The sequence below is a fragment of the Colossoma macropomum genome, unplaced genomic scaffold (assembly GCF_904425465.1).
Source record: "Colossoma macropomum unplaced genomic scaffold, Colossoma_macropomum, whole genome shotgun sequence".
NCBI classification, from domain to species: Eukaryota; Metazoa; Chordata; class Actinopteri; order Characiformes; family Serrasalmidae; genus Colossoma; species Colossoma macropomum.
The window spans coordinates 34,721,169-34,793,257 of NW_023494786.1; the positions used below are offsets into that span (position 1 = coordinate 34,721,169).

Consider the following 72,089-nt stretch of genomic DNA (forward strand, 5'->3'; position numbering starts at 1 on the left):
ATCTGTTTCTTCGTCACTTTATAGCCCTTCATCAGTGGTCACAAGTATTCTCAGTCCAGCAGTGACACTGAGGTGTTTAAAAACTCCAGCAATATACAAATAAATATATGAAAATGTTTAATATTTTATGTATTTAGAGACAGAGTATCTACTAATCACTAAGAACAGATATACTAACCACATTTTTTATTCATGTGTTTCACTTTCCTTTTACAGAACTTTTAATGTAAAAAGCGAATTTCCAATTTCTGCTTTACTGAACTTGTTCATCTGCATCAGTAGTGTTCTGGGTACTGAAGAGCAAAGCAGACACAACATAAAAAAGGGTAAAAACCTCCCTGTGGCTGCACTAATGATTTCTAAAGATGATTCTAAGAAGGTTGAATGTAAATTCCATAAACAATATTCATCTCATTGTACAACTTCAAATATGATACAAGCCTGCTACCAAAAAATTACACTGTCTGAGGAGTCAATGTGCTAAATTGTAGCTGGCTATGCTTGAAAAGTGTAATGAGAAAACATTAAAAAAAAAAAAGACATTAAAAATCTGATTTTATATTTTAATTATGAAAGGCAAACCCAAGAGTTCTTATTATTATTTCATTATTAGTTCTTCTTCTTATTATTATTAATTATTTCATCTACAAAAACAACAACTTGTATACTAGATCCTATTCCTACAGGTTTACTTAAAGATGTTTTGCCAGAAATAACTAAGCCCTTTCTAATTATAATAAACTCTTCTCTCAGCCTCGGCTATGTTCCAAAATCTCTTAAATTAGGTGTAATTAAACCCTTAATAAAGAAACCTAGTCTTGACCCCTCTGAGCTATCAAACCATAGACCTATTTCAAATCTTCCCTTTTTATCAAAAGATTTTAGAGAAAGCCGTGGCAAAACAATTATGTTCCCATCTGCATAGGAGTGATATACATGAAAAATTTCAGTCTGGCTTCAGGCCTCACCATAGTACTGAAACAGCGTTAGTGAAAATTGTAAATGATCTTTTATTCTCCGCTGACAAAGGAAACATATCCTTACTGGTTTTACTCGATCTTAGTGCAGCTTTTGACACAATAGACCATTCCATTCTATTAGACAGGCTTGAGAAACTAGTAGGAGTGACAGGTGAAGCTCTTTCGTGGTTCAAATCTTACCTTAGTGATCGCTTTGAGTTTGTTAATGTAAATGGTGAACCATCAGCTCTCACAAGAGTAAAGTATGGTGTTCCACAGGGCTCTGTCTTAGGACCCATGTTATTTACCTTATATATGCTACCACTAGGTACCATCATTAGAAAACATGGCATCAGTTTCCACTGCTATGCCGATGATACACAATTATATATTTCAGCTAAACCAGAGGACAAAACTGAACTTAATAAGATAGAGGACTGTGTCAAAGACATTAAAAGACTGGATGTCAAGCAACTTCCTTTTACTAAATTCGGACAAAACCGAAGTTCTCTTCTGGGTCCAAAAGCTGCTAGGAATAATCTGCCTACGTTTACTCTTAATCTCCATAGTTTCTCAATTGCACCAGGCACATCTGTAAAAAGCCTTGGTGTCACGATTGATCCCAGTCTGGCCTTCGATGAGCACATTACCAATATTACCAGAATAGCTTTCCTCCACCTGCGTAACATCGCTAAATTAAGAAATGCACTGTCGCTACAGGACGCAGAAACGTTAGTTCACGCCTTCATCACGTCCAGGTTAGATTACTGTGACGCTCTGCTTTCTGGTTGTTCCAGCCAAAACCTTAACAAGCTTCAGTTAGTCCAGAACGCTGCAGCCAGAGTTCTCACCAAAACCAGGAAATTCGACCACATTAGCCCAATTTTGTGTACCTTACATTGGTTGCCAGTTAAATTCCGCATTGAGTACAAAATTCTTCTACTGACATATAAAGCTCTGAATGGCCTTCATCCTCAGTACCTCAGTGACCTTATTTCCTATTATCAACCGACACGCCCACTTAGATCACAAGGTGCTGCTCATTATTAGTACCCAGAATAATAAAGTTACGTCAGGGGGAGGAGCCTTTTCATACAAAGCCCCCCAGCTTTGGAATAGCCCACCAGTCAGTGTTCGGGACTCAGACACAGCCTCCATCTTTCAGTGTCTAGGCTAAAAACTTACCTGTTTAGTCGAGCCTTTGGTTAATTTGTTTTTCTAACCATGTCCCTCTCATTGAATAACAAAATGTTACAGAATGTAACATGTACCACAGATTACATTCAGCATAGTAACGTCGCCTGTTTAAGCCAACAATAACCTGATTAGAACCCACCACAAACTCTACAGCCTTTAGCGTTAATGTGGTAAAACGTAAACCTTCACAGTTGTACAGGTTGGCATTTTTAGACGCTCCCTTAAACAGTAACATGTCGAGTATTTGGCTGTTGGAAGCCTTTATGTTCTGCAAATTTTACTGAATGATATATACATATGGTGTATATATGGTTTGTTTTCTTTGTTCTTATGGGTGACAGAATGTAGGTCTGATCATTTCTGCATTTTTACTTCATTAGAAATACGTGGAGGAGTTTTCTGTAGAGCTCTGTGCTTTTAGTAAAGTGAACTCTGTTTATCCTATAAGATAAGAACAGCTGAACTCTCTGTTCTCTTTGTGAAGCGGTGAAACCAGCCTTGACTTCAGTAAGACTTTATAAATCAGTGTAAGACAGTTTGAAATATTTGAACAGTTCAAACATTAAAGTCGTGCCCTCAGTGAACTCATTCTTTAAATGAAAGAAGCTGTTGGTTGGATTTAAGGGAGGGGGGTTGCTTTGAGGCCTTGGAACCTGAGAATGATGAAGCCTTTTATATATCAAGTTCTATACGTTTACTACACAGCTTGGTCACACTGGCAGCCATATGAACCACATAAAGAAGAATTACTGGTTCCAAAATGGAAAAGTGCTAGAACTGGGCGGGGTGAAGGACGCCTCCTTTGACCCAAAGGTATAAGAATAGATGTACTCCTCTGTTGGATCAGCTGCTTCTCGAGAATTAACTCAGATTAGTGCTATTTTCTTGTAAAAGCCTTAATCTTTAATAAATGTACAAACATTTCTGACAAGAATGAAAAATCAAAGGTTAACTTGTCCAGTTCTTTAGAGATGGAACCAGGAGCTTTGATTTTAGTTGTTTATTTTTTCATTTATTAGAGCTGGAGATGCTTCACCGGCAGCTACTGATAAGGTTTTTTTTATTACATTTGTATCATCAGCCATTCGCCTCAGTTTAAACTCAATACTTACATTTATATATATATTTAACTTATATATATGAGTGAACTCTTCAGCCGCCGTTCGCTCCTCTGTTGATGCAGCCATGTTCTCGAGTCCTTGCCGGCAGTGAACCTCGGGATATGTTGGCTGGCGGAGGATCCACCGTTGGATCCTTCGTTGCCATGGAAAAGAAGGACACATTTCTAGGCCGCATATGAGGAGCTTCGAAATGGGACAGTCTAGTCACACCGCTGTGATGCAATCGGCCTTTAAACGCAGCCTCTGAAGGATGCAGCACTGAATTGGGACACACTACACTTCGTGGCTTCCGCTTTCCCATTGGGCGTGTCTCTGCGCAGGGGTGTCGACATTGTCCGCAGGTGTGGTTGCCAGATTTGGGCAATGTTTTCTAGTCAGACAGAAAAACTGCCCAAAGCACAGATGAAAGCAACACGTCTGTGAATTTTGCCCTTGCGAAAAGCTCCCACCCCTTTTTGGGTGATAGCAGCTCATCTCATTTGACTGGCGGTCAATACAAATTCTGAGGTCTTTGACCTTTGACATAAAATAAGAATACTGTATTGATTTGTGGCTATTGGAGCTGTCATGTTTATGATTTGATTCCCTGTATTTTTATTATTCTTGCAGCATTTAGAAACACTTTGAATTTGGATTATGACAACTAAAAAATTTAGGGAAACATGCAGGTGAAGCTGTTTTACTTGGTATTAACAAACCAGGGGAAAAGCCCTCTGCAGCCAGTGCTAGCGAGCTGTTACTCATTCTGAACGTTCAGAATCATAATGAGTTTTGATACAGGCTGACATTAAATTGGGATTTCCTTGGCTTTTCACAGAGATCTATGTGATGCCCTTTCAATTCAGTATCAATACTTACTACTGACTTTTAACACTATAACTATGTAATTTATTCATTATTAATTCATCATTAACTTACCTGTAATGAAGCGTTCCACAGACATATACGTATTGACTGGTCAGATCCCTCAGTTTACAATTTTTATCCACTCTGTGGACGACCTGAAGCCACAGATCTCTTCTTTTGTTGCCCTTCAATCTTTGGGGCATTAAATAAAATCATAAACTATTTTTTATTGTTGTAGCTTACGAGCAAAATGAGACACAGCAGCTGCTTTTAGGCATGGTTTGTTTTCACCCAAAAGGAGGCGTGGTCGTATGGAGGATAGGGAAGTGACGTATGCTCGCTATCATCCATAAAGGCCAGCACAAACTATATTAATTATATATACACACAGTCAAGGATGAAGGTAGCCTGTTAATCAAACTGTGCAGCTTTTAGTTTAGCAGTTACATTTATATAAGCTTTCCTTTACTTTGTTATTAAGCGTCGTTAGCTGTTCAGTTCCTACTCAAACATACCTGACTCACCTAATCAGCTCATTACCAGGTTTAATTGGTAAAAAAAGATGGTCCTTCAGGGGTTCTTTAGTAAAAACTATGGTTCTATATATCACCTAAAAGTGTTCTTCTATTTTTACAAGCTCAGAATTCGTATCAGAAGCACAATTTTATTTTGCCATGTGTGTCACACATACAAGGAACCTATTTTGGTGAGTGCACACATGTAACACAGTAAACAGACCAGACAGGCACACAGACTAGTAACAAATATTCTCTAATGGTTACAAATACAATAAATTAAAAATACAATAAATAGACTTAAAACAGTAATAAAGGGCCAATGCGAAAGGAGGTAAAGAGAAAGGAGAAAATTTTACATAGAACCACTGTCTTTACAAAAGAACCCTTGAAGAACCATCTCCTTTAAGAGAGTAGAGCTGAGAAAGCAGCATACTGTGCTAAGCTGTAGTTCACCAGTCCTGGTGCACAACATATGCATGCATTGAGTCACAGTGGGGACAGTTTACCTATGTATTTATCAGCCCAAGCATAACAATGTAATAAAATTAATCAACATTGGAAAATATTGAGATATCTCTAAATGTTGATGGACTTCCCCTCTTTACATCAGCTTCAGTTGCAATCTGGCCAGTGCTTTGTCCAGCTCATTTAGATCCAGTTGCAGTTTTTCCAACAGTGTTAACCTGAGGAGCTGGAAAGCCTCCAGATCTTTCTTTTCTAGAAGACGCTGTTACTGATGTCAGTCACCTTGTCAGCGGTTTACAATTCCAGGGAACAACTCTTCAAATTAAAATTCGAGGTATTGTCTGTGATGCACCAGCAAAGGCAGTGGTCAGGAACACCAAACAGCATGGAGGATATTACAGCTGTGAGAGATGCAATCAAAGAGGTCTCTACATAAATGGAAGCATTTGCTACGTAGATGTAGAAAATCCCACCCTCCGCACAGACACATCATTCAGGGAGGAAAGGCAGGCTGATCACCACCATGGACACCATCCTCTCAGTGAGCTTCCCACTGATATGGTTTTGGGATTTCCCATGGATCACATGCACCAGGCATGTCTAGGAGTAATGCGGAAGTTCCTGTTGATATGGGTCAGAGGAGAAAGAGGGAGCAGCAGGACTGCAGAAGTGTGTTCTAGTCAAGTTGAGGAAGAGAGTGGTAGACTTCTTTCTCTAAGGAGCAGTATTCCCTCTCGTTTCAGAACAAAACCTCACAGTTTAAAACAATGGAACGTTGGAAGGCTACAGAGGTTCAGCAGTTCATGCTGCACACTGGACAGTTAGTTCTACATGGGATTTTACGGAAGATCTACATGAACATTTCTTATGCCTTAACACTGCCATGTGAATCCTGCTCTCTCCACTACTGACATGCTGAATATGCACAACAACTGCTGACACACTTTGTAGCAAAAGGTCAGGAACTCTATGGTCCAGAATTCCTAGTGTACAATGTGCATTTGATTCTGCACATTACATCAGATGCCTCACGCTCTGGATCCCTCAATGAATGCAGTGCTTTTCCACTGGAAAACGATACGCAGTCATTGAAGAAGATGGTATGATCTGGTAAAAATCCACTGGTGCAGATTGTAAAGAGGCTTGAGGAAAGGCAGGCAGATGTCAACCAGATCACAAAAAGGATGGATGCAGTAACTGACGAGGCCAGATAATGCTGCAATTATGCAAGACAGACGATGTTGTGAGGCAGCTGAGGTGACTGCAGAAGGATATATACGCTGCATCTTATTGAATCCTGTACCCATATTTACAGATCCTTGCAGTTCAACACTGTTTGAGGTCTATGCATTCAAAAAAAAAAACAGCACCAGCATTGCTTTAAAAATGGTCGGAAAGCAGGACATTGTAATATAAAAATAAAATTGAACAAGGGAGGAAAAATAATGTTCCTTACCTCCTTCACAAGATAGAATAAAGGTACAAATGAATTTTAAATAATAAAAGCCTGTATATCACTGCTGTTGGAACAAAATCTCGTATCTCCATTTTTATTGTTATTCAGTTTTTGACATAATTTGAAAATGCCTGTGGCTCTTTACATTGTGTGTAAATTTCATAATGAATGGACCAAAAGAAATGGCCCTAAATTATCTGGTTCCATTGACTTATTGTTCTACTGAAAGTAGAGTAGGTTTTTTCCTTCTCCTGTAAAGTTACTATTTTGGAGATACAAGGTTTTGTTCTGACAGCAGTGATAAGATAAGATAAGATAAGATAAGATAAGATAAGATAATCCTTTATTAATCCCACAACGGGGAAATTTGCGGTGTTACAGCAGCACAGAAGACAGAGCAGCAGGAAATATACAAACAATATATAAAATAGAATAAACAATAAAAATATAAAGATATATGTATATATACAAAGATTACAAGAAAAATATACAAAGTATTACATTTAAATTTAGAAATGTAGAAATGTATGTATTGTAGTGAGTATTGCACAGTGAATAAAATAGCAAATAAATAAACAGTAATAAATGGAGAAATATTGCACTTGACATAATTGCACATAATGGTGGTAAACATATTGACAGTGATCCGCAGTGAATATACTACGCATGGTGGGTTGAGATATTGCACACAGTAAAGTGCTGTGGCAGTGATGTTGAGAGTTCTTGCACATGGAAAGTAATTGTAAACTACTGTCTACTGAGTGCCGTGACTGTTATAGAGTCTGACAGCGGCTGGGAGGAAGGACCTGCGGTATCTCTCCTTCACGCACCGCGGGTGCCGCAGCCGGGCACTGAAGGAGCTGCTCAGCGCTGTCAGAGAGCAGTGCATGGGGTGGGACAGGTTCTTCAGCATGTTTGTTAGTTTAGTCCTCATTCTCCTGTCCCCCACCACCTCCACTGGGTCAAGAGGACATCCCAGGACAGAGCTGGACTTCCTGATGATCTTATTCAGTCTCTTCCTGTCAGCAATGGAGATGCTGCTACCCCAGCACACCACTCCATAAAAAATGGCTGATGCCACCACAGCGTCGAAGAAGGTCCTGAGAAGTGCCCCCTGCACGCCAAAGGACCTGAGTCTCCTCAGGAGATGTAGCCTGCTCTGGCCTTTCCTGTAGAGGGCAGCTGTGTTGTCAGTCCAGTCCAGCTTGTTGTTGAGGTGAACACCAAGGTACTTATAGGACTTCACAATCTCAATGTCCATTCCCTGGATGTTCACAGGCACTGGAGGAGAATGTTTGGACTTGCGGAAGTCCACCACCAGCTCCTTGGTTTTTCCTGCGTTGATCTGCAGGCAGTTCCTCTGGCACCATTCCACAAAGTCCTGCGTCAGTTCTCTGTACTCCCTGTCATCTCCGTCTGTGATGAGGCCGACGATAGCAGAGTCGTCAGAGAACTTTTGCAGGTGACAACTGGCAGAGCTGTACTTGAAGTCCGCAGTGTAGAGGGTGAAGAGAAAGGGAGCGAGGACAGTTCCCTGTGGAGCCCCCGTGCTGCAGACCACCGTGTCCGACTGACAGCCCTGGGTCCTCACATATTGCGGTCGGTTAGTGAGGTAGTCCAGGATCCAGGTGGTGAGGTGATGGTCCAGGCCCATGCTCTCCAGCTTGTCCTTCAGCAGTGTGGGTTTGATGGTATTGAAAGCACTGGAGAAATCAAAAAACATGATTCTCACAGTGCTCCCAGCATTCTCCAGGTGAGAGAGAGAGCTGTGTAGGAGGTGGATGATGGCATCCTCCACTCCAATGCCAGGTTGGTAGGCAAACTGCAGTGGGTCCATTGAAGAGCTCACCAGGGGGCGCAGGTGGACAAGAAGCAGTCTCTCCAGGGTCTTCATCAGGTGAGATGTCAGCGCCACCGGCCTATAGCTGTTGAGGTCTTTGGGGTGTGGGGTCTTTGGCACTGGCACCACGCAGGATGTTTTCCACAGCTGTGGGACTTTCCCTAACCTCAAGCTGAGATTAAAGATGTACCCGTCCACGTCACACAGCTCGTTCGCACAGGTCTTGAGAAGCCTTGAGCTGATGGCATCTGGACCTGCAGCCTTCCTGATCTTCATCCTCCTGAGCTCACTTCTCACCTGGGATGATGTGAATGTGAGGCTGGAGTAAGGGAGAACAGTGCTGGGATGTATGTCAGCAGGAGAGCCGTCTGATGGTGGCTGTGTGTTGAGATGAAGGGGGGTGGGTGCAGGTGAGGGGGGAGGGCCAAATGCTGGTAGTGCCAGACAGGGAGAATTCAGCAGTGATGTGCCTGTGGTGGGGGGAGCAGGCGAGTGATCAAACCTATTAAAGAATAGATTGAGTTCATTCACCCACTTGTGGTCCCCCACAGCCCGGGAGTCGGGCTTCTTGAGTCCAGAAATAGTTTTGAGGCAATTCCAGACTCCACTGACATTATTCTGCTGCAGCTGGGCCTCCATCTTTCTCCTGTAGCTGGCTTTCCCCTCCCGGATCTTCCTTCTCAGCTCCCTCTGCACAGATCTCATCTCCTCCTTGTCACCTGATTTAAAAGCTCTCTTCTTCTCTTTCAGGAGGGCCTTTATATCAGGATTAATCCAGGGTTTGTTGTTGGAGAAACACCGAATGGTCTTGGTGGGTACGGTATTCTCCACACAGAAGTTGACATAGTCCGTTATGAAGTGTGTGAGGCCATCAATATCTTCCGACATAAGGATCACACATCTCCTCCCACAGTGTTGCGCTGAAACAGTCTTTCAAAGCCTCTTCAGACTCTGCAGTCCATTTCTTCACTGTGCGGGTGATGGTTGGTTCTCTGTGTACAAGTGGTTTGTACACAGGCAGAAGATGAACCAGGTTGTGATCTGATCTTCCGTAGGGGAGGGAGGGGTAGGGAGTTATATGCCTCCTTTGTATTGGCATAAAACAAGTCCAGTATTTTATTGTCTCTGGTGTGGCAGGTGACATACTGGGTGAAGGTAGACAGTGTTGAGGATGGAGAAGAATGGTTAAAGTCCCCAGAGATCAGGAGGAGGGCCTGTGGGTGCTGGGTCAGAATCCTGCTCACAGCTGAGTGCAGGACGTCACAGGCAGCATCAGTGTTAGCAGACGGAGGAACGTATGCAGCTATCGCGATAGCATGCGAGAATTCACGTGGCAAATAGTATGGCCTCATGCTAACGGCTAACAGTTCAATGTCCTTACAGCAGATTTGCTCTTTAATAGAGATGTGTCCAGAATTACACCATCTATCATTCACAAATACTGCCAGTCCTCCTCCTTTCCTCTTACCGCTCTCCGCTGTCCTGTCCGCCCGTACGAGGTGAAAGCCATCCAGAGAGACGAGTGTATCCGGAGTTAGCGTAGTTAGCCAGGTCTCCGTAAACAGCATGACGCTACACTCACGGAATTCCCTCTCGTGCCGGGTCAGCGCCGCTAACTCATCCATCTTATTTGGAAGAGATCTCACGTTCCCCATGATGACAGAGGGAAGGACTGGTTTGTAGCGTCTTCTCCTCGCACGGCGCTGATCTGGGGTCACTCCCCCGGGAGCGCCGCTGTGCCACTCAGCGCTATCAGCTGATCCCTGGTGTAAACAAAGAGATCCCGCCGGGAGCACGCTGGATCCGCTCTCGCGTGTGAAATGTACTTTACAAAGTACTATAAAAGAAAGGAAAATAAGAGAAAAAAGCTCACGGTGAGCAAGAGCTGCTGTAACAGGCTGCCACTCGCCAGTTGCCAAAGTATTCTTGGCAACTGACAGATATAAGCAAAAGTAATGTATTTCTGTGCTTAGAATGAACTCAGTTGTAGAATTTCTTGAAGAGCGAAGTGTAGCTGGGTGGACGAGGTGAACACGGTGAAGGAAAATATTCACTCTCAACATCACTAAGCAGAACATAAAAAGAGACTTGATTACAACAAAACTGTAACAAAACAAAAATTGTGACATAACACACCTTATTTGAACTGTCTGTACGATGTTCCTGCTGTGGAAGGCTGTGTTAGAAGGTCTTGACTGTGGCAGTGTGTTACATGTTGAGACCTTTTAGTGGAACTTTTAGTGAACTTGTCATTACATTTGTTTTTGAAAAAAAAATCCATTTTCTAGTTATTCTTTTATCTTAAAGGACGGTCACGTTTAATGAGGCTTTAACTCTGTTAACCCTTCAGATCAACGTCTGTCTTTTTCTAGTCATTCTTTTATCTTAAAGGACGTCACGTTTAGTGAGAATTTAACTCTGTTTACCCTTCAGATCAACATCTGCCTTTTTCTAGTTATTCATTCAGTATGATGCAGTTATTAATACCGGAAGTAATAATCTGCAAGACACAGACACTCAACACGACACAAATATTAATGGTTATATTGCAACTGGCGTTTAGAAACCACATTGGATAAATGGTTGTCAAATAAAAACGACACAATACAGAAGCCGCTAGCAACATGTCATAGATGCGATGATAATTACAGGTGGGCGACAGATTTTATGTGTAATAATGCCGTAAGCGATGCTTGGGTGCAGTCATCTATTAGAGAACGACTGCAATGCTTAAATGATGTGTATGAATCAGCTCTAACTTTCTTAGAAAACCCAGGACAAAATAACACACAACACAGAGACACAGAACAGACAGGCACCAGCGTACAGGCACATAGATTCCCAACACTTGATCCAACAGCTCCTAACTTTGGTTCTGACGTTGACATAGCGGTGTTGATGAGAAATAGCAGAGTTGTAGATGGATATACCGTGGTGCCGAGAAGTAGGTTTAACAGTGTTGTGCTACACAGGACATTGAATTTACACGATGCCCCATCCACAGACATGGCCTCATACACAGTCTATGTACACAGTATGCTATCAGACATTGTATCGTTCTCCAGGGTGTTGGGTGGTGATGGCAGTGTTATCAACATAACCCTAAGAGGTAGTAGTTTAACATCTGATGTAAATGCTGTGTTGTCTTCAAGAGATGGTTACAGCATTGACATATTTTCAGGCGCTATTGAAAGGGTTATGCAGAGTAACAAGCACATTACAACAGTCAACAGTTTGGTGGTGACTGTCTCAATTGCCATGGGTAAAAATGGCGGCGTTCGGCGTAAGGTGCGTGACCTTGCACACAACCAGGTAATCGATAGGAACAGACTGAATCTTTTCTGCTCAACAAACATCTCAAACAACCTGTGTTTTGCAATCTGCCTTGCTCATTTTCTGAACCTATACGTTCCATAACACATTGGAAACTATAGCTGAACAGATACAGACAAACACTGGCTACACACGTGATCATAGTCAGGTTTAGTAACATTGGTTGTTTTGAATATAAGTTTGGTGTTAAAATAGTTGTGTTCCACAAGAGCAGTTCGGGTAGTTTAGAGAAGTACCAAACGAAAGACAAACCACATGCCAAGACCATGTTTCTGTATCTGCATGACGGCCATTCTTACTTGGTAAAAAATTGGAAAGCATTCATGGGTGTGCCATATTTTTGTGAGTTTTGTTATAAGGGATACACAAGTGCCAGGGATCATAGCTGTATACATCTGTGATGTGTATCCAGATGCATTGTGTCACAAGAAACCCAGACGTTTCAAATATTGTGATGACTGTTCACGCTACTGCAAGTCTGATTACTGTTATGATCAGCATAAGAAACAGAAACAACAGTCTACTTCAGGAGTGATGGCATCCCCATGCGATCTAACCAAGTATTGTAAAAAACGCGGACGTCATTATCATGTTAGTTTAACAAAACCAAAACCCCACAGGTGTGTGTCGGGACACAATTAATATCAGATACTACGCATGAACGTTACAGCTGATCAAATTAAAAGAACCCAGCAATTATTACATCTTTTATGACTTTGAGACTCGATTTGAAAACAAGCACAAAACTAATTTTGTCTGCGCAATTACGTTTGATGGTAGAGAGTTCACAGCAGAAAGGTCTGACTGTGTAGAACAACTCATTAAAGAGTTTAGAAACCCCAAATATCTGGGTTACACATGTTTAGCACACAATGCAGCAGGTTTTGACAATTTCTTACTACTGGAATATTTTTCTAAAGTGGGCACTGCTGTCAAAAAACGTACAAGCAATGTTACATAGACTCATACTTGTTCATTCCAATGTGTTTGGCTAATACAGCGTCAGCCTTAAATCTAACGTTCAGAGAAGGGGCATTTTCCGCAGAAATTTAATTTGAAGCAAAATGAGAACTATGTGGGTCCATACCCTGACAAGAGTTTTTACGGCTATGAACGACAAAGACAGAAAACAGTTTGACGAGTGGTACAGCACGGTCTGTGGTGGTGTGTTCGACTTCAAAAAGGAGTTGTATGTTTATGGCAGGAACGATGTCGTTTTACTACGTGAAGCATGTACTAAATATCGCGAGTTCATTCAGTGTACAAAGCTAGACGCGTTTAATTATACAACATTAGCATCATGTTGCATGGTTGTGTACAAGACACATTTTCTACCCAAAGACACACTAGCGCTGACACACAACAACGTGTACATTAACCAACACAAGACGTTCTCTAATGCTTCTATTGAATGTCTTGAGTATGTTAAGCGTACAAGAGATGTTGATGGGCACCACGCCCTAACTCATGGAGAAATGAAGTTTGGTGTGTATTATGTGGACGGGTAATACAAAAAAGATGGCGTGTGAAAAGCCTTAGAATTTAACGGTTGCATGCATCATGGCCATGAATGTCGTTACAGTCCAAACCAGTACCATCCGATGTCAAAGGTGTTGTATGGTGAACTGCGGAAACAGTTCGACACCAAGGTAGAGATACTTGTTCGAACATATGGTCTAGATGTGGAAGTAATGTGGGAATGTGAGTGGGCAAATGCTAAGAAGTGCGATTTGGGCGTTGCGGCATTCATGTCTATGCGATGCGCTCTTTGGTGGCAGAACCAACGCATATAAGCTGTATTACAAAGCAAAAGGAGGGTGAGAAAATCAGATATTTGGACTTCACCAGTTTGTACCCATTCTGTCAGGCTAGGAAGAAATACCCCATAGGTCACCCTCAAATATTTGTAAAAAATTTTCAACCTCTTGAGGAGTACTATGGTCTAGTCAAGGCAACCGTACACCCACCAAGAAAACTCCTACACCCTGTTTTACCATACCGCTGTAATGGCAAGTTAATGTTCTCGCTGTATCGTACTTGTTCAGAGCAGGAAAACCAGTTCCAAACATGCACACAGAGTGATGAAGATAGATCCCTTACAGGGGCTTGGGTCAGTATTGAATTGATGAAGGCTTGTGAGAAAGGGAATATGGTGGCAAAAATCCATGAGGTTTGGCATTTTCCAGACAGTTCAAAAACGTTGTTCTGCGAGTATGTAAAGACCTTTGTACAGTACGAGCAGGAGGCCAGCGGTTATCCCATACACGCTGTCACAGAGGAAGAGAGGGCCGAGTACATCAGGGATTACTTTGAAAAGGAAAAGATTCAACTGAATCCTGACAAGATATGTCTTAACCCAGCACGCAGGTCTGTTAACAAATTGCTGTTAAACAGCTCGTGGGGTCGTTTTTCAATGAGGGAAAACTTGCCTGTGTCCGAGTTGTTGACTGACCCTGAACAGTTTTCACAACACATCTTTGGTGATGGATATGATGTTAAACACTTTTCATTTGTATCCGATGCCACAGCGCTGATTCAGTGGTGCTATTCCGCCGGAGACAGTTGCCCAACACGTGACATTAATGTGTTTCTTGGTGCTTTTACAACAGCGCACGCTCGTTTAGAACTGTACGGTCTGATGGATAGATTAGCTGACAGACTCTTGCACAGCGACACTGACAGTGTTATTTTTGTTTCTCGTGAAGGTGATTGGGAACCCCCTGTGGGACCCTACTTAGGTGATATCAATTTGAATGGTCAGAATTTAGGTATCACACTAAATACTGACAATTCAAAAGTTATTAGACTCGACACACTGACTAGGCTTGTCGATCATTATGTGGTAAATCATGACAACACATACTGGCTCGTGCAGACGGCATAGTGAGAAATAAAAAGAACCTCACACAGAAAAACAAGTCAGTGGCAAAACGCTTTAAAGTCCTATACAACAAGTGGGTCCTGTTGTCTGATTTTTCAACACTTCCTTATACTAAAGGTACTAAAGACGTCCATGACTATCACAGGGTACAAGAGGTTGAGGGGTTTGATTGTAGATTACAACACCCTTTTTCTTGTGTAATAAGTGGACCATCAAATTCTGGAAAAACATTTTTTGTAAAACAGTTAATTGAACGTGCTGATGAGTTGGTTTCAAAGAAAATAGAAAACATAGTATACATTTTTGACTGTTGGCAACCCCTTTATGATGAAATGTTAAAAATAAGAAATATTGATTTTGTCAAGGGATACCAACAACCCTAAATGATGACACACTTCTACCACTTAACAGAAATAATTTGCTAATTATTGATGATGTTATGAAAGATGCTACCAATAACACTGAGGTAGAAAAGGTATTTACGCAGTGTATGTACACCATCGAAATTTAAGCACCATTTACCTAATACAAAATTTTGTTTTTCAAGGAAAGTCTAGTAGGACAATTAGTTTGAACACAAACTACCTCATATTGTTTAAAAATTCTCGAGACAACAATCAGGTCGGTGTATTAGGTAGACAGATGTAGCCTGGTAATACAAAGTTTTTCATGGAGTGTTTTCAAAATGCTGTAAGTAAACCATTCGGTCATCTTATGATTGATTATAAAGCAAAGACTCCTGAAGACTTTCGTCTCAGAACAGATCTGCTTTCAAACTGTCCTGTTGTTGACATTCATAAAACGCTGATAGATCAGTATGTCTGACAGACTATATAGAAACCTGCCACTTCTCAAACTTTTATTTAAAGCTAAGCCGGCACAGAGACGCGTTATTTTACAAACGGCGTCTAATGAAAATATTTATACTCTGTGTGAAGTGGCTCTTAACGTACTTAATGGTACCATACCTCTCACACCAACACAATATCGTATGTTATAGAAGAAGTCTGAAATTACATTTTTTGCTGACAAAAAGATTGGTGTTTCACAAAAAAAGAAAGTAATTAATCAGAAAGGGGGCTTTCTTCTACCGTTATTAAGTATTGCATTACCATTTATAACAAGTTTGGTAACAAAATAAATAAACTAAAGTGATGGTGTACGCTGAAAAAATGTTTTTGGTACCACAACACCAGTTGGATAAATTCAGACAAATTGTAGGCGATCAGACAAATTGTAGAAAATGACTTGGACACTCTGACATTTGAAATATTTTGGGCAGGATTGATCTTGACATCCATAAGAAGGCCAAGCTTTATGCTGCTGTTTTTCAAAGATATTTAACCATTGCTAAACAGGGTCATATGGAGACCAACACATTAACATTGTCCTTACCACCCACAGATAATGATAAGAAAAAAAATGTTGTTAATCAGACTGATGACAAAGACAATTTACATATTGTAAATAAATGACTCAAAGTTGAAATTGTTTGTTTGTCTGTTTTTTATCAATAGTTACATTACACAGAGGAGGCACAAATTACACAATAAACATCCGTCCTGTTTGAACATGCTGGACACATTTAAACAATTTGCTCTTACAAATACACGGATACAAATTTTGCACAAATGTTCAAACCATATTGTCATTTTTTATTAAATCAAAACTGTATTTAGACATTACATCTTCATAACTCGACCCTTTAGACATGTGGTGTATAAAAAACACATAATGTTGACCACAAGTGGTTGATGTAAAATCTTGTATTTGCCTGGTTGAGTACCGTTGTGTTATGCACGATGTTTTAAGAAAGTTGCTAATCATTTTTGGAAACATGTCATAGTCTGGACCATTTTCAAAACTGGAAAAAACACTTATGTAGACTGCTAGCCAGTGTTCACTGGGTAGATCAGATGGGTGTGTAGTAATAATCACCATTGTTGGCAATTTCATTATGAAATTTGTTGGTAATTGGTCGCATGCTAACACACCAAGAAAATGTGTGTTGACTGCTACTTTGTCCATGACAGCGGTCAGCTCTAAGGTATTCATTAGTAAAAATCCACTAAAACTTGTCTTCAGTTAGACACTTCAATAATACTGTCAAAAACAGCGTACACAATCAAATTTATGGTGTGTGGAAGGGGGTGTCTGAAACGAGCCTCCAGTCCTATATTACCCGATTTGACCAAAGACACATGTTGTCTGCATTCTTCATCAGGCGTAAGATTAAACCCATACAGAGTGTAGCCCTGTAGGAAATCTGTCCTATCAATAGGCAATGCCTGGTTTTTCAGATGCCTTCCAGATGCAAGAGCTAACTGATAAAATTCATGTACAGCAGAGCCAGAATGGAAATCGGGTTGATGTGGTTTAGCCGGATATTGTTGTCCATCTGCACAGACAGCAATAAACTCTAAATCATAATATTTAAATGCAAAAGGATTTTTATTGTACACACCCCTGAAAGCATTGTTGTCAACCATTGCTATTATCATAGACTTTGGTAGAGTCACCAAGAACAAATTTTCTTGGTCAGAAACACGTGTTCCAGCAGGTATCGAAAAAATGTTCTAACCAGGTCGACCACGCCTCTTACCAGGGGGTCATTTCACTGATTTTCGAGCCATCACCAACATACCTGACCCATCCTGATTGTTTCGCATTGCTTGTATCAGACCATTGCTGACTATATCGCTTACAATGTTTTTAGATGTGGTTTGGCTATACTAAACCCCCTCTTGAACAATGGTATCGCCATTCTGAAAACATTTCTAAAAATCCCACCAAATCCAGCTCCATACAGTGCAGGGCTGCCTGCATAACCAGGCATGATACCACCTGCTTGATTTTGGTAGTGACATAGCGTTCAGGGTCCATTGTATGCATGTTGAAAGATTCCACTTAAAACCTGATTGGATGTTTTACAGGCCTAAAAGGCCAAAGCTGTCTACTACTGTTTGGTAATTGATGATGTCGGTGTAAACATAAAATGTGTAGAAACCCCCATAGATGTCAATGGGGTGTGGTGCATACTGCTTCTGAAAGGCACCCCACTCACCTGTTTTAACTGCAGACTCTAGCATCACCCCTGGTTTTAGTCCTAAAATAATGGCTAGTTTTCCATCAAATATTAATCCTATACCAGGTCTCGTCTTAATATAAACCTTGGGTCTTATTTGGTCATAACCAAGAAGTACAGAATGTGGCGCTAGATGAAAATTTATCTCATCAATCAACATGGGTATGTTGTTATAATATCCTGTAAGTAGTGTTATTTGCGTTGTTTTTTCCAATTTTTTATCAACTGCTGTAAATGTATCATCAGCCTCATCAAACATTTTCCATGTTCGCGGGTACTGAAACTCTACCAACCCCACTTCCCAGTCACCTTTCAAATCGATCGGTTTTGCCAGTGTTGTTCTATAATTAGAAATTTGATTATCAGGGTATATGGACATAGATGAACATACAAAACATGTTGTCACCCATGTTTGGTCATTTGTGGTAATGAAACACATTCACAAAGTGATACATCTTTTAAGGTTTTTGTCCACTACATCACTTTCAGGAACCCAGCTGTTCAATTTGGACAGCCAACCCAACCATTTCACTAAAACCAGTGTTTTTTTCCCTCATCTAACATTTTTTCAACTTTGAAAGTTTTATCTCCAGACACATTTATTTTTTGCAGCTCTTGTTCATAGAAACGACCTTGTATAATATCACCATCATAATCTTTCAATCTATAAACAGGCGGGTGTCGATGGATGCGATCTGATATGGTGAAAAATTCATGTGTATAGTTCTCCTCATAACCCTTTGTAAATGGTCCTCTGACTTTAGAAATTCGCACAAGATTGCCAATCTTATACTTAAATATAGTTTCCTTGTCTAGTTTGTTTTTCACACCATACAACATTTTAAACACAATAGATTCATTTTCTTTGGTTACATTGACAGGCTTCATTTTTATACTCCTATGATAACTGTTGTTGTACCCACACATTATGTCTTGTAAAACATCAATGTACCTTTTGGAATTTATAGCTGTTAGATATCGCCACATATGACTTTTTAGAGTTCTATTAAAACGCTCTACGACACTAGCCTTTAGTTCACTACCTGTAGCAAAATGCGTAATTTTGTTTTTTGATACCAGGTTTTGAAAATGTTTGTTAAAAAACTCTTTACCCCTGTCAGTCTGCAATTTTTGAGGCACTCTACCCTCGGCTAGTATGGATGCAAACGCGTTAGCGACTTCCAAACCCGACTTATTTTTTAACAACCGGACCCAGGCATATTTGCTAAATATGTCAATACATGTCAGCATATATTTATAACCATCGTTTTCCTTTGAATATCTGTTCATATCAACAAGATCGGCTTGGAATTGCGAGTCAATACTGTATACTATAACCCTGTTTCTTTTGTAATTATGCCGTATGGGTTTGTGAAGCATGTATGCATCCTCGCCAGCTTACCAATCTGAAACCTGTTGATCAGACAGACGCACACCTGTATCCTCTAAAACAGTCTGTTTCAAGCGATTTTTAACCACCTAATGAACCAAAATTAGAAAGCGTATAATAAACTGATTTCATAAGATCTGACATGTTGATAGATGCTGTCGTTGAAAATAATTACCCAATTTTCATTTGATTTACTGTTTTATTCACAACTCACAACGAATCAATGAAATCTAGAAATGTCAAACACACATCTACACTTTACAAACATTAATTGGTTTCTTTGCTGAAAGTTTTATCACACAAACGTCTAATATGTATGTACATAGGCAAAGTACGTGACTGATTTTTGCTGTATCATTACTCTTAGGCATAAGAGATAAAATCTTACTGATAGTCACATAGGTTCATAACTGTGTCAAGTGGCACCATTTATCTGATGCTGATTTGGCAATATCCATTTGATTCTTGAAATTTTGTAAAAACGTTTAGCATCAACATCATGCACGCTATTAAAGAGGCTAAAATCATCCACACAATCGTCAATACATTTATAAAACAAATTTGTCAATTCATAGTTCACACGGTGTTTCAACACATGGTCCGCCAGACGCTGGAATCCACAAACATTCCCCAATTGCCTTAAACAGTACTGCAAGTCTTTGAACCTGTTTTCCAACAGTCAACAGCGTCAGCGACAAACTGTTCGGATGTTTGATCAACCAGGTTTTCTCTTATTTCCTGTAGCTTTTCCACAATGTATGGCTCACACTGTAATTCACAGACAATTGTTTCAGCACATCCTTGAATTTTTAGAATTTTCAGATGTATTCCAAAACACTAGAAGCGCAACTATGGCATCTTGTAACTCGGGTGTGAACAATGTCCATGTTACATCTTTATAGTATTTTTCAAAGAAGATATCTGGCGCAAACAGGCATGAATGTCGAAGTTGACTGGGGTGTTCCACTTCACAAGCGAGACATGTTTCCTTCAGTTTGTTGTTTATGATGTGTTGTAGGATTACAACCACAGCAGACTTTATCAGTTTTAATGCTGTAGTGCATACTTGACCATCATCGGTTGGATCAGATATAGTTTTGCATTCAGGAGCTTCTACGAGTGTTTCACCTTGCAGGCAACGTCTGATGTCTAGACACCAACCCTTCCAACGGTTCCAAAAGGTTTGTCATATTCATACTTCCAAGATTGTCACCGTATTGATCCAGCCAACTGTTGTCTGACACTGTGTTGATCACAGCCGATTCATCATAGCTGTAGTTCACAACGCCACAACCCGTGTCGAGCAGTGCATAATCAAAGTCCGGCACTTGATAATTTTTATACCACAGAGGCCCATGGCTGTTGGAATGGTCTGCTGGAAGAAAATCCTCAAAACATGTCGGCTTAAGTGGTAGACCTTTCTTGACATTGTATGCCCTTTGAATGGCTGGGGTTCCCTTTTAATAAACACAGCGGGAAGGCGGTGATACTGTTTGACCCTCCCCACATACATCATAAGCCAGAGAATCAAATAGATTAATCTTAACACCCTTGAAGTGTTTGCGAGGCCTGCAACCAAATGCAAAAACCAAATTGGTTTCACTACCACTAGAACTAACAGTTGGTGTAACTATAGAATCTCTAAGAAAAGTCTGATGTACACTAGCAACAGACATTTTGCAACAAAAAAAAACATACAAAACCACCGGTGGGGTGACTGCTTAAATACTATATGTAAGCCACACACACACACACACACACACTCAGGTGTCATAAATTGTGGGGGTGTGTGGGTGTCGTAAAAACTCTGTTGACTTGTCAATCAAAACTGACCTGTCAATCAAAACTGACCTGTCAATCACAGGGGGTTATAAATTAAGCGTCATAAATCATGGGTCATAAATCACTCATTTGACAGAATGTGTATGATATATACTACTAGAACCATTAGGATTATAGCCTTGCACTCTAAAAAAGGTTGGGTGGAGATCCCAGAGGGGAACCGTCAGGGCCCTCTACGCTCTCAGAGAGGGCTTAAAATATTCTAAAATATTTTAAAATTGAGCAGTTCTGGTTTTATCTGATCATATTTTATTAATCAACATCTAAACAAATACAAATCTAAGCTACTGGACTGTGAAGGGTTAAATTGGAGAAGCCCCTCTGTCTCCCCCTATCAGAATTTTGCCATATCTGCTGTTGCTGGAAAGACTGTTGGTGATTTGGTGGTTCAGCTATAAATTTGCAGAGGGCCAAGCAACAGTAATTCACTGAGAGACCAATTTCAAATGACAGTAAAATTGACCATATTGATCATATCGTTCCTCTAAATGGGTGGGCTTTGTTATCGCAAACTTTATGACAGGTTCCGCCCGCTGTGGAGACACACAGGCTCTGGGGATACGAAGCTAGCAAAACAAGCTAGCTAGCTTGTTGGTCTCTCTCACTCTGTCTCTCTCGCCTTACCTCCGTTCTCCCTCTGTCTCTCTCTGTCTGTATCTCTCTCTCTCTCTCTCTCTCTCTCTCTCTCTCTGTAGAGGTTATTCTATCTCACACAGACTCACTGAGGATTCATCATAAATCCAGAATCCAGCGTAGAGCGGTTCAGTGAATGTGGTGGTGAATGTGTGTAGGTGGGTCAGTGTGTGTGTGTTAGGGGAGATGGTGTAGAAGGACAGAGTGCCGGACCCCCAGTCCAGATACACTCCTACTCTGTTAGAGGGGGAGGGGGGGGCAGGTAGATCAGTTCTCTGTTTATTGTGATAGACAGAGTATCTGTTATTAGAGCAGTTCAGACTCCAGGAATGATTATTCCATCCAAACCCACAGTGACCACTGCCTCCTTTCCTCCTGATTCCTCTGTATGATACTGATATTTCAGCTCTTCCGCTCCACTGAACCTCCCAGTAACAGCGTCCAGTCAGACTCTCCACACTCAGAACCTGAGCACAGCCATCAAACCTGTCTGGATGACGTGGATACGATTGATCTTTTCCCACATTCTTCACCTTTCTGTTCCTCTCAGACAGAGAGAGACGACTGTTCACTGTGTTTGGATCCAGAGTGAGATTAACAGCATCTGCACACACACACACACACACACACACACACACACAGATACACACACACACAGATACACACACACACACAGATACACACACACACACACAGATACACACACACAAACATTAAAATTCTGTTTTTGTTTCCTTTGTGTGTGTGTCTGTGTGTATATAATGTTTGTGTGTTTACAGTGTGTGTGTATGTGTGTAAGACATGAGAGTACATGTGTGTATAGTACATATATATATATGTGTGTGTGTGTGTGTGTATATAGTGTATGTGTGTGTTACATTTCTTCAGTCCTGGTTTGATCCTGATCTTCCCTCCATGATCCACCCTGAAGAGCAAACACACACATTTATACATTCATTAAACTTCACATCAAATTAAATCCAACCTAAAATTAAGACTAAAGCAGATTGTTATGGTATAAAACCCACATAAAGACTAAAACAGATCATTACGGTACAAAACTGCCTTCAGACCTTACGGTCCAGATAAAACTTAAATTAACTCTAAAGCACACTGCTAGGCTACTTAGCTCTAAATCACACTGCTAAACCACACTGCAAAGCTAGTTAGCAATATATGTCACCGATAGGCTAGTTAGCTCTAAAATCACATTGCTAGGCTACTTAGCATTTAATTGTGCAGTTAGGCTAATTGGTGCTAAATCGCACTGCCAGGCTAGTTAGCTCTAAATCAAACTGCTCATCTACTTAACTCTAAAATCACACTGCTAGGCTACTTAGCTCTTAATCACACTGCTAGGTTAGTTAGCTCTGAATCAAGCAGTTAGGCTATTTGGCGCTAAATCACACTGATATGCTAGTGAGCTATAAATCACACTGCTAGGCTAATTAGCTGTAAATCAGGCTGGCAGGTTAGTGCTAAATCACACTAGCTAGTTAACAGTACATCACAGTGCTAGACAAGTTAGCTCACACTTCTAGGCTAGTTCGATATGAATGAAACTGGCAGACTAGTTAGCTCTAAATCAAACTGCAAGGCTAGTTAGATCTAAATGAGACTGCTAGACCTTTTAGCCCCAAATCACACTGCTAGTCTATTTGGCTCTAAATCACACTGCTGGACTAGGACGTGCTCTGTCTGTAAAAAGTTAAACTCAGTGTGTAAGATGTGTTCAGTCTGTAAGAAGTTAAACTCAGTGTGTAAGATGTGTTCAGTCAGTCTGTAAGAAGTTAAACTCAGTGTGTAAGATGTGTTCAGTCTGTAAGAAGGTAAACTCAGTGTGTAAGATGTGTTCAGTCAGTCTGTAAGAAGTTAAACTCAGTGTGTAAGATGTGTTCAGTCTGTAAGAAGTTAAACTCAGTGTGTAAGATGTGTTCAGTCAGTCTGTAAGAAGTTAAACTCAGTGTGTAAGATGTGTTCAGTCTGTAAGAAGGTAAACTCAGTGTGTAAGATGTGTTCAGTCAGTCTGTAAGAAGTTAAACTTAGTGTGTTAGACGTGTTCAGTCTGTGAGAAGTTAAACTCAGCAGGTAAGATGTGTTCAGTCTGTAAGAAGTTAATCTCAGTGTGTAAGACGTGTTCAGTCTGTGAGAAGTTAAACTCAGTGTGTAAGACGTGTTCAGTCTGTAAGAAGGTAAACTCAGTGTGTAAGATGTGTTCAGTCAGTCTGTAAGAAGTTAAACTCAGTGTGTAAGATGTGTTCAGCCAGTCTGTAAGAAGTTAAACTCAGTGTGTAAGATGTGTTCAGTCTGTAAGAAGGTAAACTCAGTGTGTAAAATGTGTTCAGTCAGTCTGTAAGAAGTTAAACTCAGTGTGTAAGATGTGTTCAGTCTGTAAGAAGGTAAACTCAGTGTGTAAGATGTGTTCAGTCAGTCTGTAAGAAGTTAAACTCAGTGTGTAAGACGTGTTCAGTCTGTGAGAAGTTAAACTCAGTGTGTAAGACGTGTTCAGTCTGTGAGAAGTTAATCTCAGTGTGTAAGATGTGTTCAGTCAGTCTGTAAGAAGGTAAACTCAGTGTGTAAGATGTGTTCAGTCAGTCTGTAAGAAGTTAAACTCAGTGTGTAAGACGTGTTCAGTCTGTGAGAAGTTAAACTCAGTGTGTAAGACGTGTTCAGTCTGTGAGAAGTTAATCTCAGTGTGTAAGACGTGTTCAGTCTGTGAGAAGTTAAACTCAGTGTGTAAGACGTGTTCAGTCTGTGAGAAGTTAATCTCTGTAAGACGTGTTCAGTCTGTGAGAAGTTAATCTCAGTGTGTAAGACGTGTTCAGTCTGTGAGAAGTTAAACTCAGTGTGTAAGACGTGTTCAGTCTGTGAGAAGTTAATCTCTGTAAGACGTGTTCAGTCTGTGAGAAGTTAATCTCTGTAAGACGTGTTCAGACTAAGAAGCTATACTCAGTGTGTAAGACATGTTCAGTCTGCAAGAAGTTAATCTCGATGTGTAAGTCATGTTCAGTCAGTCTGTAAGAAGTTAAACTCAGTGTGTAAGATGTGTTCAGTCAGTCTGTAAGAAGTTAAACTCAGTGTGTAAGTCGTGTTCAGTCAGTCTGTAAGAAGTTAAACTCAGTGTGTAAGATGTGTTCAGTCGCATTTCAAAAATACACATCTACAGAAAAACATTTCAGTCAGTAATGTGTATAATGTGTATAATTACAGTCAATCTCTATAGAGACAGTAAGTCAGTAACTCACTGTAGTGTCTCCAGTTTACAGTGTGGATCCTCCAGTACATCAGACAGCAGCTTCACTCCAGACTCTCCTGGGTGATTATAAGTCAGATCCAGTTCTCTCAGGTGGGAGGGGTTTGACTTCAGAGCTGAAGCCAGAGAAGAACAGCCTTCATCTGTAATCATACAGCCAGACAATCTGCAGAAAGGAGGAAAAGGAGGGACACATGGTACTTACATACAGCAAAACCCAGCTGCAGTACAGAACAAACACAGGGAACACCAAATTCTGTAAATATCATTACAGACTGACCTCTAGCCAGTTTATAACAAAAATTGAGTGATAATCTTGTTGTTATTTTCGCATTAATCTATTTAAAAATGGGTTGCAAACCACAAAGATAGCCCTACTGTAGCCCACTCGCTGGATTCAAGATGGCCAGAAAATGAACCTGCATTAAAGAGAAATGAAGAATACTGGCTCCAGCTCTCCACATTGGAAAGTCTTTTAAAGAGTAAACCAAATTTGAATCAGAAGGAAACATTATCTGTGACCACATCACAAAAATCAATTTCTGAGATCTAAAACAACATCTAGATGAACTAGAGGCATTTTGGAAGCAAGAGCTGTTTGCTGGTCAATGATGAAAAATGGAAATCTTTGGCCACCATTGTTGTTGTAGTTACTCAAAGTAAAATAAGTTGCTAATTATTTCTCTCAAAATAAAATGTGATTACATTATCACTACACTTTACTTGTATGTTACTCTGTAACCTATTTCTGCTCCTGTCTCTAGTTCACCCTGTGTCAGCTTTCAAACCCACAGTTACACAGTTCACATCTGTCTCAGATGACTGAGTTTCAGTTTTTTGTGCAGTGTTTTAAGTTTGTTCCTTTCCCTTCTCTAACTTTGATGTGCCTTGCTGGTCTCTAGTATTAGAGGCCTAAGTTTGATTCTTGCACAGGGCCAGTCAGCCCCACTACAGGAGCTCACTCTGCTGGCCTGAGCACTGAGACATTTAGCTAAAATAAAGTTCAAACACTGTTCAAATTCAAACACTGTATTTTCATTATTTTCTTTCATATATTTCTCCTTCTTCTAATCTAATGTCCTATAAAATGTCCCATCTTTATCTTCAGCCCAGGTGATTAAGAGGGAAGAAAGCACTGCTGGTTTGTTAAATGGTATCATACACAGTGCAGTGAAAAAATATTTGCCCCCTCCTGATTTCCTCTGATTTTGCATATTTGTCACACTAAATAGATTAGGATACTCGTATAAAATGTAACAAGAGACAAAAATAACTAAAGGAAGCCCAAAAAAGTTTTAAAAAGGTCATTTAAAAAAGTAACTGCCCCATAAACTTAATAACTGGTTGTGCCACCTTATGCAACTACAACTGTAACCAAACACTCAAGTTATTTGTTTTAATTCAACCTAGGCTTTTGAACATGGGGTGTTTAACATTACTATAATGTTAAAAAGTCAGTAGCGTTCCTGCCTTTTTGATTGTGCTGGATCTCATATTGTGAGTTAACAGATCAATTCTTTATTTCTTAGATTCTGTTAGCTTTTTAAAAGCAATGCAATAAAATCTCAGTTTTAGGACAGCCATGTTAATGTAAGTTAAAACAAATCATTCTACAGTGAATTGGGGAGGTTTCTAATAATTTCATTTTTTTAACTTGTTTCGTACAAACATGTTTTGTTGATTTACTACACAGCTTTATCAGAGAGTCTAATGGATTATTTATATGGTGATCATTTGAAATTTGTAAATGAGTGAGGGTTATGTTAAATTTCTGATCTTATTAGGTGTCACGCATCCATCTGGCTCTGAGACACACTTGGACAGTTTGTGAGGTATTTTATCACTTTTGATCTGCTGAGTGTTCTTTTGTTGATGACTCCTGTTTTTGATCATTGTTGTCTGTTTTCTCGACTCTTCCTTTTTGCCTGAACCTTTGGATTGTCTGCCTTTCAAGATGTCACTGTTTATGACCTTTTTGCCTGTTTTCTCAAATCTGCCTTTTAGCCTGGCCCTTTTGGATTGTTCACCTGTTATGTTTGTCTTTTTGTACTGGTTGTGTTTTCTGGATTTGACCCACGCTTGTTTTTTGACCACGAAACTGGACTCTGATTCTATCAGTAAAGCCTCCTTTGACGTTTTTAACCATGAGTGTCTGAATCTTTCTGGCATGTTACATTAGGATATTTTACCTAATTGCTCCTTTTACTCTGCTGTTGAGATGCTGTAAACAGACATTATTCACATTGTGAAGCTGTGAGCATTTCAAATGTCTGTCCCGTGCAACTATTATTAAGTATAACATAAATGCAGAACAGTAATTAAAAAAAATAGGCCAATGACATGGAGAACACATCACTGAAGCTCTCACAGACCTTCAGCATCTCCACTGATTCTCAAGAGTATTAGGATTTAGGTGAGGATTAGTATCAGGGTTAAGTTCATCACCAGGGTGAGCGTTAGTTTTAGGCTATGGGATGATATGGTTAGGTTTAGGGTCAGGGTCAGTTTTATGTAGATTAAGGTGAGTTTAATAGATATTTAATTGAATGTAAATTAAATGAAATAAGAATCTACAAGGCATCTACAGTGGACTCTGCTAGATCCGATTCCTACAGGTTTACTCAAGGAAATTCTGCCAGAAATAACCAAGCCTATTCTGTCAATAATAAACTCTTCTCTTAGCCTTGGGTACATCCCAAAATCTCTTAAACTAGCAGTAATTAGACCGCTGATTAAGAAAGCTAACCTCGATCCATGCGAACATTCAAATTATAGACCCATCTCGAATCTCTCCTTTATATCTAAGATCTTGGAAAAAGTTGTAGCAAAACAGTTAAGCTCCTTTTTACATAGGAATCAAATACATGAAAAATTCCAATCTGGTTTTAGGCCACATCATAGTACAGAAACAGCACTAGTAAAAATTGTAAATGATCTATTATTATTTTCTGACCAAGATCATGTGTCCTTGTTAGTCCTCCTCGATCTTAGTGCGGCATTTGACACAATAGACCACACTATCTTACTAGACAGACTAGAAAACCTTGCAGGGGTAACAGGAACAGCTCTTTCCTGGTTCCGGTCCTACCTCACTGATCGGTATCAGTTTGTTAATATAAACGGTGAATCATCTGTTCTCACAAAAGTAAAATATGGTGTTCCACAAGGCTCTGTTTTAGGACCTGTATTATTCACTTTATATATGCTACCACTGGGCACCATTATCAGTAGACATGGCATAAACTTCCACTGCTATGCCGATGACACTCAGTTATATTTAGCAAGCGACCCAGATGATAGAATTAAACTTAGCAAGATTGAAGACTGTATACAAGACATAAAGGACTGGATGTCGAGTAACTTTCTCCTTCTAAACTCAGATAAAACAGAGGTTCTGCTTCTTGGTCCAAAAGCGGCTAGAAACAAACTGTCTAATTTAACACTTAAACTTAACAATTCCTCAGTTGCGTCAAGCTCATATGTAAAAAACCTTGGTGTCATTATAGACCCTGATCTGTCCTTCGACACACATATAACTAATATTACTAGAACAGCCTTCCTGCATCTTCGCAATATTGCTAAATTGAGAAATGCATTATCTCTACAGGATGCAGAAAAGTTAGTTCATGCATTTATTACTTCAAGGCTAGATTACTGTAATGCCCTGCTGGCTGGATGTCCCAGCAAAAGCATTAACAAGCTTCAGCTAGTCCAGAACGCTGCAGCCAGAGTTCTTACTAGAACCAGAAAGTTTGACCATATCAGCCCAGTTTTATCAGCCTTACACTGGTTGCCAGTAAAATTTCAGATTGATTATAAAATTCTCTTGCTGACTTATAAAGCACTAAACGGACTCGCCCCGCTGTACCTGAGTGAACTTCTCTCTCACTATGAACCATCCCGCCTACTTAGATCACAAGGTGCTGGCTTACTATTAGTACCCAGAATTAATAAAGTTACGTCAGGGGGGAGAGCTTTCTCATACAAAGCCCCCCAGCTTTGGAATAGTCTTCCTGTTAATGTTCGGGACTCAGACACAGCCTCAGTCTTTAAGTCTAGGCTAAAAACCTACTTGTATATTCAAGCCTTTGGTAATTAGTTTTCCCTGTTAGTTCTATACCTGCCAGAGTCTCTGCTAACACTGTAATTTGTGATCGGTCACCCATTACAGAACTGACTCTGTGTGTTTTCCTCTCTGTGTGTTTTCCTTTCTTTTCTTCGCCGAGTTGAACAGCTGCCCATCCTGTGCGTTCTGATGCTGCTGCCTTTTCTGCCTCGATCGGGTGCCACTGCTCGCCAGCCCTCTGGACCGGGTTACCAACATTGAGCCTCCTGCTGTTCAACGCCGTGCAAACCTCACCCTCACAACCTGACCCCACTGATACTACTGCTGTTGCTGCATGAACTATTCAAAATTATTCACTTGAACCAATCAATCATTCAAACTAATTCAAATTAATCAATCACCCATTGACTGTGTTTTTCCTCTCTTTCTTTTGCCGAGTTGAACAGCTGCCCATCCTGCTGCTGATGCTGCTGCCTCTGCTGCCTTGATCGGGTGCCACTGCTCACCGTGCAAACCTCACCCTCACAACCTGACCCCACTGATGCTGCTGCTTCTGCTGCATGAACTGAACTATTCAAATTAATTGTTTCCTTCACGTTTTACCCTGTTTTTTGTACTATAATACTTTATACTAACAATGTTTACTATCCGGTGTCGACCAGAGGAGGATGGGTTCCCCTTCTGAGTCCTGGTTCCTCTCAAGGTTTCTTCCTGTTTCTCTTAGGGAGTTTTTCCTTGCCACTGTCGCCACTGGCTTGCTCATGGGGGCTCGGACCCGGACTTCTTTTTGTAATGCTCATTTCCTTGTAAAGCTGCTTTGTGACAACACCTGTTGTAAAAAGCGCTATATAAATAAACTTTACTTACTTACTTACTTACTTACTCTCCAAATGAAGTGTTACCTAATAATAAAATTAAACTGAAAAGTAAAATAACTAACATCATATCTATAGTTGCAGGCTGAGTGAAGATGGTTAGAGTTTAAAAGTTTAAAATGGTGGAGTGACACCAGCAAGCAGAGTTTTAGAGTTTTCTGGAATGTTTTCTGGTTCACTGGTGCACTGAAACGAAAAGCAGATTTTCTCAGCTCAGTAAAAACTTTAAGAACATGACCGGTGATCCAGTCACAAGAGTGATTTAAAGGGCTGAATATTTTCTGCAATTCCTGAGAAGCTGAAGAAACCCTGTTACATTTAAATTATTTAGTGCCCCCTGTGGCAGCCCCTGAAAAATGTTATTAGGCTAGGCCTGTTCATATTTTTTTGTGGTCAAAAGTTTTTTGTTTTTAATCTTTCTCATCAAGACATTTCACTACAAACCTGGGGCCTGTCCAAAAAAATTACTTACATCAGCCTTGGTCAACCTTGATGAGTAGAGAAAGTACAGGACAGATGATCCAGATGTAGCCTGTGGGACATTAGGTCCCAGCTGGGAAGGAAACAGGAGGGGCACTAGGAACCAGCAGGAAGGTTAGTTTTCAGAGTCGGGAGCAAACACGAATATCTTGAGCTCTTTCGAGACCTGTAGTATGCTGGCATTGTTCAAGCAACATGCTCAGAACACCACCGTAGTCTGGAGTATTCCAACTTTTATTCGTGTGTATGCAGTGGAAATGGTACGTGCGATTGTTTTAGCATGTTTATTGATGTGCACAGTGGTAGCTTAAAATCTTGTAAAAGCTTACTGGGTTGTCTTATTTACTCTGTAGCTGAATGCAGTCTCGGTGCTTTGTCCTGCTTAAATTGTCAGTAATACTGGGGAGGAAGGTTGGATATACAGGTAACTGCATTCAATTGTTAAGATAAGCAATGCCAGTGGGGTTTTTAACGAGGTGGCTTAGCATTGCTTTAGTCCCAAATGCTACACTGCTAGTTGTTCTTATTGAATATTTATTATGTTTAGCTAACTGTGGAGGCCGGTGACAGAAGGAAAGCTCTCAGAGGGTGTCAGCAGACACAATTACTGAAATAAACTACAAAGAGGTAGTGTGTGTACACAGTGTTTGCAAGAATAACTGGGACTAAGGCTACAAGGCTATCGGTGCTAATAGGGTTTCTAGCTTAACTTTACTGGAAGTTTAGGCTGCTGCAGCATTTATATATGTGTGTATATATATTGAAAACTACCTTGTTTCCTTTTTGTAGAGAGGGCCTGAAGACCAGAGTGCAGACATTGGTGTAGATACTGTTTTTCCCACCTTTTATTTCCTTTGTTTTCTTTTCTTTGGTTTTTGGTGTTTTCTTAATACCATAATGACCTAAGGTTTTACCTATTTAAATTGGTAACAGTAATTAAATGTAATTTTATTTTATATTACCAAGTATCAAATATCCCCTTATTAGGGCTTAGAATATTTTGTTTCTTTGTCCATCTAATTTGAACGGTGGTGATTGTGGATAGGAAGCTCAACTAGCTCTGTCTAGTTTTATTTGTGTGTGGACCTTAATTTATTCTGAAACTCGACATTTGGAGTGAATATATACATGTTTGGGGTTTGTAGATTCAAATTTAGGGGTGCATTGAGGGCTGTGATTTTCTTTATACTGAGCAGTGTGCTGTTGCACCTATCCAAAGGACACCACTGGTATTTTTAGCCCTTGCTATATTTTAATAGTCATAGTAGGAGGCAGAAATCTTTTTCATTTTAAAAAGGGGGATATTTATATATGTGTAGTGATTTCTTTTATGTGACCTTTCTTTAATAAACTTATGGTATTAAGCCATCAGTTGTGTGATCCATGTATGTTTAAGTGAAACTGTGCTGGGGAAAAGTACTGCTAAACAGGGTTCTCCCGCCCTTCATAATTAGGGAGTGGTGTAATCTGTATTTTACTTGGTAGTAGAGGCCACACATAGATTTCTAACATAGCCAACAGCTTACAGACATTGGAGCACAGTATTCTCAAGTATCTCCGCACCCACAAGCCTCCAAACATATGCCACACCCTATACCTTATAACTCTTATCCGGAGTTTAAAGTTGAGGCCTGATCATATTTTATATTACATATATACAATTAGGCTATGAGTTTGTGAGAGCGACACAGTGGATTATCTTTGATTAGCTGTTCCAACATAAACCGATTTCTTATTCCTTCTACAAATCAAAACTAAACAGTGAAGGTAAGCAGTGATACCAACTGCTGTCACTTTGAGTCAGTAGGTTTCTTCCATCAGTTACAGCACTGTTTCAGTGTAGACATGTTTACATGTTTTTATGTATAACAATAGTCTGGGTTTGCTATTGAGAGAAAGTATATGTCCTTTCACATGTTTTCTTCGATGCTCCAACATTTGTTATTCTTTTCTTGTGTCAGCTGTATTTACTTACAGTTGTATGTCCTTTTGTTTTTACCCCCCCTGAGGTGAGGACATTGCCCCTTTAACCTTGACCCCTTCACCTTCTCCTCTAACTTTTGATCCTCCCTCCTTTCAACTTCATCCCCTTCCTATTTGCTCCCTCCCCTGACCCTCAGTATCTCTACTTAAACCATGTCAGACTGTGTGTTCGTTGGACTGGTGACAGACTGATGACCAAGCTGTGTCTGTGCATGATTCTCTGCAAATATATGAGTAAAACTCGAGATCTGAAGATCCAGTCTCCTGACTCTTCCTGCTGAATTTCTAACACTATGTGCTAAAGCTGCTAGGCTTACCACAACACTGAAATAGCAGCACACTGACCATGCTGTTGAGATCTTTTGGAAGAAATCCAAGAGATTTCTGAGAAAATTCTCTTACCTTGTAAAAAAGAAATGACATTTCAAATAAACAATTACAATTAAAATATAAAACTATTTAAACAATGTGGGTGTAAACAGTGTGTGAATAATTTCGTTTGAAAATGTACTCTGACTTTTTTAAAAACAAAGCTATCAACAGTGTCTTCAAATCTTTGTCCTCTAATTTCAAGACGGATACTATTACCAAACCTTGGAGATATTCCTGCTCCACCTTTAACCTAAAGTAGGTTTAAGTTTCAGTGCAAAAACATTTAAAAAAAATTTAGAGTTGTTTCATGTAGTCTGTGATCATTACTTAGCCTATCACAGCACATGCTAAATACTAGCCATTACAATAATGTTCTTGTATGTAATTAGAATTAGCTTAATAGCAGAAACAAGAAAACTGACAAAAAAACTAAATACAAAAACGTTGTTTTGATTTATTTACTGGTGGTAAAGTCTTCACAGAAAACTCACCTGAGTGTCTCCAGTTTACAAAATGAACTCTTCAGTCCAGCAGACAGCAGCTCCACTCCTGAATCCTGCAAGTCATTGCTGCTGAGGTCCAGCTCTTTCAGGGAGGTGTTTGGTGATTGTAAAGCTGATCCCAGATTTTGACAAGCTTTCTTACCAAGACTACAGGTGTATAGTCTGCAAACAGGCATTACAATGTAGCCAAAGACGGATTTATAAATACAGTAACAAAATAGGTATACCGTATTGTTTAGATGACATGGTACTAATTTTTTGTGTATTTTTATATTATTGTTAGGGTTAGAGTGAGAGAAAAAAACAGAACAGTACTAAATAATTCTGGTTAACATTTTGTGGCTCATCAGCTTATTTCCATTCAAGAATTAATTCACAGGAAGCTCACCTGAGTATCTCCAGTTTACAGTGTGAGTTCTTCAGTCCAGCAGAGAGCAGCTCCACTCCTGAATCCTGAAGGTCATTGTTACTCAGGTCGAGCTCTTTCAGAAACGAGTTTATAGATTGTAGAACTGATGATAGATTCTCACAGGAATTTGTGGTGAGACCACACCCAGCAAGTCTGTAAAAACCAGAATATATATAGTACATAGTGTAATCAGGAGAACTGTAATAGAATTACTTTAGTCTCCATTTTCTACTTTGTCCTTACTTTCAGAAATAAGTGCACAAGATATCCATGGCTTCATTTATTCATCCATGTGATCCCATTTAAAACAGAAAACACAGCTATTGTTTTTCCTCTCTAAGTAGAAGTTCCTGTTTAGGACCTTAAAAGTCCACAAAAATTCAGCCAGTATATGATCTAATTAGACTTAGAACCGATCTTGCAAAATACTGAAAGAAGCATTCCTGAATAGATTAAGAGAAAAAGAATACCATGTTCTTTCAGCAGCACTTTATAGTTTCCGTGTGTTTTTATATTTCAAGGATGGGTAGAGAAAGAGATTCAGTAGAAGTCTAAAACCATGTGAAATGAATATTAAATATTGAGCATGAATCAGAACATACTAGTTCAGCTCTCCAGCCCTGCCACTGGCTGCCACACAACATAAGTGATGAAAGAGCCAACCCCATGCTTAACAAATGGCAAAAAGTTCTTTTATTTATTTATTTATTTCCAAATATGATTTTGATGATTGTAGCATGTTCAATTACATTTTACATTTACAGTTATGTCTATTTTACCTGTAAATTCTTTTTACCGCATGAAATAATTTTTGTAGGTTGGACTAACAAGCCACTTTTTACAATTTGTTGACAAAAAGGATTTTAGTGCTGCACAGTGATATGCAAAAGTGAAAATAAGTTAACACATCTCCTACAGCGAACACACTCAAATATGACATGTTCCTGTGAATTTTAGGGCACAAATCTCTTTGTCTGTTGAGTTTAAAGGTGAGACAATTGAAAACCGTACTTTCACTGTACTTCCTTCAAATGCAAATCTTGCATTTGTGGGTGACAAAACAGGACAAGTTCTATTTCTATTATACTATTTTTACCTATGGAACCTTTCCTTGCTATTTTTTCTCTTGTATACAGTAAAAAACATTCTTAGTTAAACCTAAAAAATTACTTAATGTGGTAACAAGTAAATTTACTATTTTTTTACTAACTAAACAATTACTTTGTTGATTTTTTTTTAAATCAAAGTAAATTGTAAAGTTGAGTACAGCTACTTCAATTGTTACCACAAAGTATTTTTTTTTAGGTAGAACTGAAGAAACTTTTGGCAGTGTAGCTAAAACAGGAATGTAATACACCATCATGCCATAAATCTGCATTGTATAGTTTATTTTCAGTTTGGACTAATGATAGATGCCAGCAGATGCGATGTTAACAAAAAATGCATTTCCTCCAGGTAATGAAAAATATACACAAGAGCAACTTTTATTTTTAAAAATAAAAAAAAAAATCTTTTACATTCATTTCTCTTCTCCTAGCAAGGTACTCTGCTCTTGCTACAGAGTCAGAATTAACATGCTGCCTATGGTGAGAGATATTCACAATGGAATCTGGTAAAATAAATTAAAACAGTTATAGATATATAAATAAAAGTTAAGTGAAATTACATGTGCTTTATTTTCTGCACTTTTCTCATTATACTGTACAAAGATTAAACATACTGTTGTTTCCAAAATATTAGAAAAAAATATTCAAATTGCATTAAAATCAATTCCAAAAACATTAAAATAAAGTACTTTGTGTATATAAGTTATTATTTGAATATAAAGCACAAAAACTGTCAATCTATGACTTATCTATTATAGAAAACACTCTACATCGATCACACCACATGATGTTTTCAAGTTCAGTCAAAATTTACCAGCACAGAATTGGCCACCGAAAGAAGAGAAAAGCTAGCTTTCCCCAAAAGGTAACTGTGAAATTTATAATGAAAATATTTATTTGTAGAAATAATTTATTATCCATTATTTTTTTGAGGTCATACCGCATGATGTACAGTTGTGGCAATGACATGGCAGCTGTTAAAAAGGTTATTTTTTCCCAAATTTCAGAGAGACGTACAAATCTGCTTGCTGCTTCCATGGGTCCTTGGCAAACTGCTATATGATGTAATCTCCTGTTTTTGAGATGGTTTTAACATAAAGGTCCCAAAGTGGTCGTTTCTTGATGGTTACACCACATGATATTTCATAAAATGCACATCATCGGACAAAGTTTGGGTATTACCATGGAAATAAAATTAGAAATGCTTTGCAGTGTTGAACAGGATGACAAAACAGTTTGGAAATCATGCCAAATGGGATAAAACATAAAAATGAATAGATTTTGAGTAATTTCAAAGAAGTTTTCAAAACAGCAGTCATGGCCGGACAGTTGCACCAGATATTTTGGCCCTTTAAGTAACAGGAAAATTACAATTAACAAATATTTTTGAAAGTTAAAGTGAGCGGATACATGGGAGAGGTACTACATATATACAGTACCTTTTTATGCATTTAAATCTTTTTTAAACTGAAAAAAATGCTGTCTGACAGAAAATTTAGCCATCAAGTTATTAACCCGGTTACAGAATTTATTATGCTATAGAATTATCCACACCTCAGTTGCATTGAGGCCTAATGAATCAAATGCGCTCTTACAAAAATAACACTGGTGGATTCACTAAAAAGCCACATTTTATTTTTATTCTCAATATTTTGAGTTCAGCAAATAAAAGGCAATTGAACATTAAAATGTAAGACAGTGTTAAAGTTTGTTCAACCAATATGTTGCAGTAAATTCTTTTCACTTAGATATGTTCTCATGTGCCTAATTATGTACCTGTCAGAATGTATACTGGTCAGATATTTACCTAATTTGAGAGTTATTTTTATTTTTAGTGTTTCAGCAACAGTGAAACAGAAATACTCTAAATAGTAAATCAGTGTTGTGGAATCAGCCCTTTCTGGAAGGATGTTGCTAATTTTTTCCAACAAATCACAAACAAAGAGGAACTCGATTCCTAGATAAACTAGGAAAGTCTCAAATGGAAATGCTACATAAAAAAGAATAGAATGTTTGTGCTTCACAGTAACTTCACAATAACAGCCTTCGACATTGCATAGTCTGTTGATTTTTTAAGGAAAAAAAAACATCTACAGCAACTATTTAAAAATATATTGCTAATGCACAGTTACCTTTTATTTGATTAACACTAAACATGGAAACAAGTAAATGGTAAATATTTGTTGTAAGGTATGTTTTGGATCACTGTCCTGTTGTAGAATCCAGCACCAGCCACCAGCCTCTTTTCAGCTTCCATTTCACAACTGACTCACGTTTCCTACTAAAATGTACTGATATTCAATGGAATCCATTCTTCCATTATCATCAAATCCTGCTTTATTTTTCTCAGAACGTTTGATGATTGTAGGCAAAGTCGTCTATTTTAACTTCAGCAGTCCAGCCAATATATATATACACACACACACACACACACACACACACACATATATATTATATATGTCAGCTTAAAGAGAGATAGAGAGATAGATAGATAGATAGATAGATAGATAGATAGATAGATAGAGAGAGAGTAGCTGTGCATTAATGTTGGCAGACAAATAATATTTTAAAAAAAAAAGTTTGCCGCAGAGATTGTTTACTTCGTCTGCTTCCAAAAAAGTTGTGACAGAATGCAAATTGAAGATCAAAACAGAAAATGGTGATTTGGTGATAAATACAAGCAGCAAAAAGACAAGATATTTAAGGTGTGTCTCAAAACCCAGTGATCTCTCTACATTGACAGCATTTTACATCATAATATGTGCTCCCGACAACAAGGCTCTCAATTCTTAGATACCTTAAATATGCTGCCTACTGAGGTTTCTTATTTTGACTGAATATCAAGAGAGCATTTTCCACCATTTCAGGGACCAGATCAGTGATCAAAGCCCTCGTAAAGGATCATAAATAGAGAAAGAGAAGCTGTTCACCAGGAAGAAAAACTCTGCTTTATCAGCTTAAAGTAAGAAAGTCAAGCTGCTGTTTCACCAGTTAGATCAGGGGTGTCCAATCTTATCCACAAAGGGCAGCTGTAGCTGCAGGTTTTTATTGGAAGCAAATAGAAGCTCAGCTGATTCCCCTTAATCAGGAAAAACAGTTAATCATGAAAACCTGCAGCCATACTCAGATACAACTGGACACCGATGAGTTAGTCATGCAGACTCAGTTATAGTATAAAATGTAACATTAGCTAATCATTACTGAAAAGTAAATAGAAGTAGTTTGCTTGTGTGGTTAAGCACTTCTCCTAATCTGGTTAGAATTTTAGTTGAATAATGTTGGATCTTTTAATCTCTTACCTATTCTCTAACAAATGTAAAAGCCCTAATTTGATTTAGTTTGCTTGTTGATAGGACTATCCTTTGGAATTGGGGCTACAGGAAAAGGTGGCACAACCTAAAAAAGAAATACAAGGAAAGTTCCAAGACAAGATTAACAGTAGATTGGATCTTAATTAAAAGATCAAGGATTTATCTTTTTTTTCCTTTCTTTTTTTTTTTACATAAACCGTTTTACCATTTTTAAACCGTTAAACATAAATGCCTTTGGTGTAGACAAAGATAACTTAGCCATTCTCCCCCAGAGCACCACAGTCTCAGATCATTACTTAATCTCATATGAAATTCACTTTAGTGGTAATGTACATTCATCACCAGCTATCGTTTTAAGCGGACTATAACTTCCTCCACAGTTGGTATCAGAAACCTTCCTCAACTATCAGCTTCTGTCAGCTGTCCATCTGATCCTACCGAGTTAAATATTATGACCAAGTGCTTAGAGGATACTTTCCGACCTACTCTAGATAATGTTGCCCCATTAAAAAGTACAATGAGGCAGAAAAAACTCACCCCTTGGTATAATGATCATACTCGGGCTTTAAAACAGACTGCCAGACAACTAGAGCGAAAATGGCACCTGACTAAACTAGAACTGTTCAAGTCCACCTTGAAGGAATTTATTGTTGTGAAATGTGCTGTGTTATACGTTCTGTGTTGTGTGTGAATGTGCTGAAGTTGTATTTTAGGCTGCCTATTTTGTGTTTCTCCTTATATGGTCATGTTTGTCACACCTGCTACTTGTCATGTATAAGCTGGGTCTAATCTTGGCATTGGTCCAACTATAAAACTGCGTCAGTCCAATGTCTGACGGGCTGGCTGGTTGTCTGGAACCTGTGCGCACAACGAATAAACTTCATTTGTCCAGACAACAGACCTAGTTCCCTGGTTCGTTGGTGTTTGGATTCTTCAAACTGGAGGGATTATAGCCTTATAGACTATAGAAGAGCACTCGCTGCAGCTCGCTCAGCCCCTCTCTCCTCTCTCATAAAAAACAATAAAAATAATCCTAGATTATTATTTAGCATAATTTCTAAAATAACTAAGAACCAAACAGTTACTGAACCCCAGATGCCATCAGCCTATAGCAGCAATGATTTTATGAATTTCTTCAGTAATAAAATTGGAAAATCAGGCAAAATATTCAACATGCACAATTAAACTCTACAAACCTGCTGCCTTACAAAGCCAATACAGATAGAGAATATTGTAAACACTCCAATTTCTACAAGTTTACTCAAAGGTTAGACTACAGTTTAGCAGTTGTTTTCCAAGTCTCCACCGTCCAGAAGTAGGACAGACAACCATCACCAAGGATCACTCTGCCTGCTGGTAGGGATTTCTGTGTGAAGGATCCTGCACTGCTGCAGGAAAAGCCTATAAAGCATCCAGAACTCTGCCTGATGATCACATACAGCCTGCAGCTGCTCAGGTTCTCCAGGAGCTTTAATTCAAACACAGCAGCATCTACAGAACAAACTACACATCAGAAAGCTGCACGATTCTCCAGCCTCACAGAACCTTTAAATGCTTTGTGAGCATAGAAACAAGGAGGTGGACTTGTGTGACTGGTCTAGGTATATGTCTATGAATATTTATGTAAATGCACTATAAATTAATTAATTACTTACATAATCAATTACTGTAATAATATCACTGTATATAACTGCATATATAGTTTGATTACCAGTGAATGACTGTGGTTAACTATATTTATTTATTAAATTGTATATGTGTGTGTATCATTGTTATGTTTGGTTAATGCAAGTTATCTGCAGTTGTGTGTGGTGTATACACATTTTTATATGATGTTGTAGCAAAACACCAACATCTGGTTGAGCCAAGTCACTCCTGTTACCCACTAAAAGGGTTTGGCTCCACAATGTCTAGGTAGAAACCATTAACAGGATTAAGTTGCCAACAAGTTTTACAGCTTAAAAGGACGTTACCTTAGGAATCTGGACACTATGGGAGGTTAGCAACCCCCTTTGCTCCATATGGCATACCAGGCAGCTATAAATCCTTCCCTGGAATCCAGCTACAGGCCTCACCAAACTTCTAACTAAACTTGTGAATTAAAAGAAATTAAGTTTCTAAAGGGTGCACCAATACAGAATTGCCACCATTCAACGGGGTACATTTCAAGAGGTCTGGAGACACCAAGAACGAGGTTGTCATGAGAATCTATAACAAAGTTAGCCTTTTTAGATTTTATTGACAATTTAGATGTGGGGCAACACCCCCAAGTGGTGAGAATGAAGCACAACACACCACCACCGTAAGGACATGTGCTTATAAAGAACCCAAGAAACTTCTTGCTTTGTCTGATTATCAACATTTATATAATCTGTAAGCAATACTACTTGTTCTATTAATATTATTGTTATATGTATTACCTAAATATTACCTGTATCTTTTTCCACTATTAAGTGTTAGAAATACATAGTGTATAACTTTGATAACAGACAGACCCAACCATTTAATTGCTATGAGTTTAGACCATTGACCAATATGTATCCTGAATGTGGTTTTCTTTCCTTTTCTTCTCTTCCTTTGTTACTTTTCTTTTGTTGTCGATTTTATTTCTTCATGCATTGGGTCATATTCAGATATTATAGGCAAATATTACCTGTGCTTTTTAACATGTGTTGTGTATCAGGTAACAAGGGTTAAACTCTCTCTCTTATAAACAAACCTGAATATCCTAGTTGTTCATTGTTGAACTAATTTGATGATATAGAAATGTTTCTTTTTCTTTGTTTAAAACTTGCTGAAACAAAGAAGGCAGTGATTCTGGGGAAGGCATTCCTAAACTTATGCACAACCAATCAGAGTTGGAAACAATGAATAGCTAGTTAACCTTAGGTGAGGAGAACCTATCAGCACTCTGGCTCCACCTCCAAAGGGTAGGGCCTCCAGCCGAGCAAAACCAGAGTGGACCACAAATTTCAGTAGTTCGGAGTCCTGCGTCCTCAACAAGAGAATAGCTAAATTTCTAAGTTTGTGCCAGCTTTTGTTTTTGTAACTGTCTGTTCGTCTACACACCTTAAGTTTAAACCACCCTTAGAGAAGGAAGGTGAATGGCTCTCATCTGGCCAGGAGAAGTCGTTCATGTTTCCGACTTTGCCAAAGGTAGTTAAATTAGTATCACCAGCCTCAGAACCCTGATTGCTTTCTAAACCTCGCCAGCGGAGTGGGAGCAGTTCTGACGCCACGGAGACCCGGCATCGCACCCAGAGCCACGCACTAATCTGTGAGCAGATTGACCATCGAAAGGCTGCCCCAGCTCCACCCTCAGACGACCACGAGACGCCTCCGCCAATACACTGACGGAAAGGCGCGTGCCCGCATGGAGATGCAGCATCCACGACCAGCGAGGAGATGAACTAACACATGAGCTTCAGCCTTCGATCGAGTCTGTCCTGAGACGGCCCCTCCTGAAGTCAGCCCCCTACTCCAACGTAAGCTGGTTCTATCAATTTACAGTCAGGGCCCTGACGCCAATTTATTTAATAAGAGAACTTTTAATAGGTACGTCCAGCCATATAGTTATTCCTGTCCATACTTAGGTTAATTCTCTAGAGGCTCTTTCAAGCGACTTCCCAAGAACCACACTGCCTCATACCATTTAGCTGTGAATCACTTTACTCTAGCTATTTTGTCCTTTTGACCTTATCATTTTGTTTTGTTTTGTTTTTTTGTTTTATTTTCTGTTGTTTATCATTGAATGTAGTCCAAAAGTAGTTTGATATTTAGCCAATAAATTCCCTTTTACTGAAGCATCCTTGGGGTGAGCGTTTCTCTCTCTTGCCCTGGTTTGTAGACTTCAAATAAATCTGGGTTACTCCACACCCTTGTCCAAGGTTCTAGCAATAATAACATTAAAATTGCAAAACCCGTTACAATGTATATATATTAACATGTACGTCCCAGTAAATATTCAAACCAAATAAAACAGTATCTGTTTTAAAACCCATTATTTATCTAACTGTCAGCTCGGTGAACCTTGGATGATGTGGGGAAAGTGTTTACTGTTGTTTTTTCCTCCAAAGTGCTTAAAGGAAAGTTTACCTTTGTAAATTTTAACTGTTCAATAGCCTCACGTAGTGCTTGAATTATTAAATTTCAGTGTCTGACCAACAACTTTCATCTATTCTGCTGCTTCATTCAGAGCAAAGTCAATTTAAATCGCTATATAAACTGCCAGATCAGGATCCATGGTGGTTAAACACTGAGGTGATTCAGACACCTGAGGTCAGTAAACGTTGGTCATGTGCAGTGGGTGGGAACAAGCGGTGACATCATCACTGTCTAACTGGAGCGTCTCATTTATCTGTCTTATAAGGATAGAGGACAATTGGAACACTGCCTACTTACATAGCTGCCTATGTAGACAGCAGCTGCTAAGAGAGCTCACTGGGTTTTGGGACACACCCTTAATGTTTTATCTTATCAACTTCATTGTCTTTTGTAAATATAAGATCATTCTAAAACTGGTGAAATATGTTCTAAAAAAGACAGGGACGAATTAACACTATAAAGATTGTTAAATGTTCTGAAAACATTTTAAAAGAGGAGATGTAACCATGCTCGGTATAAAAGGAGCATTCAGGACAGGCCTAGTCCTGTATAACAAGGATGGGTCGAGGTTCACCACGCTGCCAAAATGCACCAGAAAATAATCCAACTGTTTGAAAACTGGATTTTAGCTACTTCACCCTCTATGGTGTGTAACATTATGAAAAGATTCAAGGAATTTGGAAAAATCTCTGATTAAAAACCAAGGGCAAAAACATGCTGTACGTGTTAGAACAGCATGACTGCGTACTCAGAGAGTGAGGGTTCTAGACTGGCCTGCCGTCTCTTATTGAAAATGTGTGGCGCATTATGAAGAGCAAAATACAACAACAAAGGCCCCAGTGACTGCACAGCTGAAGACTGGTATAATGGAAGAATGGCAAAAAAAATCCACTTTCAAAACTAGATCAGTTTGTGTCTTCAGTCCACATACAATTATTTATGCAGGTAAAAGGAAAGGTGACATAATACTGTGATAAACCTGCTTGTGTCCCATCTTTTTTGAACATGTTTCAAGCACTGTGTTCAGAATGAGTGTATAACAGTATGAAACTAGAGCCATACTTAGAGTGACCCCTTCCCAACACTATAACCATAAAACTAAAGCCATAGTTAGTGTGACCCCTAAGCTGAAGTCAGTTTCTTACTCAAATTTTCCTGTTCCAACTTAAATGGTGCAGTAGCTATGTATAATTGTTAATTCTATTTAAATCCATCTATGGCAAACTGCACCGGCGTTTATCATCATCTTATATTCACTCTATTCAGGACAAATTAGCCGAAGCAGTTCTCCAGAACTCGAACGACATGGGTCAAACGCCAGCCTTGAGAAAATACTGGATGAAATTAGAGATCTGCATCCACAAATGCAAGTTAAAACTCTAAAACACAAAGAAGAAACCAAATATAAACAGGATCCAGAAACACTTCCACCTTCTCTGGGCCTGAGCTCATTTAAAATGAGCTTGTTATCAGTGCACAGTTCAAAAGCCAGTGTTCATGATGGTAAAGGGGGCATTAGTGCACATGGCATGGGTGACGTGCACATCTGTGAAGGCACCATTAATGCTGAATGATATATACAGGTTTTGGCAACATATTCTGCCATCCAGATGACGTCTTTTTCAGGGAAGGCCTTGAATATTTCAGAAAGACAATGTAAAACCACATTCTGCATGTATTACAACAGCATTGCTCCATATTAAAAGAGTCTGAGTGCTAAACTGACCTGCCTGAAATCCAGACCTGTCACCACTGATAACATTTGGTACATCATGCAATGAAATATATGACAAAGGAGACCCTGAACTGTAGAGCAGCTGAAATCCTGTATCAAACAAGAATGGAAAACATTTCACTTTCTAAACTACAGCAGTGTCTCCTCAGTTCCCAAACGCTTAGAGCGTTGTTTAAAGAAGAGGTAATGATACACAGTGGTAAACAGGCCCCAGGCCCAACTTTTTTGGAACATGTTGTTGGCATCAAATTCAAAATGGGCAAATATTGTTCAAAAAACAATAAAGTTTCTCAGTTTCAACATTTGATATGTTGTCTCTGTACTATTTTCAATGAAATACAGGGTTTAAATGATTTGCACACCATTTAATTTTGTTTTTATTTACATTTTGCACAGCATCTCAACGTTTTTGGAAATGGGGTTGTATATGTAATGGAAAAAATGACTTTTTCTATTAGACTTAAGATGACCAAATGTGTAAAATTATAGTTAAAAAGGGGTCAACTATATGAAGTAAGACAGTTGTAGACAGTTATTTATATATTTTATTTTAATGTATTCATTTTTTCCCTTTATTTATTTTGTACCCCCAGGCATCTTCTCAGGTTTTAATGTATATAGTTATATGTTTTTCTTTAAAAAATGACAATATCACACTCTACCAGTGCAGACAGTATATCATTCAGTCCTAACTCAACTACTAATGTTTAATTGTCTGAACTGAAGATCTACTGAAGATCTAATGTGTTCAGCCCTAATCAATCATCAATAATCAGATATTATTCTGCTGTATTAATGTAGATGTAACACTCACCGAGCTTTTCTGCAGACAGTCAGAGCTGGGATCAGTCTCCTATAACCCTCCTCTGATGTGTTGTATTTCTTCAGGTCCAGCTCATCCAGAACCTCCTCTGAGCTCAGGAGCATGCAGGCTAGTGCTGAACACTGTCCAGGAGAGAGATTCACCTCTGAGTTTCTCTCTGAGTTTAGATACTCCTGAATCTTTCTGGAGAGAGACTGGTCATTCATCTCAGACAGACAGAGGAACAGATTGATGGATCTCTCAGTGGAGATGTGATGATTATCTCCTTTGATTAAGCTCTTGATGTGCTCTCTGGTTCTCTCTGAGCTGCTCTGTGTTGGAGTCAGTAGACCCTGTAGGCATCTCTGATTGGACTCCAGTGAGATGCCCAGCAGGAAACGGAGGAAAAGATCCAGGTGTCCATTCTGACTCTCTACAGCTTTATTCACTGCTCCCATCAGAACCTCATCCAGAGGAACATCCTCAGACCACTCATTGTACTGTGGGTTAAGTATCTCCAGTTCCTCCATGTTTTTGTTCTCATAGCAGTGAAACACATAAACAGCAGCCAGGAACTCCTGAAAGCTCAGATGAACAAAGCAGTAGACCTTCCTCTGGTGAAGCACACATTCCTCCCTAAAGATCTCAGTGAAAATCCCAGAATACACTGAGGCCTCAGTGACATCAATGCTGCTCTCTCTCAGGTCCTCTTCATAGAACATCACATTGCCCTTCATCAGCTGTTTGAAAGCCAGGTCAGCCAGTTTCAGAAGAATGGTTCTGTTGGACTCCAGCAGGTTCTTTGGGTCTCTCTCGTCTTCCTCCTCATACTTCTCGTTCTTCATGTTGGTCTGAGTGAGCAGGAAGTGTGAGTACATTTCAGTCAGAGTTTTAGGGATTTCTGTATGACGCTGTTTCATGATTCTCTGAAGAACAGTGGCTGAGATCCAGCAGAAGACTGGAATGTGGCACATGATGTGGAGGCTCCTCACTGTCTTAATGTGGGAGATGATTCTCTGGGCTTGGTCTTCATCACTGATCCTCTTCCTGAAGTACTCCTCCTTCTGTGGGTCACTGAATCCCTGAATTTCTGTCACACGGTTGATGTATTTAGGAGGGATCTGATTGGCTGCTGCTGGTCGGGAGGTGATCCAGATCAGAGCAGAGGGAAGCAGCTCTCCTTTGATGAGGTTGGTCATCAACACACCCACTGATGATGTCATGGTGATGTCAGATACTTTCTCACACTGGTCAAAGTTCAGTGGAATTCTGCTTTCATCCAGACCATCAAATATAAACACAGCTTTGATCTGATGATAAATCTCTGCGTCCAGATCTTTGAGCTCAGGATGGAAGTCACACAGAAGTCCATGAAGACTGTATTGATCATCTTTAATCAGGTTCAGCTCCCGGAACGGAAGCACAAACATGAGCTCCACATCCTGATTGGCTTTTCCTTCAGCCCAGTCCAGAATGAACTTCTGCACAGAGACAGTTTTTCCAATTCCAGCGATGCCTTTAGTCAGAGCAGCTCTGAGCTCTGGCTCTTCTGGTCTGTTATCTTCTCTTTCTCTGTGTCTGAGTCTGTCAGCCTCCACAGCTCTAATGATCTCTTCTCGTGTTTCTCCTTCAGGACCTTGTTTAAAGATGTCTGAGCAGTTGATTGGAGAGTCTTGTAAGCGTCTCCTGGATGTTTTCTCCATCTGTAGAACCTCATGTTCTTCATTCACTCCTTCACTCTCTCCCTCTATGATGTAGAGCTGTGTGTAAATCCTGTTCAGGAGGGTTTTATTCTGTTCTGTTCTGATTCCCTCAAATAGGCTCTCGTACTTGTTCTTCATGCTGGTTTTGTGTCTCTCTAAGACTCTGTGTAGAACATCATCCACTGGCTGGTGAATATCTGCCAGAGTGTTTATCTGCAGTGCTGTTTGTGTGGAGTGCTGCCTAATCAGGACCAAACACAGTAACACAAACATCATTAACACTAATACCCATAATAATCTTCTGATCATTTGTTATAATAAATTTGAAAATTTTACTTCAGTAAATGTTTCTTTTGGTTTACCTCAGGCTCCCCAGACAAACTTTATGTTAAATAGTCTTAGATAACTGTAACATAGCATTAATAGTTTAAACTCTTTTTAAAAATTGTACATGTGGGAATTCCTGTAGCTGTTCATGGTTAAAGGTTAATAAATGTGCACTGTTTTCTTCATACTAACACAAAAATCACACTTTTCACATTTTTCCAATGTTCACAAGTCAGCACAAACTGTCATTGCACATAATATTAATGCCCTAAATTGCATGTAAGCACGTTTCATAGGTGACCCACATACTCCTGTGGAACTACATGAGTTATTTGTCTACTAATGATGGCTGATAACCTGCACTTCACTGGCTGCCTGTTACACAATGACAGACATCAATAATTTACATAACCATAATAATCTTCTGATCATTTATTGCATTAAACTTGAGCTACTTCATTTAGTACGTTTCTTTTGGTTTACCTCAGGCTTCAGACTTAATGTTACAGGTGTTCCAGTCTTGATTTCTCCTGTCAGTTTCTAATATTAACAAATATTCCTAGACAAGTGTAATATCACACTAACAGTAAAAACTTTGATTTAAATACTGTACATGTGGAAATTAATGGTCATTCATGGTTAAAGGTTGACAAACACACATCGTTTCTTCACACTTACAGAAAATCTCACACTTTTCACAGTTTTTCCAATGTTCACAAGTCAAATGGCACAACACATAATATTAATACCTAAACTGAATGTAAGCACGTTTTCATAGATGACCCCAAGTACTCCAGAGGAATTATATGAGTTTTCTGTTATTACATGTGATAACTGTAATACATGATTACATGTGATAACATAACCTGCACTTCACTGGCTGCCTGTTACTACCAGGGCTTTGAGAATGTGGACAGACCAGGATGAGGAACTTGTTCATCATATGGGGAGAACACAGATGAACACTGACTGAACTGTTTCCTCAATAACTACTCCATTTCCCATCAACCCCCAGTTCCAAAGGGCATCATCAAGGGCTACTAACCCAGTCATCATCTACAGGAGATGCGCAGAAGGGTCAGTGCTCCAAGTACTTGGGGCTACCTGAACAACCAACTGGACTGGACAGGTCTGTTAATCTGTGCAGGGATTGTTCTATCAGTCTGTAGTAGAATTCTTTTCACAAGACTTTGGACTCAGTGACAGAAGAGGATGACGGCAAATCTGCAGAACATTTTCAACAATTCTGCTCATCCAACCAGGCCACGGTAACCAAGAGCCCCTTTAGCCACCAGCCCATTTCACTAAAGAGCTCTAGGAGTCACTGTTGCCATTAGAGCTCATTTCACTGAGGTGCTCTGTGAGGCTGCTTAACACTCTGCCTCAACAAGTGGAAAGGTGATTTAAAGCTGCCACTAAGGTCAGGGGCCAAACTTTGTCACTAATTCAATGGTATTATAAGTTGAACATTGTAATCCTCTGAATTATGAGATTGTTAAAGAGCCTTAACACTAATACTTCTACATGCGAGCTAAAGCTACTGCGCATCAATTCGATGTCACTAAGCTACATGCAAATAAAGCAGGCTGTGGCAGAGCTCTGACGAGTTGTGCTACCTTATTGAAATGTTCTACCGTAGCACATATTTACAGGTATATCCGTAAATAAAATCTCTAGGTCGGATATTTTGATAGACTAAAGCTTCTTATCTAAAATACTACCAGTGTTAAAACTGCGAGGCTGAATTTAGCTTCTCTTGCTTGAATGTTCCTGTTCCACCTTAAATGGTGCAGCAGTTGTGATCAGCCATCACAAACATTAACAAATGGGACAAAATACTGACTTATGATTACTTTTGCTGTTTAACAGAACCAACAAGTTAGTGTTACTCAGCAGTAAATCAGAAATAAAGAAACCTCATCATATCGGGCCTTTATGCTTCTTTTTCACCAGCTGCTTGTTTGAATTTTCCTGTTCCACCTTAAGTAGCGCAACCAAAGTCCCATTCATTCTGGCCATAGAGAAATAGAGCTTAGACCCGGAGTTCCTAATATGGGCATAAGAGCACAGCGCCAACTACAAAATGACGACACGACTACAGTGGTCTATCATAAGCTGGAAGTGGGTGTGGCTTAAATTAGAAACAAGTAGCGAATCTGAAATTATCACGTGAATAAAAATCCAGTGTAGATTTTGGAACCAGAACAGGAGCACAGACAGAACTTTAGTAACAAGGTCAGACCCAGTGGATTTATTGAGGTGGCAAAGAAAAAAAAAAATAGTGGTAAATGATGTTAATGTTCATAGAAGTTATTAATCTGCCCATAAGTCTAATGATAAAAGGCCATGGACGAGTCTAACGATAAAAGGCCATGGACGAGTCTAACGATAAAGGGCCATGGACGAGTCTAACGATAAAAGGCCATGGACGAGTCTAACGATAAAGGGCCATGGACGAGTCTAACGATAAAGGGCCATGGACAAGTCTAACGATAAAAGGCCATGGACGAGTCTAACGATAAAAGGTCAGTAACGAGTCTAATGGTAAAAGGTCAGTAACGAGTCTAATGATAAAGCAGTCAGACAGTATAAGGTGATGTTATGAGTGGTCAGTTTATGTCTGGGTGGTTTAACATGAACGTTTTCCACTCAGCACTGGAGTCACCTCAGATGGAACTCAGCCTACAGCTCACATGTACTAACACTGCAAACAGTAATTAACTGTGCTGTATTTTAAAGGTAATTCTCAGTGATTTTTATTAATAATTCTACTCTGATCCTCTATTTGTTTGATGACACCACATACACACAGCACCACTGGGGGCTTTGAAGGATCTCCCACCAGGTCTGAATAAAAAACCTATCAAGAACACTGAACCCCTGTTAGACTGGATGGCCTGCCGTTCCCCTCTGATCCCCCACAGCCTCCTCTGCTCCTGCCTGTGATACCCTGATGTTCTGTAAGAGCCCAGGCAGAACCAAGATTCCTATTCCTAATGTTACTATAATGATGTTTATTCAGTGTTTTACAGACTGTGCTGCACCAAGTCCAGCTCAACAGGCCTAATTATGCTCACTTTGTAATAAAATATGCAAATGATCAGCGTTCTTTAAGTACTGATGATATCCACGATGTGCTGAGATAAGCACACACAAGTTACACAGTTTATCAAAAGCCCAGAGATCAGGAACCTGTTTACAGTGATTCACTGTCAGAGCTGCTGTTTACTGGTAGCAGATATTTACCCTGAGTCAGAGGATCCTCTCCCTCCACTGGACTGTGCTGGAAACATCATGGACTGGTCACTCTTCACAGACACACAGCTGGGTTCTCCTCCTCCTCCGCTGAATACAGGAGGGTTCTTCATGGACCAGTCACTCTTCATAGACACACAGCTGGGTTCTCCACCTCCTCCGCTGAATACAGGAGGGTTCTTCATGGACCAGTCACTTTTCATAGACACACAGCTGGGTTCTCCACCTCCACCGCTGAATACAGGAGGGTTCTTCATGGACCGGAACCTCTTCTCAGACACACAGCTGGGTTCTCCTCCTCCACTGCTGAATTCAGGAGGGTTCTCCATGGACTGGTACCTCTTCTCAGACACACAGCTGGGTTCTGGAGGTCCTGCACGCTTCACTCTGAGAAAAGTTCATCCACAGTGAGATTTCAGTGCTGAGTGATTATGATCTTCACTAAGACTCATTTATTCTGATTTCCTCTTTCTGTTTAATCAGATTAAGATCTGATATAAAGTTACTCACTTTCAATCAGAGGTTCTTCCTCCACTGCTGGAGTGATGAAGCTCCATCACTGAGGTTTTACTCTCCACACACAGCTGGACACTGGAGATACTGCTCTCTGTCAACAGATCAGTAATTATTCATAAACAGTCATTATATGATACTAATCTGCAGTCAATGCTATGTAGAGCTCATACGGTCCATCACACAGAACTGTATATTTGAGTGTTTTTTTTAATCATGTTAAACATGAATTCTGGACATTAGAAAAGCTCAATATAAAAGCTGAATAAAAACACCTAAAATGTTATAAAAGATGATTTCACATTAAACTGAGGTGAACAGAGTCTATTAACACAGATGAGCTGTGATACAGAGTGATGGAAACAGAGTGTTGAGTAAACAGTGACGTTTTGGAGACGTAAATCTCATATTTCAGCTTCATCTGAGCTCCATAATGATAAAATGTCTCTGTAATGTTGATCCAGAACTGCGGGTCATTCTCAGGTGGACGGTGTTGGAGTGGAACAGTAATCTGATCTCTCAGTAAATGGTCCATCACTCTGAGCTGCTGTAGTTCAGCCATGTACAGATGATCACTCTACTCAGAGCTAATACAGGCTCAGACTCTCCATTAGGCTACAGTCAGGTTCTCTTCAGTTCCACAGGACTAATCCTGTTATGGCCTCTTCAGGATCTTCACATAAGAGTAGCTGATGGAGACAATCAGAGACTGATGAACTGAGCTTTTAATCTAGTTTCAGGTACTAATAGGACACGTTTAGTCTGTGCGTCCTGTACAGCCCTAACATGGGCTGTGTGTGAATCTCTTCCTCATGTACACACCCGGCCAATCAAGCGCAGAGTTGTAGCACAAAGGGGCGGAGACTCTGTGGATGTAGTGTTTAACATAAATTAAAGGTTCTTCTCACAGAAAGAAGCTCTGAGGCTCTAAAAGCTCCAACATCTCTCTGGGTTTATTGGCTACCTGAGCATTAGCTTAGCTTCAGTTACCTGTCTTTATCAAACAGAGCCTTTCAGCAAAACCTAAAGCAGAACCCAGCAGCTGTTCCTCTCAGATCAGTGTGGTTCTCCTTGTTCTCCTCAGTGAACTGTGAGTGTTGATGTTCAGTAATTACCTCTGAGCTTTTCTCTGTTTCTGATCTTCTCTTCTCTGAACAGACGCGGCTCCACTTTCACTTTCACTCTACACCGGTTTGGACTGGATTAGTTCTCCACCACAGCAGGAAGAGCTGAGGGTTTTTATTGGTTGAAGAGGGTGAGTGATGTGTAGCTCCACCAATCAGAGCGCTCTCTTCACCTACAAGACCCAGATAGCAGACAGTTCTGGGCCAATTCTACCTTACATGCACGAGTGTTGATTGACCTCTGAGCAGATATTAGGTATGTGGACAGCTGAGTAGATGTTGGACAGCTGTGTTTGGTTTTGACTCAACATTTTGTGTGAATGTTGTGGCCCAACCTCCTCAGTACTTTTGGCCCAACTCTGACGCCATGAGGTGTCCATTACTGAAGGTACAGAAAACAGCCAACACACCATCCAAGGGTTAAAACCCTAATTTAATGGATTTTCCTGCCCAAGTTCATCATTTTTAAATAGACAAGCCAGCAGCTCAGTTTGAAGTGAAGACAAATGAAGCATCAATAAAGTGAGTAATATACTTTAACTAGCACACTTACATATATTAACATAGCTTGTAATGTGTAATTTTAGTTCAGTGAGAGCGACTATTTAAAATAATAAGGCTCCAGTATGGAAAATGGACAGTCATTACTATAGTTAACACCACCATGATGGCATAACAGCTGAAAAGCAAAGGCTAGCTAGGTTAACTAACTGGCTATCAGCGCAAGGCTTAGTTACGTTACCCTTTATTTTTGCTTTTTATTTTGATTGAGGGATCCTGCACTGGTGAAAATGGACGTATGCAAAACCAAGCATTATAATCACAGTATCAGTTAAAAGTCTGTATAAACTACACAGATTACTACCAACATTGATTTACCCAGTTTTGGAAAAACACAAAATGAGCTTCTCTTCCTCAGGCAAACACCCAGCCAATCAAGCGCAGACAAACAACAAACAAATAAACGAGTCACCCACAGCTCAACTACAGCACGAACGAACAAACGAGTCACCCACAGCTCAACTACAGCACGAACGAACAAACGAGTCACCCACAGCTCAACTACAGCACGAACGAGTCACCCAGCGGTTAGCATTTAGCTGTTAGCATTTAGCCGTTATCGTCTTTTCTCCATAATAAAAGTCTCTAAGAAGCTCATTCTGAACTATTAATAACCAAAATGTGGTGATTTCCATAAATTAAAGGTTCTCCTCACAGAAAGAAGCTCTGAGGCTCTAAAAGCTCCAACATTTCTCTGGGTTTATTGGCTACCTGAGCATTAGCTTAGCTTAGCTTCAGTTACCTGACCTTATCAAACAGAGCCTTTCAGCAGAACCTAAAGCAGAACCCAGCAGCTGTTCCTCTCAGATCAGTGTGGTTCTCCTTGTTCTCCTCAGTGAACTGTGAGTGTTGATGTTCAGTAATTACCTCTGAGCTTTTCTCTGTTTCTGATCTTCTCTTCTCTGAACAGACGCGGCTCCACTTTCACTTTCACTTTCACTCTAAACCGGTTTGGACTGGATTAGTTCGCCACCACAGCAGGAAGAGCTGAGGGTTTTTATTGGTTGAAGAGGGAGGAGTGATGTGTAGCTCCACCAATCAGAGCAGAGACTGGAGGGGAGGATTACTGCGCTCAGAAACGTAGAACTGGCTCTTGTACGTGTTAAGAAAACAAATTAAGTTGATATTAATTGATTTGACCCATTTTATAACATATTTAAAACATTAGGGTTGAAAAAAAACCTTAATTATCCCAAACTTTAACTCATCCAGGTCAATTAGGTCAAATAAAGAGACTGAACTGTGTTTCCACCAGCTACGACACCCAGACCAAATAAAATCTGTTATGCTTAAAATAGGATTAAACCGTGTTACCCAACTATTTTGATTTAGGGGGAGTTTTATATGTCTTGTATTCAGAGATTTCACACAGTTTAATTTGATCAGTTTTATTAATGATATTTTCAGGCTAAAGTAAGTGTGATGCTGCTGTAAAACAATGTTTAAGAAGGTCTTTAAGATCACCTCTTGTTCTTAGTTTTAACTTTAATAGAAAAGTTCAGAAATGAAGAGATCAGTTTGTTTTTGAGGCAGTGCTGCCTCGGTTCTGTTCCAGCTGCTGGGAATCCTCTGCAGACTGGAGAGGAAATGGAGTTTCCTCTGATACCTCTTCCAGTGGTGTTGGTGAAGAAGCCTTCTGCCTGTCTATGCTGCCCTCTGCTGGACAACTGCAGTTAAATGCTGCAGTTACAGCTGTACTTCCTCTAAGGCCTCCAGCACACAGCGCTCAGTAGCTGTGAGATAAACAACACACACACATCAAAGTTAAACCAGTGTTAATAAAGGAGTGTGTTTACATTTCAGTATGAACAGATACGTTAATCTCCAGCAGTTCAGTCTCACTGAATTAGTTCAGAATGGAACTGCTGAAGTCAGACGGTGCACCAGGAGGGCACTAGGCTCCCTGCAGTGTCTGTGTGAGATCTTGATGATAAAATAGTGAAAATCTGCAGTGATCTGAGTCGAGGCAGTGACACTGGTGTAAATGATCTGTTAGATTTTATGAAGATGTTCCATAATTAGAAGATCGTTCACAGAAGAAATACTTACCTTATCCTTGTTCTGTTCTGATCCTCAGGGGAAGCGTGGGCGCCTTCCAGGGCTTCCCTTATACTGGCCGGTAGACCCCACGGCTGTGTGTAGAAGGGGGGAGATGATACGAGAACCTGTGGGGAAAGACAGAAAAAGGGTTAAGAGTACATCAATATAAATTAATATGATTACCGGTAAAAGGAAGCTTCCTGTTATGTGTATTATTTGTATTGTGTTTATTGTCCTGAAGTTGTTTTGTTATTGTTTGTTTTGTGTATCCCCTCACTAACCCTGGAGAATGGTTTGGGTTAACCAGATGGGGCGGGGCTAGGGTGTTAAAAGGGGTGGAATTCATTCAGAAGGGGAGAAGGTAAGATGTGTCTATGTGGCCTTGTGTCCGTCGGCACAAGCTGGCTGACGTTTAGCCAGAAACATCCACAGGGGACTGTGTAGATGCTTGGAAATAACCCATTTTGTTTTAGTCATTTTAGTTGCACTGCAACCCGTTTATTTTATGTTTTTTCAGTTTTTTCTTTCACGTTTGCATACTTGTGTGCAAATAAAATATCACGTGTGTGCAAGTCGAACTTTGGAGCTCAGACTGATCTTTTTGAGGGGAACCCAGTCTCTACACCTGTCACGCTACATGTAAACTAGTGCAGTCCTGCAATCTCTACACCCCAACATTCCCACAGGCTCACTGAGCTCTGAGCGTCTGTCTGTTTTACTGAGCTCTAGAACTGTACTGTGGTTAGTGGATAGTGTTCTGAAGACCACCTCTCTCGGGGGCTGCTTACTCTGAAAAGTGTCCACTGGAGTTTGACCTCTGAGTGGTGAGGTTCTCTCTCCTGGTGAACGTGGAGCTGTAAAGGAGCTCTGTGTCCACTGTGTTAGTGTGTTATGGGACACATTGGTTCATTTGACAGAGCAGATATGATCCATATCCCATAATAATACAAACTGTATGGTTTATATATGACTGTCTGAAGCATGCTCCTCACTGAACTCATATATAACTACACTGTGTGTTTTTATATGTTTAACACAGTCAGTGTTTATTGTATAATTATGGACACTTTCATACAGAAACACACGCTGGACATTAAAGAGACTCGAGCAAATTCAATACATGGATATAACGATATGATTTATCCACAATTTCTGTATTATCCTCATATTTTTACAGTGAATTTAATGTCTTTAACTACATATTTAATAAAAAATAATAAAATAACTATAAATGTTATAAATGGCCTAAAACTGTTCCTACAGTAAACAAAAGTGAACAAACTCAGCTGTGTGTTCTGAGTGTGCATGAAAAGACAGTGTGAGTGTGTGTGAGTGTGTTATTGTGTAAGTATCTGAGTATGTGTGAGTTTGAGTGTTTGTTTTTGTGTGTGTGTGTGTGTATGCGAGTGTGTGACTGTGGGTGTTTTAGTGTGTGTGTGACTTTGCATTATTGTGTAAGTATGTGCATATACGAGTGTGTGTGTGTATGTGTGTTACTGTGTATGTGTATGTATAGTGAGTGAGTGTATATACAGTGTGTGTGTGTTACAGTGTGATTAGGTAAAGGTGTTGCCCATCACCACAGAGACGGTGAGACTGTGTGTGAGTGTAATAGTTACCTGTTATACTCACCTGTTGTCTGTTCTCCAGCAGAGTCAGTAAAAGGGAGGCAGAGCAGACTGAGCTCCCTCGAGTGCGCCGGGGGGCCCACTGCCAGTTCATGGGAGGGTGATGTCTGCAATCTAGAACCTATAAGAGAAACAGAGACATAACTCACTAAGACCTCGTGATGTTGATTTTAGACTGTGTTTGTATTTATCCTTGATGTAACCCACTCTTGTAGGGTAGCAACACCCCTGTGGAGTGGAATGGTTCAGCTCAGGGGTGGGGCTTATCCTATAAGAGCTGTGGGACAGGGTTAGTATAGCAGTGGCAGTTAGGAAGCTTTTGGAAGCATCAACACAGCTGAACCAACTGTCTCGGAAAATGGTTCAGTGTTTTGAAGCGTTTGACACGTAACTCCATGCTGCCATCTACTTCCAGTTCAGTTTCCTACAATGACTGTTTCCTACTGATTGTCATATCTCCATTGAAGCTTATACACACAAACAAACCTTTAATACAAAATAGATGTGTTAATATGATCGCTGAGCATTGAATAAATACCACTGATGTATGATTCTCATATTAAGAAAGAAAATCATATTAAAAATAACTTTAACATTAACTTCCCAAGTAATGAAGAGTCATATTGTGATATTTGTAATGGAAATAATTATAATGATGTCAAGAAGCATTGAAGAGGTGTTGTTTGAGCGTTTGGTCACATATCATACATCTCACCTTATTTAGGCTGGCTAAATGAAAGTGATCCCATACTTGAGACCTGGGTCTCTTTCCTGAGCCTCCATGATGGATCTGTTTAATTAATAGAACAACCTCTGTGAGGATTTCTGTCCGTGTACGTGTCTCTCAGTCTGTCTCTCTCGAGGAAATGAATCGGTTTCAGAGATGTAACAAAGCTTCATTTGTAGTTTATCACATGACTCCAGCGTTTTGAAGCAAAGCACCTAATCGTGGTATTGACACAGTTCTTAGCACAAAGTGTGGACACTGATTCGACGCTCTGGTATCAAGCGTAACATCTCTAGGTTAGTATGGCAGGTCTGACTCTATGGTACTCAGCTCAGGCTGAGAGAGAGCTGAGGGACGATGAGTAGAGCTGACTGCAAGCGTAGCTCCACAGCCTTGTGGCCTAAAACTAAATATACTCACCCTGTACTGCCCCAGAGTCAGGATAACACTGGCCCTGTACTGCCCCAGAGTCAGGATAACACTGGCCCTGTACTGCCCCAGAGTCAGGATAACACTCACCCTGTACTGCCCCAGAGTCAGGATAACACTCACCCTGTACTGCCGCAGAGTCAGGATAACACTCACCCTGTACCGCCCCAGAGTCAGGATAACACTCACCCTGTACTACTGCAGAGTCAGGATAACACTCACCCTGTACTGCCGCAGAGTCAGGATAACACTCACCCTGTACTGCCCCAGAGTCAGGATAACACTCACCCTGTACTGCTCCAGAGTCAGGATAACACTCACCCTGTACTGCCCCAGAGTCAGGATAACACTCACCCTGTACTGCCCCAGAGTCAGGATAACACTCACCCTGTACTGCCCCAGAGTCAGCATAACACTCACCCTGTACTGCTGTAGAGTTCTTTTAACTACCGTTTATTTTCGTTTGTACAGTTTTTCTTTGTGTTTTTTTCTTACGTGAGTGAATAAAGTCACTCACCGTTTGAACTGAACTACCTGGAGTCGTCAGATCTTTACATCTCCAAACTCATTTCATCGTCCCTTTTACTATTCAGCCACAACCTACCCGGTGACTTGTCTCCTCATGGAGTTCAGCGAAGCATCGTCACACAGTTCACTGAGTTCCAGTGAAAGAAACTCTTTTACAAAAATAAATAATAACTGTAATTAAGGTCATCCTGCCTTCCACCCAATGACTGCTGGGATAGGCTCCAGCTCCCCCCACGACCCAGAAGGATAAGCGGCTTAGAACATGTGAGTGTGTATGTGTGTGTGTAATTAAAGTCATATTAATACTTTAATGATAAAAATAGAAACGTTTCACATTTTTAAATCAGTTTCACTCTTTTAAAATAAAAATAATTGAACTAATTAATTATAATTAGGGGGTTAAAAACCCAAACCCAGTGAAAATAAAAATAAAATCATCTTTATGAGGATATTTCATAATCATTAATGAACTGTAACACCATAACAGTGAACTTAGAGACGAGGCAGCTTCTACTGCTAAACTACCAGTGCTAAAATCATCTGTTTTCCACCCATCAGATGGAATCGTTTTTGAAGCTGTGCTCTTTCAGTGAGTTTAATCAAGCATTTTCACAGGCTCTGTGTCAGCATCGCCCTCATTGTTCTGAGATTGGACCATGGGGGGCTCTCAAAATGACAGCCTTAAGAATCAACCCTTAAAAACTTAATTAGGAAGAAACAGACAATTAAAGCTACACTGGCTAAATTATGAAGCCACACCGAAAGTTACTTCAAAAGTTACTTCAAAAATCACTTGTTGGCCTCCAAAACGAGCACCTACAACTTTACATCTGAAATGTTTGCCTTTTGAAAATCGTAGAACACATGGCTGTCATGGCCTCTGCGAGAGCTAAGAGGCCGTCTACAAATTACACTACAGTGAAGACGCAAGTGACGATCTGAGGGGTCCAAGCACTTTGCACTTTATTATTTTATTAAAACTGTACCTTATGAGCCACAGTAGGACTTGTACCACATCACAAATGATGAGCAGTAAGATGACAAAAAAGAAAACACTCCAATATATGACGACTTGTAATTACAAACTTGTTGGACTCATTTGACCAAGTTATTTGACAGATTTTAAGCTTCTCCATGTTTCACACAATAAGAGTTCTGAATATTGAATTTGAATGGATCTCAGTGTATGTCATGTAGAGGGATGAGTCTCAGATTTGACCATGATTTACACTTAGTAAGTGCTGTAATTCATTAGCCGTATAGAACATATTCAGAATTCTTCTTTCACTGTCATTTTTTACAGAGTATTAAAGAGAGAAATCTGAATATGCAAATACGAAACTGACTGTACCGCAGTGTTTTACGCCAGGTCTGTGGTTTGTTTACATTTTCACTTGAATCTGGCGTTTCCAGTGTGGACATCCTGAAGGCTGTGTGATACAACAGTGAGCAGCACACCACAGAACTTCAGATTGAGCAGTGTCCAAACTTTACTTGAAAAGTTTGCAGTTAGCAGGCCGCTAACCCCCTCACGCCTCTCCCTCTTATTTTGTCTTCTCCCTCTCTCTTTCTTTGTCTCTTTCACAGATACTTCCTCAGCCCATCCACCATGTGTCCCCCCAAGAACGGGCTCTCCAGGCACTGAGCTCAGAGTTGGCCCAGCTGGACTGGCAGATCACCGCCCTCCTGAAGAAGCAGGACAAGCTCCTTCGGTGGAAGTCGATGCTCGAAGCCGCCCGGGATGTTTCCCCCTCGGTGGTTGCACCAGCCTCGTCTTTCCGCACGCCGGAAGACGCCATTCTCACACCACATGGACCTCACCAGACCCTCACCACTGCCCCAGCCAATATTCACCTCCTGCAACCGTTTCACCCCCCCTCAGTTCACCTCCTACGCCCTCACCTACGTCTCGTTCCTCTACGCAGGACTCAGTTTATATTATCGGTAGCTCTATTGTTCGCCATGTTAAAGTAAAAGGAATAAACAGCCATGCCACTGTCTCTTGTCTTCCAGGTGCACGTGTTTTAGACATAGCCAAGCGTCTCCCCTCAGCTCTCAGCAGACGAAACGCCTTTGGCACCGTGGATATCCATGTCAGGACCAACGACATCTCCTACCAACGTAGTGAGGTCCTGAAGGAGCACTACCAGACGCTGTTAGACACCGCCAGGAAGAAGACGGACGCCAGGATCATCATATCCGGCCCTCTTCCCATGTACAGGAGGGGATCTGAGCACTTCAGCAGGCTCTTCACGCTGCAGTCTTGGCTCCGCGGCTGGTGCACCCTCAACGGCCTGGGATACGTGGACAACTGCTCCTTGTTTTGGGAACAGCCAGTGCTCTACCGCAGGGATGGGCTTCACCCTAGTCATCTCGGATCTGTTGTCCTCTCTAGGAACATCGAGAGGGCCATCCACTGACTACACAGCGAAGGCCACGTAAAGAGCGCCAAAAATAGAAACGCTACAGCTCATAATGCTAGTGTTAGTACTGAAAATAAGACGATTACTAGCACTTATACTGTAAATAAGGCAAGTGCTGATAAAAAAGCTTATTCTATAAATACAAATGCTCATAGGTTTCTCCCAATAGAGACTGTATCTGTTCCCCGAATAAAACAAAGCATCAAAAAGCCTCGAAGTGCTTGCTCTAGTAACTTGATTAATATCAGACCAGTTGTACCACTCTGCCATGACCGCACCTTTGGTCTAAAACTAGGACTGCTTAACATAAGATCTCTTACATCTAAAGCCGTCATTGTTAATGAAATTATTACTGATCACGACTTTGATGCTCTGTGTCTAACAGAGACGTGGATTAGACCTGAAGAGTATTTGGCTTTAAAAGAAGCCACCCCGACAGGCTATAGCTATGTACATAGTCCTCGCTTATACGGTCAGGGGTGGAGGCATAGCAACCATTTACACCAATACTTTAGGACTAAACCAGAAAGCAGACCGTAGTTTCTCTTCCTTTGAAATTCAGATTCTCAATGTTAGCAATCGAGGAACAAATGAGAGCTCATTTTCGCTTATCATAATCATCATAAGGAGGATGGGTTCCCCTTTTGAGTCTGGTTCCTCTCAAGGTTTCTTCCTCCTGTTGAGGGAGTTTTTCCTTGGCACTGTCTCCAAGGCTTGCTCACTGGGGGCGTGGACCCGGATTCTCTGTAAAGCTGCTTTGTGACAACATCTGTTGTAAAAGGCGCTATATAAATAAATTTGACTTGATTTGACTTGACTAGTCCATCTGTTTCTCTGCATACTTTGTTAGACCCCTTTTACCCTGTTCTTCAGTGGTCAGGACCCCCATGGACCCTCACAGAGCAGGTACTATTTGGGTGGTGGATCATTCTCAGCACTGCAGTAACACTGACGTGGTGGTGGTGTGTTAGTGTGTGTTGTGCTGGTCTGAGTGGATCAGACACAGCAGTGCTGCTGGAGTTTTTAAACACCTCAGTGTCACTGCTGGACTGAGAATAGTCCACCAACCAAAAATATCCAGCCAACAGCGTCCTGTGGGCAGCGTCCTGTGACCACTGATGAAGGACTAGAAGATGACCAACACAAACTGTGCAGCAGCAGATGAGATATCGTCTCTGACTTTACATCTACAAGGTAGACTGACAAGGTAGGAGTGTCTAATAGAGTGGACAGTGAGTGGACACAGTGTTTAAAAACTCCAGCAGCACTGCTGTGTCTGATCCACTCAGACCAGCACAACACACACTAACACACCACCACCACGTCAGTGTTACTGCTGAGAATGACCCACCACCCAAATAGTACATGTGTGGGGGGGGGGGTCCTATGGGGTCCTGACCACTGAAGAACAGGTAAAAGGGTAAACAAATTCTGCAGAGAAACAGATGGACTACAGTCTCTAATACAGTCTCTACAGTCACACGGTTCGAATGACGTGCAAATTCCAGATGGAGGGCAGGAAGTGTGAGGCGGAAGACAGGATGGAGCCCATACTATGCTAGTTTAGACTATATTATGAGAGAAAATCACAACATATGTTGATCATTATGTTTTCAAGAGGAGCATTTTTCCAGCTGAGCTGAAAGACCTGCACTGCTACTGAGGCAGCAGATCTAAGCAACGTTTGTTCACCTGTCTTTTGTTTACCTGTGAACCCTGATTTTAGTGTAAGTGGTGCTGCTTGTACCTTTTAAATCTATCACCTGTGCACACCCACAGATCACCTGTGCAAAATATTTTTTTTTTGCTGCCGTTTTTGGTCAATTTCTTGCATTTTTCCCCAATTAATGAGCTTTGGTACCTGATAAAAGCTCCTTGTAGTTTCTCAGTTAGAACTAATTTAGCAACCATAAACACCGTAAACCATAGGCATTTTGAGAACCTGACAGGGCCTTCTATGAAAACCACCTCCTGCCCTCCAGTATGAGCCACAGCAGCGCAGTGACGTGATGTAATCTGCAAACAGGCTTAAGTACGGTGGACATAAAGTGGTCAGTGAATGTATATATAGAGCATGTGTGGAAGAGAGAGAGGCAGACAGAGAACGAACATCTGGCCCCTACCCAATAATGTTAATGTACTCGGCTCTTAACAGATGTGGAGCTCTCTGGTGGATTTCTCTGTCACCTGCAGCGCGATTGTTACTGTGGATTCTTCATGGCTGCATCTAAAATAAAGAAAAAGTAAGCAAGATGAGTAAAACCCTCACCAGATAGCCGACAGCAGGCATTATGGGAAACACATCTACAAAGAAACAAGAACAAAGGGGCTGTGGATGCAGCAGCACAGAAGAAGGAGAGCGATTCTGTAAATAATAAAAACAATGTGCTGGTTTTCACAAAGACACTTAACATTCAAAGTCCTACTGCATTCATACAACAGCAACACGTACAGAAACACATACTAACAGCACAAAGAGCTGCACTGTGACATCACTATAAATAACAGTATCTGGGACTCACAGCTCAACAGTTTCTACTGCTACTCAGGTTCAGAAGTTCTGTGCTTTGCTCTCTCCTGGTGAGAAGAGCTTCCACAGCTTGAAATATGGTGGTTAATAGGGAGCGCAGAAGTAAAAGAGGAGAAAAAGACCCTGAAACAGGACTTTAATTAAAAATGTCACAAAACTGCTCTTTCCCCATCGTTATTACAGCCAATCCTGAGAAAGGGAAAGGTGTACTTGTGCTGACGTGTGGTTAAGATATGAAATAGCCGAACACAGACAGACAGACTTGTTTTGGGTGATTACAGACAGAAAATGAGCGAAATCAAACCAGCGACCAGCAGAAAAAGAAAGGAAAATAAAGGTGGCCTCCATGCCTGAAAAATGCTGTTGGTATATGAAGGACGTGCAGGTGACCAACAAGAACAAGGAGATTTCAGAAGCATCACTCGGACTGACCTCTGGTCAGTGACGCAGTGATTTCTTGTACTGGCATTAAATGGTTTTATTCCACTCACCATTCACACATTAATACTCTCATAAAGCGGCTCTCAAACTTCAGTTTATACTACAGATACTGAACTTCCTAAAGCTGAACACCGACTGACGTTCATCGCTTTAGATACTCAAATTCAAGACAGTAAAACTATCAGACAGAGAGTGACCGAGTTACAGCTCAGCTCAGGGAGGATAACTCTGATCCAGTTAGGACAACAAAGTCCTACCAACTCAAAACTCCTGAACAATTCAGTCCAATGTAAACATGTAAACATGAGGCTGCAGAGTCATTCAGAGGGGTTTGAGATAAAAGGGTTCATTGTAAATAAATGTACCGACTCAGGTTTCTTTACAGTGGTGGTGATGGGAACCAGGGGTCACCATGACTACAACACCAGTTTAGCCATTTTATTTACTGTCTGAAACCACCAGTGAACCTACATGTGTTTGTGTAATGGTGATGGTGGAAAAACAGTCTGGAAAAAAGAGTTTTCTGTGGAGACGATTCTGTCCTGCATGTTCCCCTCCGGCATTAATGAATTAAAAACACAGCCAGTTAAAATTTTATCACTGAACTACCATAAAACAAAGGTTCAGGCGTCACACAGTATCTATACATCTAACCACCTCATATAGCAGCTTTCTGAGAGGAGCTTTCAGAGGCACTGAATCCTTCAGACGTCCGACTCTGAACATTTCCTCCATCGTAGGTTTCACTACAGCAGGGCATTTCAGCCCAAACCCCTGGGAATGACTGTCAACACCGCAACCATTTAATGATGCAGAATTTTAGAAACTCTGTGGAGCTGCCCTTTCAGTTTCAGCTCCAGTCACTCCGCGTCTCTCCCTCTAAAGATTCCCGCTTCATCTGAGTGAAGCATCAGACCCGGTCCGGGCTGTGGAGCCGTTACCTGCTAGCGAACTAACAGCCCCGCCCACCACAAACCCTGATTAGACTCTGCTGATCGGACACTCCAGCACCGCCCGCTCCACTTCACTCGCTCAAATCTGAGTCCTTCTTCAAAATCCTCACAGTTTAGCGCAAGTTAGCCGGAACCGAACCCGCCTTCCAGCAGAGCTGTTAGCCGGAACCGAACCCGTCTTCCAGCAGAGCTGTTAGCCGGAACCGAACCCGTCCTCCAGCAGAGCTGTTAGCCAGCCTGCTAACGCTAGCTAGCCTTGAGCTAACTTAGACAGCAGCTCTCAGTTTGTTGGCGAGATTTAGAGCATGAATTCAACACCGTCGCTCCGATTTTAAAACAGGAATTAGAAAAATTTCCTTTTAACTGCTTCATAATTTCACACTGTGAGAGAAACAGTCAGAGTCACTGACTGACCCAGCTAGCCCACCATGGCAGACCACCGGCTAACCGGCTAACTGAGCAAGGGGCGCTAACTTTCCATTTACTGTATAAAGAGTTCAGCATTATCAGATTACAGGATTAAGTCCAAGTAAATGTCCGATTAAAACTGTTGGTCCGTCAAATAAACCCAGTCTTACTCACCAAACGCGTTTCGAGGCCTCCGAAGTTTCCAGAAGCCGCTCTAAACGCCGCTCCCGCTCAGCTGAACGCTGGAGAGTCGGGCAGCCTCAAAACGGGTGCGCTCAGCCGCCCCAGTACGGGTGCTGATTGTCAGTTAGGTTTTTTTCACAAACTTAATTTCCCTGTTACTGTTATTGTTGCTGTTTTACTATTTTTAACATATAAATGTAGATTTTTGAAGTGGTCTTATGAAAAAAGAAAAAAAAATGGCAATAAATTAATAATAATACTGATCATATTTATAAAGCAGGGTGATTAAGACTTTATGTTGATTTGAAGTTGAAATTTCATCGTTGATTTATTAGTATTTTGTTAACCTTTTCACAACCATTTAATATTCACAGCTGTTTGACATCATTTCCCCCACATTTCAGCGCTGAAGGTCGGTCATGCGCCGCTGGGGTGATGAATGGGATCGTGAGGTGCTGCCTGAATGGACGAGCTACACTGACTCTGTACTCTCTCTCACTCTGCCATGGCGACCGGTGACGTCACAATGGGCGAGTCCTGGCGCTATAAATGCTCGGAGCAGCTGATCAGCAGATCATAATGATGATGCGCTGCTGAAGGTAGGCGGTGATTTCATTCCTCTGATTCTGACTCTCCTCCTCCACCTTCACTCACTATTACTGTTATTATTATTATTATTATTATTATTATTATTAATGTTTAATAGAGAACATTCTCCTTTTACAGTTGTTTTTAAAATGTCCAGAAAAAGAACTGACCGTCAAAAAGAACCACATTAAAACTGGGAGAACGTTCTAGACTCTCCCAACTATCATAATATATTACAATATAAAGGAATCATAATATTAATAATAATAATAATAATTTTCTCTTCTTCGTCTCATTGTTATTATTATTATGGAGTATGAATATTCGAGGCTCGTTTATCCGATTTCCGGCTCTTTTTCCGTAAATCAGGCGCGAGATCAGTCAGTTGTGAGGCTGATCTGCTGCCAGTTGTTGCTAACATGTCGCTAAGCTGCTGATTAATATTGATTTAGTTTAAACTGGATTATTATTACTGTCTGTCCGTTTATTGATTTAATATTATTTTATGGTTCCAGCTGTGAACCTATAGACCTGTATGAAATATGAACGGGCCAAACATTTTTATCATAAATCACTGTTTATTGATTGTAAATTTATTATTAAACTACACAATATAAAACATACAAATGCAAATACATTTTCACATTATTATTATTATTATTATTATTATTATTATTATAATTATTCCGCGCTCAAATGTAAACAGTTCTCCTACAGTTGTCGATGTAGATCCGATACCGAATAGCGCGCTTGTTTCTAAGCGGTCCGTCGCGCGGTTTTCGTACTGCGGACGATAAACGGTGATATGTGTTTCCCATAGGAATGAATGGGCGGAATGTTGGGGACATTCCGATTTGTGACGTCACAATGGGCCCCTCTCACACACACAGTCACCGAACACCTAGTCTCACACGCTCACAGCCTAATGCTCAGCAGCATCAGCACACATATTGATTTTTAAGGTGGAACTGCTTTTAAGGAGGAACTGCACTTAGGTAGCACAGAATTTAAGGCAGAACTGCTTTAGGTAGCACTGAGTTTAAGTCTGCGCTGAACTTAATTAAATTTAAAGTGGAACTGCATTTAGGTTAGCAATAAATTTAAGGTGGCAGTGAATTTAACACCACATGTAAGGCAGAACTTCTTTTAAGGTAGCACTGAATAAGTTGGCACTGAACTTAAGGTGGAACTTCATTTAACATAACATTAAATTTAAGGTGGACATGCAATTAACATAACACAAATTACGGTGGCACAGAATTTAAAATGGAACTCTCTTTAATCTTGCACTAAAGTTAAGGTGGCACAGAATTTGAGGTGGAATTACTTTTAAGCTGGCACAGAATTTAAGGGGGAACTCTCCTTAAAGTAGTACTAAAATTAAGGTGGTGCAGAATTTAAAGTGGAAGTTCAATTAACACTACATTTAACGTGGCACAGAATTCAAGGTGGAACTTTATTTAAGTTTGCACAGGATTTAAGGTGGAACTTCAAGTTTAAGGTAGCCCTTAAATTAATGTGGTACAGATTAAGGTGGAACTTCATTCACGGTAGCACCTAGCAACAAATTACCATCCACCATGGATACTGCAGCTTCTGCTTAGCATCATTTTGGCAACATTTTAACAACAATCAACAGTTTTCAAACATTTTAAACGTAATTAACTGGCTTTTTCAAGCCAAATTAAAGTTTGTTCATTAACTTTCCCTTTCTAGTTATTATTAATATTATTATTATTATTATTATTATTATTATGTCACTTTTTCAGCAGGAATAAAATATCAGCCAAATAATAAATATTTCACCTTTTTGATTCCAGGATTGTGAGGAAAGTCCAGCACTATGAGTGGAGAAGAAGCTCCTGGACAGAAGCGCCGAAGCTTCCCAGAGATCCTGGATCTCGTCTTCCGTCTGAGCGATGGGTTTGTTTCTGCTCTGGTTTCAGTTTCAGTCTCTGTTATAATGTTTAATGTTAATGTTTAATGTTATTATTATTTTCATGACTTTAATGTTAGAATACAGAGAATATTATTTAACACTAAACATGTTATTAATATGTTCTAGGGAATGGAGGACGTTGATGACTGATGTATCGAATGAAGTAAGTATCAAACCACAATGACTGATAGATTTTTAAGCTGGACGTTGGTCAGTTTTAGTAGTTCAGATGCTGTGAGATATAAAACTCCTGAAACATGATGGTCATTGTTTCTGCTGTGTTCAGGTGTCACAGCTGCAGTTTGCAGCGCTCTGCAGTCACACCGTGATCTCTGCAGCAAAGTCTGCAGTGCAGAGATACACGCCGACTCTGACTGGAGCAGCTGGGATGGACACAGAAAGAGCTGAGTCTGAGTCCGTGAGTCCGTCTGGCCCGTCTACCACCACTGACCCCACTGGACCTTCATCCTCAACCTCAGCTGAACGGTAAGACTGAGACCCCAAGAATGTCCCTGTTCATCGTCTCTGTTTCCTCCTCCTCGGTCACCAGTCAGAGAACTGTGTCCGTCACTGATTCACAGTGATTCTCTAATCTGACCCCAAACAACCAAGAAAACAGACCAAGTGACCAGATAATGACCTGATTAAACTCTGACTAACAGAGGTGGATGGAGGAGCCTAAAGTCAAGTGAAAGTAAAAATAGTTTAAATTATCTTTTTAAAAACAACTCGAGTCCAAAAGTAGAAGCTCAGAAAACCTCCTGAGGAGCGTAAACAGCTGGAGTGGAACCTGTTAGCACATCTAACATTTATCAGCCCAGAAAAAGAAGATTTAAGGAGCTGATTTTGTGACCAATCCCTAAAATGAGTAAAGCAGAAGAAAAACATTTGGAAAAACTCAAATTCATCCATTTTACTTCACCACATCTCTCCTGCTGTTTACTAGTGTAGCAGTAACAGTGATGGATCATAACACAGCAGACATGGAGAAATAAGGCTGTTTAAACCTTTCCTTAAAAGACGTTCAGGAAGATTTAAAAGGATATTTTCAACTTTTCTGTTTTAATCATTCAAATCTAAATTTGTGGTAACAGTTATTTGATAAACACACATATTAAAAACCACACAAACACATGAAACACAGATGATGAAAGAACATCAAATTCTATAAATGAAGCAAACCATAAAAATATTAACTTAATATGTAAAAACCTCACTGTTGTGTTTCTGTATTAAAGCAAATGTGACATTAATGAGTTTTTAACGACTGTTTTCTTCTTGTGTTTGTCTCATTATTTCTCAATCCAGATCTTTGGACCAATCAGATCGTATATGTGACAGTGTTGAGGATTTCGTGAGGGAGGTGATGGAAAAGGCCATCTGCAAGGTCATCTCCTCAAAAGCCTCTCCACTGCCCAGGAACTGGAAGACGACCAGCAGTCTTCTAGCTGAAGAGATGCTGAATATTCTGGAGGCCTCGTCTTCAAACTCGGAGGAAGATCTCTTTGCAGGTCTTGAGTCGCGAGAGGATCTCCAGATAAAGGCCCCCAAAGCTGTGGAGGAACAGAAGAGAGAACTGAAAGAAAGAGCTGACCATTCATCACAGACCCCAGAGTCTTTGATGGTCCAACACATCCACAGTGCTACATCGAGGGAAACGTCAGCCAACCATGTTTCCCAGAGAGATGATCTCACCATCAGCTGCACTAATGTCGTCAGTGGTGGGATCAAGCGTCTTCATCACCCGACAGCTTCCCGTGCCGTCTGGAACATTCCTGCACTGAACACTGGGAGCACCGCGTTGATCAGGTCATCACGCCGGACAGTGTCTCCTACATTCCAGCTTCCCTCCGACTCCTGTATGGATAAGGTCACCATGAAGGTTGTGGAGATTCACAAGAGTGAGCTGCTTCGGTTCAGCTCCTCCAAAGTGTGCCTCGTCTTCTCCATTTTCCTTCATAAACGGCCTGCAGTCAGAGTCACGATGGTTAGGGGCTTCTTAACTGAGGCTGGTCAGGCAGTAAGTGGAGCCATCGGCCATGAGGAGGGCATCGTTTTTGAGGAGGTTGATTCTGCTCCTCAAATTGTAGCGGTCACTCAGTCTCACCAGCGACGACATGAGATGATACGCTGTTACGGACATGAATTGACCAGGTCAAGCTTCAGCTCTTTAAGAAACAGAACTGGACCATCACATATTAGGATGTGCTCCTCAGAACATTCATGGGTCAGGAGCGATCTACTGAGGGATCTTCTCCAGGTCCCTTCAGTGCAGGTCACTGTGTTTATGAAAATGCAAGTTTTGAGTCTCCAACCAGGATCCTCAGTTGGAAGTGACCCATCAGCTTCACTGGCGGTTCTCGACCAAGACGTGCAAGGAACAAGTACATGTGTCGAAGCTCAGAAGAGAACCTCAAACACGGCTTTGAGTCTGACCTACAGAACCTCTGGGGAGATGGAGGATCCTCTGGCATTGCTCGTGAATTCTGAGCAAGCCGATTCTGAGAGGATCGATGACGTCTCTGTACGTGACGTCACGTCTCCTGGTGTGTCACCCCCCAAGATAAAGGCCCCCAAAGCTGTGGAGGAAAAAAAGAGAGAACGCAAAGAAAGAGCTGACCGTTCATCACAGACCCCAGAGTCTTTGGTGTCCCAACACATCCACAGTGCTACATCGAGGGAAACGACAGCCAACCATGTTTCCCAGAGAGATGATCTCACCATCAGCTGCACTAATGTCGTCAGTGGTGGGATCAAGCGTCTTCATCACCCGACAGCTTCCCGTGCCGTCTGGAACATTCCTGCACTGAACACTGGGAGCACCGCGTTGATCAGGTCACCACGCCGGACAGTGTCTCCTACATTCCAGCTTCCCTCCGACTCCTGTATGGATAAGGTCACCATGAAAGATGACACGGCATTGAGTCTGACCTTCAGAACCTCTGCAGAGATGGAGGATCTTCTGGCATGGTTTGTGGTGAATTCTGAGCAAGCCGATTCTGAGAGGACCGATGACGTCTCTGTACGTGACGTCACGTCTCCTGGTGCGTCACCTCCCCCCTCGAGCAAAGCTGGCAGTGAAACAGTGAGAGACACACTGGAGAATCGTAGCACCTCCAGCCAGGAGACGAGCTCTTCCAGCTCCAGCCCACTGAATGACCGAGAGCCTGAGGTTGTGAGAAAGAGGAGCTGTGGATTTTGTTTCTTTGTGGGCAGAAAAGCTCCTTTTATCAGCTTTGGACAAAAGGTAAGGATTGTACACAAATACAAACACCGACCACATCATTGGTCAACATTCTGAATTACTATTTCAAACGTAAGACTGTATGTTTCCTTTGTTAATCTTGATGTTTTCGTCTTTGTTCAATTTTTGCTCATCTAGAAGTCGACTAAAGCAGGTCCTGCTGGCGTGGAGTCCAGAAACCATCAGTCTGACTCTGGAAATCATCTCTTCTGTTCAGCTCTACAGAGAGAATCGACAGCGACGCCCTTCAAGAAGGCGAGGAAGCGTCTTTCCAGAATGTTCTCAGCCGTCTGCAAAGCCCTGCCCAACCCCTTCACCTGCATGTCTCCACCATCTTAAGCCCTGCTAATCATAATGTACCCAAAATGCATTTATAAGGTGCACATAACATCTTATAACACCAGGCATAAACCTCTATGAACTTCTAAATAGTTACAATTACACACAGAACACTTTATAAATCAAGAGTGTATGACTTCCGAAATTTAGGATCCATAATGCAACACGATATCTCTCCCAAAGACTGTCTACACTTCTGTTTAATGCACTATGACAGTTTATAGAGCTTCATACCAGAGCGTTACAGTCTTTAAGTGATGTAATGTTTTTACAGTGTCTTTTAAATCCTATTCTGCCAATGCAGGAACTGTGGAAGACTTTAATTAGCAAAGCTCGTTTAAAGCCACTGCTAAACTGAACTATATTCCTAAACGAGTCGGCTGTCGTTTACTGTTTGTCTCTAAAGGCTAACAGAGCTGAGCTGCTACTGATTTAGCCTTGGTTGCTAAATGCTAACAGTCTAGCACCAGCTAGCCTGACATTACAGTTTCCAGACAGTTAAAATAAACAAAGTCTGTCAAATCCAAACTACATATAAAAGGTTATGATGTCTAAAAAATAAATTCTCATTAAAATCAATTGGGCGCAGTGCCAGTCCACCAAAATCAGCCCTTACTCTCCGACTCCGTACAGAACTGTGTTCTAGACCCAATAAACGTTTACGAAGGCCTGGCTCTGCAGAACATACACAAGAACCTTGTTATGGTGTCATATCATGTAGAACATCGTTCATGTTTACAATGTTCTGATGAACAGACGTTATAAGAGTCCCGACTTTATTAAGGTTTAAACTCTTATTTTATAAAGTGGAATGTGTGTAAATATAAATGGAGCTATGAAGTAACTGAAATTTGGGAGGAGGGGGGAGCCTGAAACTCCTCCTCCTTCCAGTCTAACACCCTATAAATGTCCAGTCCTACCTTCCGGTTCTGATGATGGAGCTTTCAGGCTCTTCAGTCTGGTGTCGACCCGAGGAGGACGGGTTCCCCTGCTGAGTCCTGGTTCCTCTCAAGGTTTCTTCCTCAGGTCTGGGAGTTTTTTCTTGCCGCTGTCGCCCTCGGCTTGACCATCAGGGGTTCGGACCCAGACGTCTGTTTGAACGGCTCACAGCCGCGTCACCATCAGGCTATTCAACCTAATCTGAATTTACATTTTAAGTGCAGCACAATGAGGTTATAGATGCAGAGAAACACCTTATAAATGCATTATAAAGCATTATGTGTTCAGGATTCATAGAGCAGCTAAAATAAACTGGTGAACATCTCATGTGTTTTACTTTGATCTTTGCTCTTTTAACTCTGAGCTGTAATTAAAAACAGCCTTTTGAAAAAAAGTTAACCTGATTTGATCTGTTCAGTAATAATTAGTTGGTTTCATAGACACTTTCATTGCTGCACTGTAGAAATGATGTTCCTATAATCTTATTTAGGGGGTCGTTCTGCCGTATTATCAGGGTCAGTCCCTTAATTACAGGCTACAACTGCTCCCTCACACAGTGGGGCTTAAAGAGTCGCTGCTTTACTGAGATTTTCAGGCTTGTTCTGTAAAAAGTGCCCAAAATGAGACGGATTTATCTGAACCAACTAGAGACGGATGATAAACAGGGATTTATGGATGAAAGTGTCTTTATTGACAGTGTCG

General features: G+C 40.5%; 1 protein-coding gene across 1 annotated transcript; it reads right to left on the reverse strand.

Annotated features, from left to right (window-relative positions):
• Positions 1–19,253: 19,253 nt before the first annotated feature.
• LOC118826817 (NLR family CARD domain-containing protein 3-like) lies at positions 19,254–51,856 on the reverse strand. The gene is made up of 7 exons (XM_036597839.1): positions 51,834–51,856; positions 49,968–50,237; positions 46,082–46,509; positions 45,355–46,021; positions 44,578–45,201; positions 24,831–24,985; positions 19,254–22,197 (listed from the first exon to the last, which is right to left on the reverse strand). Exons 1-7 carry the CDS (start codon positions 51,854–51,856, stop codon positions 21,632–21,634), a joined length of 2,733 nt encoding a protein of 910 aa, XP_036453732.1. The 3' UTR covers positions 19,254–21,631.
• Positions 51,857–72,089: the final 20,233 nt, after the last annotated feature.

Bases quoted from the DNA above. Each gene is read 5' to 3' on its own strand.
- LOC118826817 (XM_036597839.1), bottom strand. From the start codon at position 51,856: ATGGCGTCAGAGTTGGGCCAAAA. The intron at 46,510-49,967 runs GTCCATGAAGAA...GGTCCTGATTAG, and splicing joins GTGTCTATGAAGAGTGACTG to GCAGCACTCCACACAAACAG. The intron at 46,022-46,081 runs GCATCGCTGGAA...ACTGGGCTGAAG, and splicing joins CAGAGCTGCTCTGACTAAAG to GAAAAGCCAATCAGGATGTG.